Source organism: Ostrea edulis, chromosome 8, assembly GCF_947568905.1.
Source record: "Ostrea edulis chromosome 8, xbOstEdul1.1, whole genome shotgun sequence".
Taxonomy (NCBI): domain Eukaryota; kingdom Metazoa; phylum Mollusca; class Bivalvia; order Ostreida; family Ostreidae; genus Ostrea; species Ostrea edulis.
The window spans coordinates 29,623,234-29,695,322 of NC_079171.1; the positions used below are offsets into that span (position 1 = coordinate 29,623,234).

The following is a 72,089-nucleotide window of genomic DNA, read 5'->3' on the forward strand; positions in this document are numbered from 1 at the left end:
TCGGACCTTCTTATAAAGGGAGGTAAGATGGGCATGATAGGATTCTGAGTCGTAGTCATGTATGATGATTTCCGGTTAATGGGTCTTGAGCGAGATGGCCTTGTTCCGTTACCGGAAGGAGGTAGGATTGCGATGTCCGCGCAGTTGTAATATTCTTCCTGTTTCCCACACCCGATTCCTCCGTATCCGTCTGGACATGTTCCCCAATTATTTCCTAGGAAAGGAAGAAAGAGTTCACCTTGGAATTGTAATTGCTAATCAATATTGGAGTTATTTGCAAATCGTGTTCAAGTATATGATGAATCCCGCCAAACCTAGCGCTCATGATTTGATTACTTTCATCTAGGAAATTCCTGGTAGTAATTTGATTTTTAAGAATTTGAAACAAAGGCTCTCGCAAATATCGACCTTATGCGTGGACAGTATCCATAATTCAAAGAGACAAAGTGTTAATGATAAGATTGATCGAAATTTTAAAAAGGAAAAGAAATATAAAATGTATTTTACCCCCAACCCATTTCCATTGAAGTACACATTGTGAACACGTGACACCATCCGGGATCTTGAGGAACAAGTCGTGCTTCACGGCGGATTCTGGCTCTGGGAAATATCTCCTTCCATACCCTTCAATCGTTAGTGGGTATTTGTCCAAGCACGCCTGCGATATTGGTCTGGAAATATTGTCGTTGGGACACAGGAAAAATTCGAAATATCCTCTAATGTTTGACAAAATAGCTACTGACACATTCATGAATTCGTCGTCTTGGTAATATTTCCGTACAATGTATCCGTTGGCGTATTTCCCTCCTGCCTCGTTATGGCGTGTCTCGTCATAGGGATCTCCGCACAATCCACATTTTCCGTTGTTAATTTCATGAAGACGCTGTCAAGGCACAAAAAGAAATATGATTGTCATATGATCTCAATGCATATATTTCACCAAGGAAATTAAAACCAATATTTCTTTTCCCGCTGTTTAACAAAGAAACAAGTGACGATAACGAATAGCGATCAATCTCATAAATTCTAATTAAAAATACAAAATGAAAGGAAGGGCAAACATGGACCCCTGGATATACTAGAGGTGAGATCAGGTGCCTAGGAATAGTAGGCATCCCTTGTTGTTGGGTCACTCTCGACGTTAACCCCATCATTTGGGGCATTTCGCGAAATTCTGAAATGCTACAAAAGCACAATGATATAATACAGAGTATAGATAATAGATCTTAGATAATAAAATCAGTAAAGGTTTGAAATCCGAAAACAAGAGACCTTAGACACGTTTACTTTTCAAATGCAATAGAAAACGAATAGACAATGTCCAAAAATATTAAGTCACATGATGTTTTGCAATGCATAATGAGAATTTATTTGCATATATTTATTTATATATTCTCGTATTCCAACCGCTATTTTTAGAACAGCTCCAAAAAGGCTTTTCATTCGGTCAATAGTATACATGTATACTGTACAGCAAGGTCTCGTGATAGATGAATATTCATGTAACTAATTACCTCAATTTGCCTTCGGGATTTAAGGGTTTTATTATGTCTTATCCCCCCAAAAAACCCCAATCAAAATCAACCAAAAAAAAAAAAAAAAAAAAAAAAAACAACAACAAAAAAACCTTTGTAGAAAAGGATAACTACATGTATCATTCATGTGTCGTAAAGATTGTCGTAAAAATTTGTAGATTAATTCGGTGTTGTACATGACAAAAACTGCAAGTCTGTGTGAGAGTCGTGTCATTTCCGCGTGTAGTAAATCCTAAACACATGTCGATATAGTACAGAGGACGAGAAATAAATATCAACAAGGCCCACAGGCGAACATGACGAACAGCAAACACAGCGAAAACACCGACCATTAGGAAGAAAACAACGAGAAAGATGTCTAATTTATCACTTAAAAAATAAAGAGGATGACATCGCACACGGAAACTAAGAAATAAAACCAGAAAAAAGTTTCTTTTAATGTCGGAATTTTTGTGATTTAAAAGGAATTGCATTCTGAATAATATATATACTAGTTGATATACTAATATACTAGTGTAGCGGACAGTATAAGAGGGAACTTATACTGCCTCGCTAGAGAGCTAGCTTTTCTAGTGATGTGGTAGAGTCTCTCTCTTTATCATACAAGTTGAGCAAGGGCGAGCGTGTTCAGCAATTGGCTGGGTGACCGCTACACGTTATACTACTTTGTAAATCACAGTGTGACTTTTAGACAGAATCAGCGTTTAGTTTGGTAGGTATGCGAGGTGATTTATTACAAATGGGAAACGTGATCAATGTGTATAACGGCGAAGCTGCTATGCATTAATCAACATGTTTTCCACTATAGTTAATCAAATCACATACCCAACAAATTATACAGTGATTCGTTATATCCTACTAATATATAAAATTGACATATCAAAAGTACTGCCAACAGCTGTGACATTTCATGTTTAATCTAATCTAATTAATTCAGTTTGAATGTCATAGGGCTTACCGTTGGTGAGACCGTTCGACATGGGATGCTTACTCCCTCTAGGCACCTGATCCCACCTCTGGTATATCCAGGGGTCTGTGTTTGCCCAACTCTTAATTTGTATTCCTTATAGCAGTTATAAGATTGATCTCTGTTCATTATCTTCACATTTTATAAAGATCCCAATGTTGACGTCATGGCAAATTTCTGACTTTCATGCTAGTGAAAAATTTATATGTTTTTAAGGTTATCATGGAGGAGACAATGGAAGTGTAAATATTTCAGACTAAAAAATCTTATATCAGTCATTAATGGTTTCAGCAAGCTTGTAGCAATTCAAAGTCTATCTAAAAGAAAATACTCAACTTAAACATATAGTACAGGAGAAAAGTTGTAAATAATTCGGATATCATTGTTAGTTTTCATTTCTTTTGATCTAGAAAACAGATAACATTATTGACAATTTCTTTTGATTCGATACCTTGGGAGTCTGATTTCTTTCATTTATCCAAGTCAAATTTTATAAATGAAAGATTATAGTTTGATTCAAAAAATGTACTTTTGACAGTAGAATATTTCATTGGCTATATAATTAGCTTACCCAGAATCCCCCGCAGTTAAGTCCGGTATCATCCACATTTTTAGGAATGGCTAACTGACTCCAGGGATAATATCTCCACAAGCTTGACCTCATAGGAGGGTCGATCAGATGACCTCGACCTTTCACAAGGTCAAAAAACCCGAGAACAAAAAGAAGAGAGAAGAAAGTTAAAAGACCCATGTTAACGATATGAAATAACCGCACATTTACACAAAACTTTCGTTTCCACAAAAAAGCGATTCCATTTTCTGACGAAATGCGATTAATAAGAAAATGGTCACTATTCAATATGTCCAATGAATGTACATGCAAGTATCATATTCGTGCCTTTCAATTACATTAATACGGACGTCTCTAAGACGGCACCGTGATTTACGCACGCGGCACTATAATTAGAGCCCCGCGACTCCTTCCATTCACGGTACGAATTAATTAATTTGTTATGTTTAGCCTCAGTGACTCCTAATTGACATGATGATTCCATCCATCCGAACTAATTAATGATTATAGAAGTGTGTTCTTTCAGATAGTCTCTTTATTTATTACGGCCAGTCACACCTGTCGTATTAGCTTTGGAGAACGCGGAGGACGACGGAATGTTAAAAAAATAATTTATATCAGAAGGCTTCACCACCTCCAACACAAAAAAACGGCGGACCCCCCCCCCTACCCACCCCCAGGTTATTAGATTTGATTACATAAATGTTAATCAATGAATCAAGTCATTTAATTGCTTATCTATACAGGAAAAAGGCGGCTAGGAGGAAAATACCTACTCTCATTTAAGGTAGCTCACTCCACTAAAGCTTATACTCTTTGTGACACAACGTCACAAAATGGCGATTTAAATGTTTTGTGGAAATTGTTTTTATCGATCGATTTGATTGTCTATCATCGTAGGTCATTGGTTAAAGCATTGGGCTGGTGAACTGCAGATCTCGAATTAAAATCCGCCAGAGTCATTTGTTCATGTGTTTTGAAATAATGTTTTTGAAAATCGTGTTTTTATCCAAATTTACATATGTTGTGCCTTTTTGGCATATAAACTTATTATATATCATCGTATCTTTTATGATTTGAGAAACTATTTCAGGCCACCTTAAGTTCATACGTGATGTTTCTGACATTTTGTCCTAAACTCCCCTGTTTTCTTTTCCTCGATATTAAACGGTCTTCTCTGGTTTCCGGTTAAATGGTGGACATCATATAATATATACTTACCAGACAGGGTCATAACCAGGGGCGGATCCAGGAAATGTGGTTACGGGGGCGCCCCCTTTATGAGGCAGTGGGTCCAGGGGGCGAAGCTCCCGGAAGCTCTGGATTTTACAGATTTTATGGGGCTTGAAATATTTCTCCTATTATTTGTATTTGTACTATTTTCTATCATTTTAATAAGGTGAAATTAATAAAATGACCCAAATTTTAAGGGTTTTTTGGAAAAAATTAGGTTCTCCCAATTAAGTAATCCAAGAAATTAAAGGATTTTGTCATTTATTTCTCCGGGAGTGGAAGAAATCATTGCTTCTTTTATCGCTTAGTACATTTCCCGAAACAAGATACCGCGATTTACCTTAAATTTGAAAATTTTAGGGGGGGGGGGGGGCACCGACTGCACCCCCTCTAAATCTAAATCCGCCACTGATAACTGTTATACATGTGCATATAGAATATCTTAAAAACGAAAGAAATGAACGAGGTTTGTTCCTGTAGTAATTCAGATTCAGCGCATGAGCAAAATCGATGTAGAATATTTTATGTGATTGCTGATGACAGATCGTATTTGTGTATCAATGCCAAAGAGTACACTGTTCTACCTTTGAGAGTGCTCGATCAATATCCTCGACAAGTGCTGGTAATCATCTCCTAGTGGGATCAAACATTAATTGACGATATTTCTAGACATCGATCCGGGTTTCCGAGATAGCAAAGTACCTTATTTGAAGAAATACGGATCAAATGTGATCATAATTTGAAAAGTAGATAACTTGTGTAATCTCCGTCAGATATGGAAGGTACAGGAGACTGGAGATGCATTGGGAAAGTAAATGAGTTATCAAAGAAGAAATGTCAGAGACTCTACTCAGCTGGCGGGAAAATGTCTGATTTGGCTCTTTTCTTCCACGAGGGCAAGTTCTACGCCATGGAAGCTTGGTGTTCACATTTAGGTAAGATTTGGTTTTTATAAAACGAAAATTTAGAATATAAATATTCATTGGGGAAAAAAAGTTGTGATGGAAGGGCGGTGGGGGAATAAGATACAGAGGGACATAGAGGAAACAATATCAAGGGGGCACGATACATGGGGGTGCGATTTTTATTTATCACTCGATATTTTCCAATACCATATAATTGGCATATAGTTGGTTGGTAACATATTGTTTAACGTCCAGCTCGAGATTATTTCACTCATATGGAGACGTCACCATTGTGTTGAAGAGCTGTAATATGGGGGTCTATGCTCGGCGCTTACGGCCTTTGAACAGGGAGGGATCTTTATCGTGCCACACCTGCTGTGACACGGGGCCTCGGTTTTTACGGTCTCGTCCGAAGGACCGTCCCATTTAGTCGGCATCTTACGACAAGCAAGGATTAAGGAGGACCCATTCAAACTCGGATCCTCACGGGATTGGCATATAGTCATATATACAGCAAAAACAGTATACGCACACTGTATATACATAGATGAATGGGATTTTCACACATTATTCATGTCCATTTATTGAACCACGAAACACAATTGTAAGTGTAAATGATCAATATTATCACCAGTAAGTATACAGTAATATTTGATCGGAAGGACATTTCACTCTTTACAAACAATTACATTATCATTAACACGCATACACCACACACTAGTTTTCTTCTCTTATGTGTAATGTCTTAATGTTTCTATGAGTAAAGCCAGTTGAACCCAGGCATATATCTGGTAATTGTGCAGGTTATGTTTCTTATATGCCTCCAGTGCTGCAATGTTGCTATATTTTTTAATAAGTCCGTTATATTTATGTAATTTCAAACATAATTAATTTGCTGTTCTACGTAGTATTCTTTATAGGGGTTATGAAATTTATCCCTGTTTGCTATCTTCACCTTTTCATGAATATGTGTATTGTGTTGTTATACAAGAGTACTATCTGTTTAGCTTTAACAATTTTGAATTGTTTGTGTTATGTTACAAAATTTAGAAATCATCTGTAGTAAGCATGTTTTATCATTATTAGTCATTTTATTAAAATCAACATATTTTCTTCTATTTCATTTGTATGTTGTTTGTCATAAGTATACGTTTTACATTATGACCCCTGGATCGAGGCCTCTGCTGGTGGACTGTTAGTCTCCGAGTGTGTCTACAGCCCAAAAGCTAGGTACTTCGTTACTAGCTTGAAAATACGGATGTATATTTAATTGCTGTGATAAAATTTAGAAATTCATTTCCAAAGTAAGGATCATCTCCCTCATGCATAGCTCTTATTCTTAGACGAATTTGACTCCACTTTTTAGTAAGTTTATTGTTATTTCGGATTTCAAACATTTCGGTTGAGCATCACTGAAGAGACATTATTTGTCGAAATGCGCATCTGGTGCATCAAAATTGGTACCGTATAAGTTTTACATTCATTAGTACTAACTGATTAAACACTCGAAGACATTTCGATGAAGAGACGACTATAATGATCAGTGAACACGCTCACTATTCCCATGAAGTGGTACTTGTATGAATACGGAGGTGGGCTCAGGTAGCGTCCTCTGTTGACCAATCACACCTGCCGTGAGTCTTATAACTTGATCAGGTAAACGGAGTAATCCGTCGTCAAAATCAGAGTGTAAATAACGACCTATTTATTGGTATTCCATTAATTCGTTTTACAGGTGGGCCACTGTTCAGTGGAGAAATTGAAGATTACAAAGGACGGTGTCACGTGATGTGTCCATGGCATGGATACATGTTTGATTTGCAGGATGGAAAGAATGAAATTGGATTACAGGTAATTTATACCGGCTTAAGATTCTCCATCTTTTAGTCTGGTGTGGAAAAAATTAACGGGATGCATCGTTGTATTCAATAAAAAGTTATGGCGATATATCGCGATTAATTGTGGTATAAAAGTCGTTCATATTGCAATTCAATTTAGGGCCTCCGTGGTCGAGTGGTTAGAGCATCGCGCTCAAAATCACACGGCCTCTCACCTCTGTCGGCGCGGGTTCGAATCCCGCTCGCGCCGGTAAGTGAGAAAGTTTCCCAGTTTACTTTCGGAAGGTCGGTGGTCTCTTCCCAGGTACCTTGTATCTGGGTTCTCTCTTCCACCAATAAAAACTGGGCGCCACCAGATAACTGAAAAAATGTTGGGTGTGGTGGAAAACATCGGTCAATCAATCAATCAATCAATTCAGTAATCATTCACAAGAAACCTACAATTTTTCCTTACATTGAGTCTCGTTATAGTCTCGTAGGGATCCGGGTTAGAATAGGTCATCAGCACCTGTTGTAAGATGCGACTAAATAGCGGATGAAACCGTAAAAACCAAAAACCGAGGTCCCGTGTCACAGCAGGTGTGACATGGTAAAGACCCCTCTCTGATCAAAGGCTGTAAGCGCCTAACATAGGCCTAAATTTTGCAGCCCTTCACGGGCAATGGTGACGTCTTCCTATGAGTGAAAGATTCTCGAGCGGGACGTTAAACAATATGTAACTAGGCAGCAAACCTTACATCGAATGAAATTTACTACTGGTGTACAGGAATAGCAGACACATGAAGATCGTTCTCAATTGCAGCTTTAACCCGTTGTACTTCTATGAGAAAATGTAGATAAGGAATAGTTATCCATCTCCTAACTTATGTAAAGAATACAATATTAGGAGTAGGACAAACATGGGGCCCTGGACATCCCAGAGATAGGATCAGGTGCCTAATAGAAGTAAGCGTCCCCTGTTGACCGGTCACACCCGCCGTGAGCTCTGCATCCTGATTAAATTAGTAACCGGAGTAATCTGCAGCAGAAATTAGTATGTAAAGAACGGCCTAACAATACGTATGAAACACGCCCGACAGTATTCAGCCTAATGACAAGTTGTAGTTGCAAATTAGACCATCATGACAACCTTAGAATTTGCGTAGTGTTGACTTAAAAACGAGGCTGCCGAAACATCAACTTGTTTGTCAGTCGCCTGTCTCGATTAAAAAAAAATGATCAAACGCAAATCATGCTCTCGTTTATCGAATCCATTGAGAGACATAAACACCATATAGAAGCGATAATGAAATATTGCTATATAAATACGGAAAAGTGGTATATGGTATATATGGAGAAGCTGACGTCATCCCGTTTGTCATAAAGGTGCAACCTACTAAGCTCATAGACATACACTTACGTCGTCATCATAGATTGTGACTGACGAACATACATCATCAAAAGTGAAAGTTGCAGTCTTTTCTGATACGATGTCCCGTGTCCAGGTAGGAGATACATATACCTCAGTGGTACAGCCATGAGCCCATGCATAGGGCACATTCTCCTACTGATGGCGACGTCTGTATGTGAGTGAAAAATTATCAAATAAGACGTAAAACACAACATTCGAAAACCAAGCAAAACATCACGTAAGCGTGATATTTATACAAACAATTCCATGTTCAATAACCCACTATTACGGGCTGCGAGTATTTTAGAAAAAAACACCAAAACAACACTTTGTAAATCAACATTTCTGGATATATGTTAAAAGAAATTTTCATATCTAGTCTGGCTTAGGTTGAAACAACTCCAAGCAGGTAAATAATACATGTACGTATACCGTAACACAGTCATCGAGGTAAGAAAGAAAATCAATTCATTGCATGTTTTACATTTGAGTCTTAAACAGGGAAACTTTTATTCCCCTAACCTTGAGATCATGACCTTACACTATTTTTGCATTCTTAACTACAGCAAGAAGTACACGAAGTAAAGATAGAAGGGGAGGACGTCTTCATCTTCTACAAAACTGCCTTAAGTACATCTCCATCATCGGAATGATGATTAGCCATCTGTCATGTGACGTATGTGATCATGTGTCGTACATGGTCATGTGACTGACCTGGTAATACGACATACGTGGGTTTAAGTGATATGATATGGAATTGCAAGGGTTGTCGGAAGAAAGTTCATGTATTAACATTTTTGAAATGCATACTTGTCAACTGTATTTTTTTTTATTCATTTCAATAAAGAATCGCTGTCATAAATATCTGGTGACCTATTGCAATTGACCAACGTCCATCGTCGTCCCTCCTTTAATAATTGAACATCTTCAACTTCTTGATAATCACCGTTCCAATTCTTTTAAAATTTGGTATGAAGCATCTTTGGGACAAGGGGGACCTAAAATGTAAATTTCAGGACTCCTGTATCCTTCTCTACAACTACACAGTTGTAAGAAATATCAAATGGTGTATCCTCCACCACAATTGGAAATTTCATGATCTCCAGAGAAGAGGTTCTGACTCCATGTCGGAAACAAACATGGTATATATGTGTAAATATGTAGATATCTTCTTTAATGATATTGGCACCAAATTGAAACTAAACAAGAAATGTTTGTAAAAAATACGAGCCTCGTATATGCCGTGGTGCAAAATTGAAAAGGGTTAAACACTTGAATCATTTAATTGATAGTATTGAGCGGACAGTACCTTCTTTTGTCCAGAATGGATTGACCCTTGGCTTTTGACCATGCATGCAACCTAAAACTCAATAGGGGTCAACTACCAGTATACCAATTTTGGTGTCAATTAGGCAAATCATTCTTAGAATAAAGGAGACAATACCAGTATATTCATATGTCCAGTTTAACCCTTGACCTTTGACAATATAGACTCAAAATTAATAGGGGTCATCTATTTATGCTGAACCAATATATCAAGTGCTATGTCTTTTAAGCAAAGTGTTCTCAAAATATTGAGCAGACAATATCTTCTTATGTTCAGTTTGACCCTTGGCCTTTGACCACATGACCTCAAAATTAATAGAGACCATTTACGTCTTATGATGTATCAGTGTACCAAGTTTGATGTTTTCAAGCAAGGGGTTCTGAAGATATGGAGCAAACAGTATCCAGTTCATATGTCCAATTTGACCTTTGAACATATGACCTCAAAATCAATAGAGTTCATGCTCTCCTTCGGATGTGTCAGTGTACCAAGTTTGATGCATGTCAGGGAACGGGTTCTGAAGATAATGGGCGAACAATATCTTCTTATGGTTTGAGTGGATTGATCCTTGACCTTTGGACCTCAAATCAATAGTATCCCCTTCTACACATAACCAACCCACATATGAAATTTCATTATGATCAAATGAATGGTTCTCAAGATATTGATCGTACAACATGTGGTCTACCGACAGACCGGCATAACGACCGACTGACAGTTGCAAAGCAATATACTTCTCTTTGAAATTTTGAGAAATCGATTTCTCTTCCTGTCGATATTGAATCACGATCGTTTTCCTTCATGTAGTGTTAGAACTAAAACAGAAAGGGTTTCTCTTCCTATCGGTATTGTCTATATCGAATCATTATCGCCTTTGTAATAGTTATATGAAGAGTAACCCAGGAACACGATCGTTTTAAATGTAGTGTTACAACAGAAATAGAAATGATTTCTCTTTCTCTCGATATCGTGTCGATATTGAATCATGATCATTTTGTAATAGTTGTGCAAGACTAAAATAGGTTTGATTTCTCTTCCTGTCGATATCGAAATACGATCGTTTTAAATGTAGTGTTACAACGGAAATAGAAATGATTTCTCTTTCTCTCGATATCGTGTCGATATTGAATCATGATCATTTTGTAATAGTTGTGCAAGACTAAAATAGGTTTGATTTCTCTTCCTGTCGATATCGAATATCACGATCGTTTTAAACGTAGTGTTACAACAGAAATAGAAATGATTTCTCTTTCTCTCGATATCGTGTCGATATTGAATCATGATCATTTTGTAATAGTTGTGCAAGACTAAAATAGGTTTGATTTCTCTTCCTGTCGATATCGAATATCACGATCGTTTTAAACGTAGTGTTAGAACTGAAATTGAAATGATTTATCTTTTTGTCGATATCGAATCACATGATAGTTTTTGTAATGGTTGAGTAAGGAATAAAATAGGTTAACTTTTTATTCCTCTCGGACAGCCGCGGTGGCCGAGAGGTTAGAGCGTGCGTCCCGTATGCGGAAGGCCGGGGTTCGAATCCCGGGCGCGACAGAACTAAGTCGTTAAAACAGGTAATGACAGTTCCATCTCCAAACGCTCGGCATCAGGTGCGAATGTCACGGGTCCTAGGAGATGACCTTAAAAACGGATGACCAGTGTCACAGTAGGTGTGGCATGATAACGAACCCTCACTGTTCAATGGCCGTAAGCGCCGAGCATATGTCTAAATTTGAAGCCCTTCACCGGTCGTGGTGACGTCTCCATATGAGTGAAAAATTCTCGAGTGAGACGTTAAGCAAGATACAATCAATCAATCAATCAATCTTCCTCTCGATATCGACGGTTTCGTGTCGCGATCGTTTTGGTTAAAGTAGTGTTTTTTTATGCTTTGTAGACTAAGACTATTAATTCAAACACATTTAAACTTGAAATTGTTGATATCGATACGATATTGTTGTGAGAATATCGATATCGACATCGTAGCAGATATTATGCTGTGTATACTAAGACTATTAATTCAAATACATTAAGAATACAAATTGGCAATCTCAATACGATATCGTTGTGAGAATGTAGATATCGACATCGTAATCAGGCACGACGATATCGACTCGATATAAATTTGACATTGTCGATATCGACGATATCGAAATCGGATAAGACCTTGGACATGTAAACGTTGAGAAGAGTGTGAAGTCTTTCAGGCACCATAGTTTTGCGAATGTCTCAAATTGTCAGTTTTATATATTTATTGAACATGAACTTTGTAGGCAATCCAACTTACCGACATTTTAAAACACCATTTCTGAACCAAATTCTGGCCCCAACAAAATTTACTAATTCATACATGACTCTGATAATTCTTAGCACTCTATTTGAATTCAGAAAAAAATATTCAATATGAATCTATTCAATCGAAGTTTGAAACTAGGTTGAAAGAAAACTTCAAATGTATGTCAGTAGATTATGCATTGTAAACGAATAAGAAGCCCACACTTATCATTCATATGTATACTATCTTAAACATAAATATCTCAAACATTGTCAATCACGTGATCAACCAATTTGAATAATTCCTCCCATTCCATTGGATGGATGGTCTTCACCATTGTATAGAAGATTGTCTGGAATTCTCATCAACTTATTGCAGCCCGCCCCCTTACAACAAAAGTTGCATTCGATTGGATTATCCAGTTTGCCAGTGGGCGTGTTTGTTTTTGATAGACAGGAGGGATTATCAGCGGACACAATCCACCATTTGTTGTAACACTCATTTTCCGAAACACATCTGTGGTAAGAAAGCTTACAATTAGTGCATGTAAAAGGGAATCTAACAAACAGGAACCAATTTCATAAATCGATACAAATTTAAAAGTAGAGCAAACGCCTGATGACGTCACAATGCACGTTCTTGCGGACTGCTTCACAGACAAAACTGCACACACAAAAATAGTTTTACTGTATGATTGTCTTTTTGATAATGAGAAATGCATTAATCATCTTATAAATGTGCATGTAAATTTAAAAATGCATAAACAGGATATATATTGAATTTATCATTACTATAGTGAGAAGGTAAAGATAACGAACAGTGATTAATCTCACAACTCCTATAAGCAATACAAAATAAAAGAGTTGGGTAAGCACCGACCCCTGCATACACCAGAGGTGGAATCAGGTGCCTAGTATGTGTAAGCACCCCTTGTCGACCGGTCACACCCGCCATGAGCCCTACAATAAATTGATCCGAAAAGTTGGCTCACGTCACGATTACGGGGTTCATCAGCTTAAGTTAAGAGGCATTTATTGTACTGCTAGTAAAGATCTCTCTCTCTCTCTCTCTCTCTCTCTCTCTATATATATATATATATATATATATGTTTACCTGCGAGATATAGTCCTGCTACCATCTCTTGTCTGTGTCATTGTGTTCATGCAATACTCTGAGCCAGTATTACACTCCTGTAAATCCGCCCCAGTGCACGTGACGTTACTACACGTGTGACACATAGGCGGAGGTGCTGTTGTACTCTCTATCGTTGTGGCAGTTGTGGGTTTTGCGGTTGATGTGGTGGTCGTTGATGTCGTTGGTTTCTGAGTGGTTGTAGTGATGGTTGATGTGGTAGTCGTTGATGTCGTTGGTTTCTGAGTGGTTGTAGTGAGGGTTGACTGAGGTATGAATAACTTTGTTGTTGTTTCAAGGGTTGTTTTCTGTTTTGGTTTCGACGTTACTACAGGGGGCGCCACTGTTGTAGTCCAGTGTGTGGGAGGGGGTGTGCCTTGTGTAGACACGTGTTGAATCGATATGCTGTTTTGCTGTAGTATTTGTGGTAGTTTGAACTTTGGTAACAAGACTCCTACATTTTCAAAGGAAGAAATTATTGTCATTTTTATGCATACCTATTATTTGTATATTACTATCAAATATATCTAAGATCCAGCATCACAATAATCTTTAAACAACGGCATTGTATCTAACTTAGAAGTCTACTTAATAAATAGCAACTCTGACCGTGGCTAAACCAACTTCTGATAAATTGGCCTCTGACCTTGACATTATGCTTTTGAACTTGATAGGACATAGAGTTTTAACTTCCTCCAGTCAGTTATTCTATTCATTGATCAAGGTCTGATAAATGTTTAAATGGACGTATCTCCAGTAATATACCACAGGTCACTGAAATCTTTAAAACAGGAAAATGCCGGATACATAAACTGGAAAATGACGGATTCAAATCTCTTAAGCATAAACTGGAAAATGGCGGATTCAAATCTCTAAAAAACATAAACTGGAAAATGGCGAATTCAAATATCTAGAATATAAATTGGAAAATGACGATTTCAAGTCTCTAAAACATTAACTGGAAATGGCAGATTTAAAGATCTAGAATATAAACTGGATAAATGGCAGATTCGGGCGCTCAAATTGGAAGACATTCGAGTATTATTTTAGACAATGGACTAATAGTAAGCAAATTGAGTCTTTATTATCATGTACGGATAATGTAAAGAAAACAATTGTGGAAATACATCACACCAGAATTAGATTACTTACTTCCGGTTGCAGTTTGGTAGTGACACAGTAGACACACACCACTAGGACTATGCACCTCGGAAACATGTGCACAGACGTGTCTCAGAACGTCCCGGTATTCCTCAGGGAAACACTTGTCGTCTGTTAGGAAAATTAACAACAAAATCATTCAAATGATCAATTCTGGATAACAAAAGAAATAAAAAAAAAAAAAAAACTAGAGATGAGAACAAATTTCCGGAAAAAGTCACACTGTTGTATGCAAGGTGTCAATTTTCATCGATTGGTTTTCATTCGTCTGTTTATTGTTGTTGTTGTTTTTTGTTGTTGTTGCCATATGTTTGTCTGTTGGTTTACTGGTAACAAATTCTCCCAATAGGATCAATTCAGGATAACACAAGAAAAAAATATATAAAAGAGAACAATTGTCAGGAAAAAAGGTCCAATTATTATATCAACTATTGTTGCTTGGTTTTCATTGGCCTGTTTCCTGGGAATACTGACAAAGAAATCTTTCACATTATAAGTAATTCTAAAAAAAATATGGACCCGTTCTGAAGCCCCCCCCCCCCCCGTGGTCCCTCTCTCGTAACTTGTCTAATCAGCGGTATATTTGATATACCGTATATTCATTGTCTCAACCAGCAAGAAGTGATAATTTCTGTAACATATAGTTACGACCCAAACAAAGATTACATTTACTAGGGCCTTGACTTCCATGATCAAAGAGATTCAAGACACGTAACAAATAACATAGAGAATTGGACATAATAATGATCTGGTTTGTAAATACCTGTCATTAGGTCGAATTTGTCAAGAAACCTGATGTGCCTTGTGTAACTTAATTCTTTATCAATGAATATAAAATGGCTATTTCTTCGCCATATTTCTTCAGGAAACATCGAAAAGAATTTGGACAGATTTTAAATGTATCCATCTTAATTTTATCTTTTGGTACAGAAAATTTTGTTTAAGTTTGAATTCTGCCAAGGAAACAATTATCATATAAATGTATAGGCATAAGAACTTGAAAAGGTTTAGTTTACTTGCCGTGGTGCTCCAGATACGCTGAAATATAAAAGATGTATTGATGTAAGCGAACTGTTTCAAATATACATGTAACCATCTGAATTTCCCATGCTTCTACATATCTTTACTCATTGTAATTATCTCCATCTCCTCATGAATGCGTTGCAGTTGCGAACGATGCGCGTATGAATTTTGATAAATTTTAGGACGTCTATTTTAACGACTGGGAATCCCAAACAAAATGAAAAAAGAATTACATTTCATGACAAATACATAAGGTTATCAACCACAACGCTTCCCGTACTTTTCAGGAAGCGTTGGTCAATTAGTTCATTTCTTAACTAAACATCAAGTACAAAAATGTACAGAGTCCTTGATATTCGCGAGTTAGTATACTATAACAGATACTGCACACAGGGAAATATTCGCCCCGTTTTATTTTCACACTTTCGCCCTTGTTATCAGTGAGCGAATTTAAGGTTGGGCAATTTTCCCCCTCATATCTTCCTTTAACACAATGTTGTGTGGGTGAATTTAAAACGGAGCGAAACCGTCAATAAGCGTAGAAAGACGAAACTAACACAAGGCGAAAATAACTCTGTATACAGTACTTCAATTTCCTAACAATCTCTTAACAGGATCTCGTGACACAAGGCCGTTTTACAAACACTTGGAGGTTTGTATTTACCACCAAACTGATGCATAAGAAATACATTGACAAAATCCATAACAAAGTCTCTTATTTTCAAATCTGTTAAAACTTCTACAGTATATAGAGCAGAAAATCTTAGCGGGAACTTCACACACACACACACACACACACACAGAGAGAGAAAGAGAGAGAGAGAGAGAGAGAGAGAGCCAGTAAAACGTGTAAAGTGAGGACAAATTTCAACCAATGGGCAGATGTTGTGAGGACATGAATTGCACTATGAGGACAAATAAATATCCTCACAATTACATCCTCATAAATGTGACCTACAGCATGTGAAAGATGTAGATACAAAATATTAGCTTAGTGAGGACAAGTGGTGTAGGGACATGTCCTTACTAATATTCTCTCTCACAAACCTTTTTTCATAATTCAAAAGAGAGTATTAGATACACTTTTATAGATATCCCTATAGCTATACCTAACATAGTATTTTTTTGCCTCTTAGAATAATATATGTGTGTATTCTCATTTAGTAGGTTTGGTCGGCTAGAGAGAGAGAGAGAGAGAGAGAGAGAGAGAGAGAGAGAGAGAAGAGAGAGGTGGAGAGAGAGAGAGACACAGACAGACAGAGACAAAGAGAGACAGATAGAGAGGCAGACAGAGAGAGAGGAGGTTGTTTTAAAATTTCAAAAACAACTTATGCTGTACAAGAAGAATAAAACAATGCTAATAAAACTGTAGATTAAATCCATATCAGTGTAATATTTATTCTGATGCAAGCTTACCCAGTTGTCCACCAATTCTGTACAAGCATACATGACAAGTTTCATCTGATATCACCATTTTAAATATCTTCAAGCAATTTTTATCCACGAATAAGGATTGGTCAACGAAACAGTTTCTTTGATGAAGTGGCGGTAAATCTAAATGAAATATACAAGACAATAACATATATTTAAAAATGTGGTTTGCCTTTTAGAGAGACCGATATTTAATATTGATATTGTATGTATTGAAATAAACACGTGATAATCTTATAGCAGAACACGATACTCACCCACACTTGTTGGAGTAACCTTAGCTGTGGTGTGTATACTTTCAGTTGGCGGAGGAATATCTATAGAAAAAATAATTTTCAACGTTAATTCCATCGTACCAACCAAAGCCATTCTATATCTGTTGATTATAGGTTAGAAACTTGTAAATCATTTATGGGCATTTAAAACCAAGTATTTAGCAATACCCTATAGCCGGCATATCCAGGGTTTCGTGCTTGCCCTACTCTTCACTTGTTTTAACTTATTGATTTGGGAATTTACGAGATTGATCAACATTCGTTATCTTTGTTTTTTCCCATCTACTTAATAACTTAAAACAAGAAAGGCCACTCAAATATGAAAGTTTAAATCATTACGATATGATTCGAGGGTTGTTTAAAAATGTGATTGAAAAAAGAAAAGAAAAAAAAAGAACAAGCATGTATTTGGAGTGATTGAGGTCAACTCGTTGCCATTTCTTTTTTCCTTTTTTTTTTCGGGGTTAACAAAAATATTCCCTCATCAAAATGTGTTGTTTTACCATCCATGACGATACAGGAATGATATATTGTATTACTATATGCTGCTGTGACAGATTGAGGGGTGCCGTCTTGAAATCTTCATATTAAAGATAACTCATGTTCCCTACTTTTGAATAAAAATTTTTTAAAAATCTATTTCCAAAAACAAAAGAGAGTTTGTCTTTTATTTATGGCAATACCTAATGTCTGTGGAAACGAGGGGGTTATTTATATTCGGTCTTTCCTATCCCCCTCGTGTCTGTCCAAGCCTTCACAAAGTATGTGGGAAATCAGTCGCGCTTCGGTTTGAATTTATTTCAGCTTACATTTGATGTGAATCATTCGAAAACTTACATAAATCAACTCATGAAGGATTTTTCCGCAAGGGAATGCAATTGAAATCATTCAATTCCACAATAAAGCAACGATAATCGTCGTCATTTCAAACACTACATCCATTCGCTGTCAAAATTCCCCTCCATGATAAACAATGACTTCAGCGCATGCGTCACCTCATTTTGTAAAATAGCTATATTCCCATCAGGACTGTGGCCTGGACCCACTGTGGGCTCAAGGTAGCCTTCATACCCCCCTCCTTGCCTAATCAGTTTGCGCCCCTTAATTCGGAACTTGAAAACCCGCTCCTGGTCGTAAAATACAACAGTTTTTGTAGGTAGCTACTTACGACACATGATAATGAAAGCTTGCTAGGTGTTGGCGCGATATATAAACCTCACTGCTACAATATTATACGACCGTGAGTGTTATTTGTGGGTATAAAATCGCTGCACTTCAATACAAATCGATATAAATGAAAATATTTTAAAGGGATAGCAAACTACTATCATATTGACCATTGTCCCGGCAGCATTCTCTTGGACAGCCCATAGCTTGTCGTCTTCTTCTTCCAAAGAGCGTCGATGGGGAACTGCAGACTCCTCGACAATGTGGTGGACAAAATGCATTTCTTTTAAACTTTCGTAGTTCGTTGGCATCGCTAGCTGAGGATTATATAAATAAATATAATGGAAAAACAAAACCTACAGAAATCTAATTTTGTTGTAAATGTCCATTTGTACATTTATAACAAAAGCCAATTTTGGCTCCGAAATTCAAATATTCTTTTATTTTTCTAATATTCAGTAATTTCACGCTGCAAGACATTCGATCCCCAGATTACACATCCATATGCCTGCTTTGAGGTTAAAAAGTGTTTGAAGTAATTAAATACTTATGTTATTACTGAAATATATAATACACAACAATTTTCATTGAATTAAATTTCTGGTGACAAAATTTCTACAATTACATTGAACAATATGTGCATTGCGTAGTCACTAATACACAGTTACAGGGTTAGCTTTCCATAGATGTCAAAACCGATGTTTAGAAATTTGATTGACTCTTTTAATGGCAGTTTAATTCACTTAATATTGCAAAGTAGTGATAACCATGAACCTTTGATTGGCTACAAGGACAACAGAGACTTTAATTGTAAATGTTTGGTACGTCTACCATCTAGTGATTTCTACCGTGTTTGATTTACAACAGTGAGCTATCGAAATGATTTCCTGTTGTTTAAGCACAATGATATTATTATCTGGATTTCCATAATTTCTTATGATTGTATGTTCACTTTGATTTCGTTACAACTATGATTCTACTATGAAAGTGCTGTTAGGAATGTGTTTAAGGTAATTCCACCATTCTAGAATTATAGGTTAAATCTTTTATTTGATTGTTGATTCTTCAAATAATATATCTTAGTAAGAAATAAAACTGATAAAATAAGCATGTTGGGGTATTCATAAATTTTTTATCAATTAGCATAATATACCTGTTATCAACGTCAGAAAATTGCAATTATCAAAATTTCACATAAACTGGTGGTAACGATATAATAGTATTCATAGCAGTTTCATAAAACTGTTTCTTTAAAAAAATATACAAGATGTTGCTGAAAAATAAAGGAAATATATCGCATTATGGACTTGACCAATAATTTAATGAAAACAGAGTCATTGCCCTTGGATTCAATATTTTGAAACACAGACATTTATATATAACTTAGACTTTTAAAATAGTTTATGGTTAACAAGATTTTTTAACTATTGATAAAGACTCCAACAAAATTTATGTTCCTGTCATTGACATTAACTTTATAAAATCTTATGACGTCACAGGAGGGTGGAAATACCTTAAACAGTAGAATGTTTTCTTTGTTGTTTTATCGGGTGATGAAGGTAGCAATCATTGCAAAAATATAACCAATATATCGTTGACGACCCTTCATATTTCGTGATGGCTACACTGACAGGTGGTACTAAAAACCGACTCGAACTAACTTGCAACCAACATGTATTCGTTGTCGAGGAAGAAAGCAATGCCAATTTCAAAAGAAATATTACAAGAGAAAAGATTCAGTGAATATGAGTATTGAACCATGTTACCTTGAAATGTACAATCACAAAACTCGCAAGACAACGTGTGGTTTTTGGAGTCCATGAGATTTCGAATCGTGCAGCTACTTGAACACAAATAGTTCTGTCGGTCACATGGTTTCTGCAATGCCAGGTAGTTATTGTCTACAAAAGTAGGTCACTGGCATGACATAAACATGAATGTTTCTAAGAGTAAATAGAAAATTTAAAATAGGTGACCAGTTTAGACAATATAGCCTTGTACAATGTACTGTATAAACCACATAACGGTTTATGAAACAGTGCAAAAGGGGGGAGGGGACATGTAAATCATATCATGACGTCACGTTTTAATGCATGCACTTGGGACATCTCTAAAACCGCATGTATTAATTATGGACATCGTTTTGATCAATTGGAAACGTAGATTTAGTTCTATTCAACAAGTATGTAGCGTGTTTGGTACATGAGAAAGGTGCGTTTGAACACGTTGCTTATTCCTATGTATCAGAATTCGTCGCACATGAGAGAAATCTCATAGCCTATATGCTGCAGTGGATATTCCCACAGTGTAGACCCGTATAAAAAGATCATTTATGTAAAATCAGGAGGGGGTGGGGGGATATGTCTTCCACTAAATATTTTGACAATGATCATTATCTCTTATTTTCAGGTCGCATCAAAGAATAGGCAAATCACAGTGAAGGCAACAGAAATAAAATGTATATATATATAGTATAAAAATATTGCAATCACATTCATCATGTTTTAATGATTTATAAACCCTGAGAGACAACTAAAATGGACTGTTTCTGCTGCTTAATTTCATTCATGTACTGAGTATTTGGCAAATAGATATATCCTGATCAAAGCATGAACATTACAAAATATGTGTACATATAGCTGCGCTCGCTCAAACGGTAGCACCGTCAACATATTAGCTAACTGTCAAGTTTTGAAACAAGAGGGTTGTCCCACCGAAGGGCATTATTGTAGTTGACTGCAATTGATGGGGAAAAGGCTACAGATCTGAAAATTACAAAGGCCAACGTAGTGAAATTTTATTTCTCATCCACAAGATGGCAGACAAGGGACATAACTTGCGCGAAGTGTTGGTGTGTGGCTAATGATTATTAAAAAAACTTCTTTGATAACCTTGACACCTTTATGTAACGTCATAATGAAATATGACGTCATTATATTTGCTGCGTACCTGGACAATGACAGTGGTAACAGTGCCAATCACTGACTCTGAAATCGACTACAGCGCAACCTGGTGGGCAGTCTGAGGGTTCCTTCCGGCAGTACATCTGGATGAAATGGGAGTTTATGCTGGCTGAAAGTAAAAGTGAAAGAAATAATTCTACAGATATTATCCCCATACATCCATTGTTTATGTGTCTACCAGAATACAAACTAAGCATCTTTTCTCTATCATTAGCAAAATGAGCATGGATATAATTATGTATGCTCCAAATAACTATCCATACAAAGCAAGCCTCTTTCTGATGATAGTTGGTTTAGCAAAGAATCATCAATGACCACCTAATTACTTAAAATGTGACTTGTATATTCCGTTCCTCTTCGATATAATTCATTTGAAGTGTGTCCATAGAGGAAAGGGTTATAAAAGTCTAATCTTAATGAAATTAACAATTGAGAAAATATTTAAAGAATGTAAATTCATTAAAGTGTTCATATGATTGATGTAAACATTGGAATTTTTCTCTAGTTTACTTTATATACTAGTAAATATTAAACCTGTGTGCGTTCGGGTTTTTATCGCATGAAAATTCACTTTACATCAATCTAGTTTATCAAATACGAAGCAATGTTTCTCTCATTTATGTGAAATTGATGTTCCTTAGACTGGTAAGGGATATGTCCAGATCAGGGGAGACTATGAAGATCGAGTTGTGTTTTTTTTTAAAAAACCTATCGGAGTAAATCTTGTATCAGTATACTCTGAATTTATACTAAAAATCACACATCCTTCCCCTTTTTTTATGTCAACACATACCCAAAGTTACATTATTCGCGCCTTTTGGCGATACGTTTTATCAAATATTACTGTCAAAGTATAAAATAATCCGCACTGTTGCAAGTCATGTACCTATCTATCTTAATAGATATTACATATACAACATCTTAGTTGCCATTTGCAACCAAAATTAAGGTAGCAAACATTTTATAAAACGAAAAACCCGAATTTCTTAACATGTCCGTGCAATAAGGTACGTGTAACCAATATTCGTTTTAAAAAAGGTATTTCGAGAATTTTGGCTTTTATGTTGCTAATTCCAATTCTACCTGCAGGTGCGAAAAGGGCCAATTAAATGCCATTCGGCTTAATAGCAAGAGATCGACACCTGTAATTATCTGTGTTTACATCTGTCAGTATCTAACCTCCTCTTAGCAAATTAATTTTGATTTTGATTATTGTAATCTTTTGGTTACTGAAAAAACAAAGATTACCATTATGTGGTGATGTAAAACTTATACGGTACCAATTTTGATGCACCAGATGCGCATTTCGACAAATAATGTCTCTTCAGTGATGCTCAACCGAAATGTTTGAAATCCGAAATAACAATAAACTTGCTAGAGAAAAACAGAGGGCTAAAAACGTGGAGTCAAATTCGTCTAAGGATATGAGCTATGCATGAGGGAGATAATCCTTAATTTTGAAATGAATTTCTAAATTTTATCACAGCAATTAATAAAAGGAATTCCGTTTCGAGGAAAAGATTGTCAGTTTTGGAGCAATCAACCTATGTAATTGTGGGTCAAATGACATAAAACATCCGGAGAATCAGGAGCGATTATCAGGTAACGATTTTATATTCCTAGTAACTTTGCACTTTGATATTTTAGTGTGAATATCGCTATTAAGGTCATAGGACAACCAATATTTTGAACCGGTCAAATGAAGTGGGTGTGTGCTGTTTGTAAGTGGAATATTCAATTTATGAGTAATGTTTTTGCATTTAATTTCCAAGTAAAGATTTGTGAATAATGCAAAAAATAAGAGTGGTTTCAAAGGACAATTTTGTGGTAAATATGGGGTTTAGCAATATTAATACATTTGCAAATAGTTTAACAAAATTATATAACAATGTTTTTATGAGAAGTCTATGAAACAAAGTTGAAAAGTGGTTGAAAATTGCTTACCTTGACCTTTGATGTTGTGACCTTTTTCAAAAAAGGTTACTTTTTACCATTTTCAGAATCTTCAACGCCCACCCATATCTTGGGTGGAAAAGGTACAAACACCCTTATGGTGTCCTGATAGGGCCATTTACAAAAGCGTGATAGCGCGTTAGTCTCAACACGCCGTGACCGCCAATAAGCACCTAACCTTAGCATCGACAAGCAGCGCGCCGTCACGCTAACACAACTCACTTTCGCGCTAACAAGCAACGCGCCGTAATGCTAACACAACTTTACACAACTCGCGCTTGTCTGTGCGAAGGCGAAGTGTGTAAAGTTGTGTTAGCGCGACGGCAAGTTGTGTAAAGTTGTGTTAGCGTAACAGCGCTTTGCTCGTTGGCGTGACGACGTGTTGTAACTAACGCGCTGTCACGCTTTAGCAAATGACCCTATCAGAACAGCATACACCCCCCATTGAACTTTTTCTGAATCTGACACTGCATAGGATACAAACAAAAACATTCCAAAATGGAAGTTTTCTTACCTGATGTTGACGCATGCGCCGTCGTGATTGGTGGTGAAGTAGCTGTTGAACAAATATACAGAAAAACAATTTCAATTCAATCCAAGGAAGAGAATAGTTTGAATGATGAATAGGAAGCCATTATTTGTTAATTTGTCAAGAACTACATGTAGATTATTTATAATTTAAAAAAATTCAAGCATATTGTTTCACATCGAGTAGCCATGTCTACATGTACGTTAGAGTACTGCGCGAAATTTACTTGAGAGTACCGTACGATATTTACATGAGAGTACCATACGAGATTTACGTGAGAGTACCGTACGAGATTTACATGAGAGTACCATACGAAATTTACGTGAGAGTACCGTACGAGATTTACGTAAGACTCATAAAGAGTACAGTACATTTACACGAGAGTACAGTACGAAATTTACGTGAGAGTACATTACGAGATTTACGTGAGAGTACATTACGAGATTTACGTGAGAGTACAGTACAAGATTTACGTGAGAGTACATTACGAGATTTACGTGAGAGTACAGTACAAGATTTACGTGAGAGTACAGTACGAGATTTACGTGAGAGTACAGTACGAGATTTACGTGAGAGTACAGTACGTAATTTACGTTAAAGTACGGTACGAAATTTACGGGACAAATATAATACGGAACCACAATAAAAAAATCTACGCGAAAAATATAATGGGGAACTACAATAATAAAAAGAAGGAAATTTGATTTTTCAGACAGGGGTACAAAAGTAGTAGAGATGTACTAGCAAAAACAAAAGACTATGATATATCTGATATTGTAAGTATCTTTGAGATATTTTGGATTTTTTCTAGATCTTTGTCGCATAATAAAGCAGTTATTAGGTTTCTTAGAGGACATATTCGCTCCGTCGTCCATCAATCAGACGGAGTAGACGGTCAGTCACTATCTCGTAATATCACGGTCAGTCACTATCTCGTAATATCAATCCCCGTTACATGTACACATACATGTATGCATATCAATTCTACAATGTTTATCACATATAATTCACATGTACATGTACAGTTCCAGAAGTGAATAATTCACATACATTCTACTTTTATTTCTCTCAGAATTTCCAGCCGTGAAAATAGACGCACTGTATTTATCAATATTCATACGAGCATTGTTTACAACTGCAGTGCATTCAAGAGGAAATGATTGTCATTAAATTTTAAAAAGATATCAAAGGCAAAAACATTGGGAAGATAAATACAGTCATGTGTTCGTTATGTGGAAACTCCAGCCAATAGTGGAAGCCGCTCTTTGTACATGGCAATATTTTATCAGTAGTGAATATGACAAGTTTTTTTACCGATTGGTATGCACCTGCAGTCCGCACACCCCTCGGGGGATAAAGCGAAAGTAGTACCCTCTGGACACCGCAAGATTGGACAGCCAAAGTGAAAGCAGGGTCCCAGCCCGCGACCATTCCCCTGTCGCCGTTTCTGTCTCACTGTAGAAAAAGACGTGAATGAACGCCATCCAGTTGTCTTGAGAGATCAACAGTGACCAATATATCAAATCTCATGAAATGGCATACTACCTAAATAGATGATGTTCCACGATCTATAGTAAAACAGGCTTATAGCAAAGTGCTGGGGGACGAAGAATTTGAATTCCTTATAGAAGGTAATTCGGTATATCCGATGAGTTCACAATATGTTTATAACTACAGGAAATTAAATCACTCCACTGTAAGAGTGAATTCGTTATAATCCTGCTCGCTATAACCGTGTTCTACTGTACTTCAATATAAAGTTATTTTAACCAATGCAAATATATGCATAGAGAATAATGACGTAATATATCCGTTAAACGGTTGATTGATTGATTGATTACTAATTGAATGACGTTTGGTTGTGAGTGTTTGAGTTTCCCTGACGGCCCACAGTGAGCCTACTCTTTTTCGAACATCAGGGAAACGATCTTTTGTGTGCCAACGGGATTGTGACCCTTGGCACGGGACACCCTTTAACATCCCATCCGACGGACATACCGTTAAACGTTTATTGATATCATATATTGATATTATATTTAATGAACAGATAAATGGATAAATAAATATTTAGTACATGATGAAAATACATGACTATGAAATCTAAATATAAAAGGAGAAAATCCCTTACTTGACAAGCTCTTGTCTGAAAAATGACTATCTGCATTTTCCCGTTTTCCGAAAACACCTGTAACTAAAGTTCAGTAAATAGATAAAGACATGCCGGAATGGATATGTTTGTTTCGTAGTTTCTTTTCAAAACTAAAATTAATTTTTATAAGTATTTGAATCAATTTTAATTTAATCCAATAATGATTCGTTTATGGCTGCGATCAGAACAAGGTTCTTCCAAATACTGTCCAGTACCCAAATATGCCCCCCCCCCCCCCCCGGGCATGAATTGCTATTATCTTTATAAAATTATTCATAATTACTTTAAAAATTTAGATAATTCTGCCTATTCTTATTTACTATGTTAACCTCAGTTTGCAATAATTTTATGTCTTTTTTAAATGTATTTATTGTTCTTTGTTTAAGTTTGTTGTTCCTGTTTGACATTTAAAGCGTTTTTAGGGTAATTGTGTTGATTAGATAAAGCGCTATATAAATGCAGAATAATAATACTAATGATATTGATAATCATTATATTAAAGATCTTCGCACCCAGTTTTAAATTTCAAACATTATCTAAGAAATTTTATTGTACACAAACACTGAGTCTCCTCTAATCATTAGAAAATTGTGTTGAATATAATTCACAATTTCACGATTGTTGTTCATTTTCTGACCTAAGTTGTATTGTGTTTCGTTCTTGTACAGTGTATATTAATTGACATTTTGAGAGGAGGACACAAAGAACAATAGTGGTACGCACTAATGAAGCTACCTTTAATTAAATCACGTGTAATATCACTATCACTATCATCGTTATCATAAATTACAATTTATCGAAGATACAAAATTGCAAAGAATTTCAAAGTTATCACACAAAAATGAATCAATCAAAATGTCGTATTTCATAAGCATCTCTTTGTTTCTCTGGGTGCATTAAGGGGTTTTGCAATATATATATATATATATATATATATATATATTCATTCATATCTACATCTATGAATATTTCTAACCCTACACTGAAAACAAATGAATGCATGTGTACAAGAGATCAATAATATTTTAGGTTTTCGTACTCATTTTGCCCCTTGAATTTTATATTGCTACAATCAGCATATTTAAATGAGAATTATTTAATAAATGCATGCTTAATACAAGTATTCCAATATCATTTATAATATTTTGTCCTTACATTACTTGCAAATCTGAAGAGCATGACTTAAAAAATATCATTGTAACAAAAACTTGGGAAAAAATGAATGAAAAAAAAAAACAACCAACAGAAAGAAAAAAAGAAGAAAAGAATAAAGCTCCGGAATTTGATAACAGGTAGGGGTATCTCATAGAAGAAAATTAAGGTACGTATTGTAATGCAAACATAAACTATTCAGCTAAATCTATTTTTACTTCCTATCAGAAAACATATACAGTTGCGGAACAAACGTGAATTCCCAAATCATATAACTTTGTACATTTTCTACAGATCCTTCAATGTTGATGAAACAAACATTGTATAATTATATCCAAATCGTCCCATGTTCCTCCTGAAAATTTTAACTACTACGCGTGCGTGCACAAACTAATAATACCCTAGCCAGACCATTATTGATTAAGGTTGAAAAAATGTTTATATACGCATAATATAGATGTACATAAGTTAGGGATGATATCAACACATACTTGGTAAAAACCCAGCGCAGTTACATTTCTCGCACGTGGTGCCGTTACTGTCCGTTACGTTTTTCCTTTCACACACCAGTGGACAGGCCGCGTAGAATTCCGAACACGGGTGTTTTATCCTGATGTAGGTCAGGTTATTGGCCACCCACTGACCCTCAGGGAGCGTCGGTCGTGGGGTGGAGGTCGTGGTTGGCATGGGGGTGGTGGAGTCTGGCCACGCAACTACAAGTAGCACCACATGCAATACGAAGTATTTACAATCCATTTTTAATGCACGGTTCCGAATCACGGGCATGTAATAGAAATGAAATACGACTTCTTTTCACAATGGTGAGCTAAAAGCACTACGTTCTTGGCAATTCAGAAAAAGCGACACCTAATTTGATTAAATTGTGGTGAGGGTTGTTCATATTTGACGTGGTATTATCCAATCTTGAACAATAAATAGCTCGTTTGATAGAGAGGCGGAATTGTTACGCTGACAGGGAGGAGTGTTTCGGGAATGGAATGGCGGGCTTTATCTTTAGGTTGAACCACCCATTAACAAACAGAAGTGCCTGTTATTGACAAGGTCACGCGTGTGACGGACGTGACCTTCCAAATCTAGCACTATAGTGATTGCAAAACTGAAACTTTATACGATCATGCATATTTCCTTGCAACTCTTACACGTGACAAAATCTTTAACTATTGAAAAAAGAAATTTAAGTTTCCATCATTTATTCATTTCATTTATTTATTTTAGAAAAAGGTGATAACTGTAGCAAAAAAATAAATACATAAATAAACCAAAATAAAAAAAAACAAAAACTAAAAAAAACAAAAAATCAAATTCTTAATTTAGCAATATTGATTTATTCTTTGTAGATGGGACAATGCAAACTACACTGTGAGCCATAACGCCGGGAGTTCCTGAATAGTTATCGATTCAAAGACAATATATCTAATACTCATAAAGAGTTTGTTAATAAAAAAAACCCTCCCCCAATGACGGTGGTAGATGAACAATGCAGTGAAAATTGTATATTGAACATGTATTTCACTCCGGAGTATTTAAAATGTACCACCCCACCCGTCTCTATTAAATTCTATATTGTAGCACGGCGGGTGTGACCGGTCGACAGGGGATGCTTACTCCTCCTAGGCACCTGATCCCACTTCTGGTATATCTAGAGATCTGTGTTTGCCCAACTCTTTAATTTTGCATTATTTATGAGATTCATGAGATTGATCACTGTTCGTTATCTTCTTGATTTCATTGAGCATAGAGCAGTCATCTTTCATTTTTCGTTTGCACTTGGAAAATAGAACTAATACTATATATAGTTTTGTCTTACATGTATGATTGATACTCACTGGAGAATCTCGGATCGTCACAGACACAGAACTGACAGTTTAGACTTCCGGTCATGTAGGAAACCCTGCAGGACGTGGAACAGAGGCGGAATTTCTGCAGACAGGGATTGTCCAGGGCATAGAATTGTTCGGACCGGACGTAAACTGGGGGAAAAAAATCAAAATTTCATATGAACTGTTTAATAAAGTTAACTTTACAAATTCGATTTCAAAAGCACAAAATCTGAGCTGTTACAAACGAAGATGCGTAAAAATGTGAAGAATAATCTTAAGTATATATGTCAAGTGCATAACTGAGTGCTTGATGAAAAAAATAAATATATGCAATAAGTACGTATGTGTCGCTATGACTCCTAGCATAGATATATGCAAATACGAAACTAATACACGTGATCAGTCAATTGCTGAATAAATGCAGATGAAAACCTACATGGTCTAGCAAAGTTCTGTAGTTGAGAGAGGGGGCGGATGGCCCCAGATGAAAGGTGTATTTTCAAAATGGACCCCAGACTATGTTTTGTGCGCCAACACCGGAGTTATGACTAGATGTAATTTAGGGTCATAACTCATTAACTACATCTATAAAAAATACAAGTTTTAAGGTCAAAGGGAAATATGACTTTTCATTAGTATGTCATAACCTGCATTTTATGTATACCCCATACCTGTTTCAGAACCAGAAACATATATATATACTCTGACATACCTTGGTTCTGTATCATTTCATTACAACTACCTGTACACCAAAGAAGCAGTTATTCATATTTACTACAGGTACAGTGCATTCTGAATTAGAAAAATTGTCATTAAATTTAAGTTCACCATGTCCATTCCACGAAGGTCATTTTTTTACTGGATAATTTATTCAGTGTGATCCCGTGGGGATCCGGGTTAGAATAGGTCCTCAATACCCCTTGCTTGTCGTAAAAGACGACTAAATGGGGCGGTCCTTCGGATGAGATCGCAAAAACCGAGGCCCCGTGTGACAGTAGGTGTGGTACAATAAAGACCCCTCCCTACTCAAAGGCTGTATAAGCGCCGAACATAGACCTAAATTTTGCAGCCTTTCGCCGGTAGACCTAATGGTGACGTCTCCATATGAATGAAAGATTCGTGAGCGAGACATTAAAGAACATACAATCAATCAATCATTCATTGTGAAAATCACACCGGGAACAATTGCAGAATGATGTGAAATGTATGACGTATGTGAAGCGAACTCGCTTTCTTTCACCAGAGGGCGCGTTACGCAAGCTTGACCTCTGGGCCCGTGTCGCGGCAGGCGTTGGCACGTTAAAGAACCTTCACTGCTACAGCTCTAAGCATGGTGCTTTATCTACAGCTGATAATGAGTGAAAAATTCCCCAAGGGACGTAAAACGAAGAAATGGATAAACAAAATAACATGCTGGGCAGCATGTACATGTACTTTTAGTCATAATTAAATCTCATCTCGGCTGGGTACCGCTGCACTGATTCAAATTCTCCGTCAGGCGTTCTAATACCGAGTAAGGACTTATTTTTATAAAACCCCCGTTAATTCCCCTCAGCAAACAGACAGAACGCATGGGGATCACTGACAAGTTTCGCTATCTATAGAAATACAAATTACTCGCTGGACAACCATTGACTCTTTGCTTAAGGAACAGTCACAGCAAGGTTTATTTGTATAACCTCACATTCTCGTAGAGCGTGGTTAGGCCTAGGCGAGGTTTCGACTTTTTTCTTCATTTTTCGTATTTTTTCCCCTCTAAATCTTTCCCAATTTTATTTTGGAATAAATAGTATGTCTGTTTGAGGGATATAATCATGTTTATTTTTAGATGAAGGTGAGACTGGGTCATGGATAATAAATTGAATTCCAAATGGGGATTTATTTGTTTTACACCTAGATATCAACAGTTGTCAGTGAAATCCCGCAGATTTATAAATGGCGCTTGTACAAGCAAATGTTTTATTTCTGTCAGGACCCAGAACCTCCATTAATAAGGCCAAACTGGATTGCAAATGTTAAGAATTAATGAGAAACACATTTTTTGACAGAATTAAACTCTAGGTTCAGAAATATTTCTACCGGAATTTTTTTTTTTTTTTACAAGAAATAAAGTGAATCCGTTAAATGTTATAATACATGTATCAATTTCTGACTAACAAGTTTACACTTCGGTTTTATTTAACAAAGGAAATTTCTATTGAACAAAGAAAAAAAAAAAAGGATAATTAGTGAACTATGGATATTTGAAAATAGAAAAATAGGTAGACATTTACATTGTAAATATATCAAAAACTGAACGTGTATGTACATTAAACTGTAATGAATTAGAAGACGAATATCATTTTGTTTTGAAGTGCTCTCAATTTATGAAAGAAAATATATTATTGGTTCAGACCCATAACTTTCAATGTGATAGAATTACTAATTACCAATAATGAGAAAGAATTACGAGATAGTAAATAAATTTTTAAAAATCAGATTTGCCCATGTATTTGTTAAAGTTCTTTTGATTTAAGATTGTATATATATTGATTTTTTTTTTCAAAATAAAAATAACTGATTAAATCTACATCATAAATACCGAAATACTGTACAAATCAAATACAAGTTCAAAAAGATGTATTTAATTTTTTTTTAATTTTAGAAAAACAGCACCAATGAATCTTTGTAACGAACAAGCTAGAAAACTAAATTCATATTCCTATATGTGAAATGAATTTTATTTTTCGTATGGGATGCAATTCATTCCCATGTATTTTTAAAGTAATATTAATTCTAAATCTGAACATTTTATTTTATTGTAAACATGTGCTATTATTTCAGTTTTGTATGTAACTTTAACCATAGCAGGGCCGTAAATTACATGGAGGCGGAGGAGGCAGCTGCCTCCTCCAACTTTTGAGCCAAAAAAAAAAATTAAAATTTAAAGTTCATTAGAATTTATGTTGTTTCCAATAACTAAGAACATGATACCTCCCTTAAAAAGCATTCCAAATCTTTCTTTTAGAATGAGTTAGTCAAGTAACATATTAGAAGGCCCTAGAATCAAGGATTTTGCACGAAACGTGTTCAGTGTGCACAAAATGTGGGCGGCCCCCAGACCCCCGCCTAATTTCCTGCCTCCTCCAAATTGAAGGTTAATTTACGGCCCTGCATAGCCATTGGCAAAATTAAAACTAAGTTTAAAATTCTATCAAAATAAATTTCATTCTATTGAATATTTAGCATTATATAGAATTGCATTAATTTTGTATGGGGAGACAATAATGTAATTTTGCTTCATTCAAAGCATCTGGATAGGTTTTCGAACACAAATATTAATAACAAAAGTTTATAAACCTTTTTTTTCTTCTGTTATTGAAATAGTAAATCACAATTCTGCAATAAAATTTTTCGACAGCAAAATGACAACTGGTATTGCTTTAATTAAATCCAAAACAGTGGGGAACACTGGGGTAGATTTGTATGTATATTGGTCAGGACAATATATTTCAACATTTGAACATCGTAGAAAATTTACAAGTCACTTGAATTTTAAGAAATTTTATTTTTGTACTTTCAAAATTAATACAACCAAACCAAACCTACATATTAACCCATTCATCCTATTTTTATTTTGTATCATGTGTCCCCAATATAACTGGGTTTTTTTCCCTGAATAAACAGCATTCAACTTTCACTTTTAAATACCAAGCGCTTGACAAAGAAACATTTTCTACCTCATGTTATGTCTTCAGTAAGGCATAGTTGGCCTACAAAATGTTAATAATTCAATACTGAAGAGGAACTTATAAGTTGTATTTGAAACTTTTAATTCTGCTATATGTAGATGTCGATGCAGTTATAATGGCTGAATCTGCTGATGATTTGCAATGTGCGTTGAATGAATTTTTAATATACTGTATACAGTGGAAATTGAATGTTGATATCGACAAAACAAAAGTTTTGATCTTCTCAAAGGATCCATTAATGAAAAGGCAATTCTATTACAACGGGTGTGTTATAGAAAATGAAAAAGAATTCAAATATCTTGGTATCGTATACTGTAAATGGGGAAAAATTGCGGTGGTTCTAATTTTGCTATGTTCGCGGTCGGGGATTTCCCCCCGAAATTAAAACAACCGCAATCTTTTTGCAAGTGTGACAAAATACGTTTTGTCTTTGTCATAAACTTTGAATTCCGCGAAAATAAAACCACCGCAATACGCCAGTTTCGAGATACGAACTCTTCTGTATAGGAGATGCATTTAGTGGAACTTTGAATGACTAAGTGGGACAGAGTGGATATGCAGCCAACGAGGAAGACGATGAAATGTATTAAAAGCGGCTTCTCTTTAAATATGTAAATGTGGTAAATACTAAATACTATCGAAAGAAATGTTTTACCGAAGAGGAAACATACAAACAATGTCATATTTGCAAGAAATATCTTGGATATGGTACTTATGACCAGCGAAATAACGTGATAGGATAAGAATTCTATGTATTTAATTACTCCCTAAATACTTATCACTTACTGAGTTTGTGTATCAGTCGAATTCGGGTTATCAAACAGCGTATGAGAAACTTACTGAGTACATTCACTTACACTGTGATGAATATCTGTCCCACTCCCGCGAGTAAACAAATTCTTTCGCGCCTTACTATGTACGAGAGTTCTCCAAAGGGAAATAACTCGGACGTATCTCGAAACTGGCGTATTACACCAGTATGAAAAACCGCGAACTTTTAGCACCGCGAAATTAAAACCACTTACAGTATTCTAGGGCAGCGCCAGAAACATTTATGTGAACAAGCCCAGAAAGATATGTATGGAGTCATAGGAAATGTTAGGCTGTTTAATATACTGACTAGTTGACCTGTTTGACAAAGTCGTTCAAACAATTTTAATTTATGACTGTGAAATATGGGGGTATGAAAATTTACAAGTTGTAGAGCGATTTCATTTAAAATTTCTAAAACATATTTTTCAGCTGAAAAGTTCCAAACCCTCATGCATGGTACATGGTGAAACAGATCGTTTCCCAATTTATATCAATGAACACATTACAATGATTTCATATTGGGCTAAATTATTGCCACATTATGACTTTAAATTTGTAAATGTACTTTAAAAAGTTTTGCATACACAACATCTTAACGGTAATGTTGAAAACCCCCGGTTTGAATGTATTCATCGAATTTTAAACATTTGTGGACTTTCAAATATACATGTATGGTATCAACAAGAGATCGTAAATGAAAAACGGATAACAAATACTGTCAAACAAAGACTTGAAGATCAATTCATTCAAACATGGTCGAGCAATATGTTCAATTCATCTAAAGATAAAATATACAGAACTTTTAAAATAGACTTTGGACTTGAAAAATATTTAGAAAAATTGCTTACAGAATTTAGAACTATTCTACATCAATTTCGCACCACGGATTACCGTCTTCTAACAAAGATTAGCAGATGGATTAGAACTCCATATAACGAAAGATTTTGTGTTTTGTGTAACTAATAAAAAATTACAGACGAATTCCATTATGATTAGATTAAAATGCATTGCTTTGTAAAATATTAGAAAAGAGTACCTACACAGTTCGTACTACCAGAGACCTAATGTTGTTAAATTTCATGAAATTTAATACGTAACATTAAAACTCTGTATGTTCATCTCAAAACTCTCTGGGTTGTATGTAGTCTGTTTTCTTGAACTTATTTTGTAAATGGTTTTTCACTACATGGGTATTGTGTATTTGTATGTAATCTCACCTTATCTCATACATGTGGTGTATATTGCAAGTCAGATAAAACATTAGCTTTATCACACGGTCCGAACTACACTATCCCCGCTTGGATGACATATTTTCTGTGTTGGTGCATATCGATGCATGAAATAAAGCGTATAACTTGTTATTCTGTATTCATTTACAATAAATAGAAATATCAAAGTTTTCATCTCAATAAATCATATTATTAAAGTTTCTATTTCAATAAATCGAATTATCAAAAGTTTTTATATCAATAAATCGAATTATCAAAGTTTTTATTCCACTAAATCAAATCATTAAAGTTCCGTTTCAATAAATCAATTTTTCAAATTTCTATTTCATTAAATAAAATCATCAACGTTTTTATTTTGATAAACCAAATGATAAAAAAAAAATGTATTTCAATAAATCAAATTATCAAAGTTTTTATTTCAATAAATCAAATCATCAAAATTTTTACTTCAATAAATTAAATTATCAAATATTTCAATAGAACAAATCACAATTTTTATATCATTTTTAACGTTTATTTTATTGAAATCTTTACTTTATTAAGACAAATCATTCACAAGATCACCAAGCCCATTTAAGATATGAACCTTTTAAAGGGTAAAACGTTTAACTACATGTATATGTTATATTTTGTTCAAAAATTCACTTTTTTGGTATATGTTACAAAATTCGATGACTATTTAGGCGTATCGTTCAATCCAGATATTGAGGTCTTATCAAAAAAACGTTCGAATCTGAAGTTTTCAATGCGCACTTGCTAGACAATGATGAGTAATGAGAAATAAACTGACTTATATGATTATGAATGTTCATAGTGTCTTGGTTGATTAATGTTTTTCCGCCACACTCAACATTTTTTCAGTTATCTGGTGGCGCCCAGTTTTTATTGGTGGAAGAGATACAATGTACCTGGGAAGAGACCACCGAACTTTAGTAAACTGGGAAACTTTCTCACATACCGGCGCGAGCGGAATTTGAACCCGCGCCAACAGAGGTGAGAGGCCGTTTGATTTTGAGCGCGATGCTCTAACCACCCGGGCACGGAGGCCATTGAAATACTAGGCTTTACTTTACTAATCGTAAAGAGCTGAGAGAGAGAGAGAGAGAGAGAGAGAGAGAGAGAGAGAGAGAGATGGATGCACTGTTCTAATCGTTGATGTTATTTAAACCAAGAAGGTCTGTGAAGAAAATAATTCTTACACTTGAATCTGATAGCAAACACAATTATATATATATATATATATATATATATATATATATAATCCAAATAGAAAGAGTTGATATCACACAGTCAAAATAATTCAATAAAAAAGCAGGAAAATATACAGTTCCAAAATATATTTAAATCACTAGCGCTTTCTGGATTTTAACATCCATCCTCAGGTGAATACAAATTAATAAATTATTATTATATATATATATATATATATATATGATAATGAATAGCGCATACCAAAGACATTTACAATGTACACCCCCCCCTTTTATGACAGAGGTATTTTGAGGAGCTCTATCATAACCGGGTGACGAATGTAAGAATGATAGGTCAGTATACGGCACGGCACTAACTAATGTTGATTCTATTCTGTTTAATAATAAATACGATAAGGACAACTTTTCACCACATTTAATGTGCTCTTTCTTACGGATTTGGTCATTTATCAAAAAATAATTATAGATTAAATTTAAAAAAAAAGAATTATGTAAAGTTCTTTAAAAAAAAGGATTGGGTGTAATTCAATAGGACTACGGTAGAACGATTTCTCATAATTTGCTATTACTCTATAAAAGCCGACTGAATCTAATTTTTAAATCTTTCAGACAATAGCACTACTTATGATCTCATCATGTTCAATATTTCATGATAACACGAGATACACTAAGTGTCGTATCTGGCAATGAATTGGCGTTTTCGTGGGGGAGGTAACATCATAGGTCACCCCCCCCCCCTCCATCCCCGACCGCAGAAAGTTTTCTGGATCCGTCACTGCATGCCATTGCACGTGTTAACATGTACTTCAGTGAACAGTGAGAGTATCTAACCTGTCGGGAACTCCAAGAGATAAACAGAGTGAAAGTGTGTGTGCGAGTTCATTTGTTATCGTACTTTCTTTCCACAGTCCATATAAGGCGGTGGAGTCATTTAGTTCACTGTATGTATGCACGTTCATTTTAATAATCATAATTATCTAACGTATCCTGTGTATCAATGTTAATATTATATAAGTATGCAGATAAATTTCAATAGGTTCCTGTAGAGGCAGATATATATATTTTTTAATCGGAGGATCCACTTGCCTACTTGAACAAACATGGGAATGCATTTTACGATGAACTGACGCACAGGGGGTAGATTACCCGGGATTTGTACGAACTGTCAATTTACTTCGACATTTGAATAAAAAGGGATATTTTTATCTCAGTTGACGTAAAACAGTGTTGGAGGAAAAAAAATATCTGAAAACCCATAAAACCAATAAGCTACTGGAATAGCTTTCATAACTGAAAGAAGAATACTTGATTAACTCACCTGTCAGTGTTACATAGAGAAGAAGACACAATATTGCCCTCCAGTTAAATCCCATGGCTTTGGATATATTTCAAAATTGGCTGACACACGTCAGAGAGCCAGCTGCACGGATCAAGTGATAACACGAGTAAAGACTTCGATAAAGATGAAAAAATTCAGAGAGTTCGATATGGTGCCTTCTTTATCATAGAATAGGATGAAAATATTTTCTTTCGTACCCCCCCTCCCCGCCACAACCCCCCGATATATCCAGACACCCCTCCTAATTCAGTCTCCGATTGTATTGAAAGACAGCTATATACATATTGGTGTTGTATAGTACAGGGGCTACTTTTTCGTGAATCACGTGACTTTTCGGATGAGAACAGAAACTGGCACGGTCACACCGTCAAGTGAGGGTCAAAATTTGTGACACTTCACCTAGAGCTAGGGTCGTTTTTAAATTGAGTGTGAAGGGATGGACAATCAAGCAGTCTTATTCAATATTGTGTCGTTTGTACACTATTGTACTGTGTTTTACAAATGGAACGGTCGGAATAGTGCCACAGTTCTTTTCATATATTCGTGGGGATCCGGGTTAGAATAAGTCTCTAGTACACCTTACTTGTCGCAAGAAGCGACTAAATGGGGCGATTCTTCGAATGAGACCGTAAAAACCGAGGTCTCGTGTAACAGCAGGTGTGGCACGATAAAGATCCCTTCCTACTAAATGGCCATAACAACAAGCATAGGCCTGCATTTTACAGCACTTCACCGGCAATGGTGACGTCATCCATGTGAGTGAGATTCTTGAGAATGACGTTAAACAATATACACTCAATCAATCTTAAACACCAAAATGGAGGGAGAAAGTAAATTTATTTAAAAGCGGCATACCTTACTTTTTTGTTTAAGTGTGTAATATGTACCCACTCCACGTAAAAATTACATTCGTACTAATTTTCGTTGTTAGGAAAGAAAATAATCGGGGTTTTTTTTCTCTCCATTTAATGCCCATGACCAAATGATATCAAAGGTTAGGAAGTAAAGACAAACGGACGGGGGTCGAACAAAGTGACCAATAAGTCGCCATGATTCAAACGCGATTAAAAAATTCGCGTATTTGCATATATTAGTTCTGTCAACACGAGATTTTTCCTATATCTCTCATTAAAATTATTAATATTTGTTTAAATATCTTTAATAAATAAGCATTCATCCCTTCAACGTTTTAAGAGTTTATGTCCTTGAATGTTTATTATTAGAGTGAAGGTGATATCGGGTGTGTTACACGGGGGGCGACTTCGGTTCGTACCTGAGTACGAACTCGTGCTACTCGAATTGCAACCGAACGGAGAGAGTTTCAACTTTTATGATGTTTGTGACATTTGAACTCTACTCAAGTAACCCTGCCTTCTATGAGGGTTAGTGTGGTAGCAATATGTCGGTCTTAGAATAACACTGCGCTTGTGTCAGTTTTCAAACGATGGATGTGATTGGCTGGAGTATTATACATGGGAGTAAGAACGAACATCGGAGTATTTACCTTACTAAGGTATGAACCGAATTCTAGATTTATTAGTGAATGCGCATGTCTGGCGCCAACTTGTGGCGACTTCGGTATGAATCCGAGTATGAACTTGGGGTTTAATAGAACGGAGAAATTTTCAACTCATATATGATTTGAACTCTACCTGACCCAACTAATCCGGTCCTGTCTTCTACAAGGGATACAGTCTTTCGGATGAGACCGCAAAAACCGAGGTCCCGTGTCACAGCAGGTGTGACATGATAAAGATCCCTCCCTGCTCAAAGGCCGTAAGCGCCGATCATAGGCCCAAATTTTGCAGCCCTTCACCGGCAATGGTGACGTCTCCATATGAGTGAAAGATGTGGGTTAGTGTGGTAGCAATATGTCGGTCTTGTAATGACACTGCGCATGTGTCATCTTTCAAACGTTGGATGTGATTGGTTGGTGTATTATACATGGGAGTATTGATTGCATCTTGTTTAATGTCCCTCTCGTCTGGATACGCTATATAGGAGCAAGAAAGAACATTCGAATACTTATCCTACTAACTTGGGTACGAACCTGTTTTTACCACAATCGTTACTTCTCACAAGCTCGTTTTTCCGCTTGTCGGAAAAGCCCGATCATGTGGGACCGGTTTTTACCACTGAAAAGTATTCAAGAAATGAAACTTATAATTCTTTATTTGATGCATGTATCAAACCAAAAATTGGATGGAAAACTCCGTTCAATTTTTCGTTTGATACATGCAACAAATAAAGAATGATAAGTTTTATTTCTTATCATTTAATTATGTTTTTAAAATAGAAAAACAAATAGTTTCTCTCATCAAAAACTTTGAATTAACGTTTTTGAAATGGCGCGTAAGAATACCTACATGTATACGTAACAAAGAAAAAAAAAAAAAACCCAACAAAACTGGCTGTGCTTGCAGGTCAGGTAGGGTTACTGTGTAGAATTCAATGGATTATACACCAAATTAAAGGTGCAATGGTTAAAAGCGGAATTAGATATAAAGGAAGAGAACAAGTGGTGACTGATGTGTGCTGCATTGCGTTCGAGGAGACGTTGAACACTGGTTGTGGATACATGAACACTACACTACACCAAATGACACTTGATTATAAGGTGTAAACTGACCACCTCGGGTGTACAGTCATCATGTCCTAATTTCAAATCATCATGATTGAAAGATGACCAAATAATTTAATTGGGTCATTTAAAAGAGTGTAAAATGATTGACAACTGCTGAAACATACCATGTTCAACTGAGAAATTTTATTACTGTCAAAGTGGCACTGGTATAAGATGTGAAGAACACTACACCTACATTAAAGTGGGGAGGGAGGGGTGTTACGAGAAATAAGAACAATGATCATGTTATGAAAGCACCTTGTTAGACTTTGATGTAAATGTACAGCAATGAGAAGAGGCCTATATATTCACAAGGTTTAAGTGATTATTCTGACTTTCAACAAATAGTATCAAATACATATCATAACTTCCTAGTTTTTATCAATATAATCAGGCAAACACTAAATTTTTGACAGCATTACAACACATGATAAAATTACAATACATGGTGTAATAACAATTAAAATGTTTCTCATAAAAATAGACACGAGAGAAGCCCTGCATTTTACATCAGTTTTATGATTTCTTGAATTGAATATTGCACTAATCACATCAAAGGACACCCACTGTATTACTCCGCGACAGAAATGCCTGCTCTGTATCTAAAAGTGCTGGAGATTCAGACCCTGATCTTAACAAATCAAATAATATGTCAATATGAAGAGTCAATGTACCACACCTCATTAACAGTCGGACACAACACAAATTTTATGTGACGGTGAAAATGAGTTCCAGTGATTTAATAAAATTTATACAGAGTAACACTTGACACATTTACACAGACTACTTTAAAACACAATCTACCGAAATTTACAACTCTTCCATTCACATTCATCCAAAGTCAGTCCCATAATTTTTCTTACAACCATTCAAAATCCACAAAACTAGGTATAAATACATTGATACCGTAATGTTCACATTATTTACATACACAAAACACATTCCCTGTCACCAATGGTAAATAGTTACAAGCACTGACAGACTCCCACACATTCTGACTAAATTCTTTACATCCTCCTGCTAAATTCAATACTTCTAATTTCTATTTCCCCCCCATTTTTAATTTTTTTTTGTTGGTCTTTGTTATTCTCGATGAATTAGCACAAATAAACCCAGGCAAGCAAGTATGGCATACTGAAACAGAAAAGAAAAAGAAAACTGTAAACGGAAAGCACACATAAACAAGATATAACTCAGTGATAATCAGTATAATAAATAAATCGTAATATATAACTGGTCATTATAGACCGACAGATGATGGGCAAATTGTATAAAACATACATAGGCAGTGATTTTTCTATATTTTTTAAAAAGGGTCCTGTGGCTTTCGAATTTGGAAAAATTGTCGACATTTCAGTCAAATTGGGAAAAATCAATTTCATCGTAAAGAAATTTTAAAGGCATATCAAACATTATATTAATATCTTTATTAATTTTTACACATCTAATTTTCTTTAACCTTCTAAAATGTTCAACTATTCTATCCAAATCATCATTCCCATAACTCTATGTTAAGTCTTATGTATATAATTCACACTGAATGTTTATTTTTTTCAAATACGTTTTCCTTTCATAATTTTATTATTGGGGAAAATGCAAGCTAAATTGGAAAAAAATTGGCAATTTTTAGGAGGGGAAAGGGCCGAAATTCGGACCCAAAATGGGCCTAAAAAATCACTGCTAGGTGCTCTAAACCTAAAGGTGATGGGCAAATTGTATAAAACATACCTAGTAGGTGCTCTAAACCTAAAGGTGATGGGCAAACATCTCTCTATGTCACCCACCCAGCCACACCTAGAGGGACACTTCTTATACAAGGTCAAGAAAGGTGAAGATAACAAACAGTGATCAATCTTATAACTCCTATAAGGAATACAAAGATATAGGGCTCATGGCGGGTGTGATCAGTCAACAGGGGATGCTTACTCCTCCTAGGCACTTAATCCCAATGCTGGTATATCCAGGGACCCGTGTTTGCCTAACTCTATTTTGTATTCTTTATAGGAGTTGTGAGATTGAAAATTATCTTCACTTTTTCATCTTACAATTAAGGTACTTCCACCCCTCTAGAATTATAGTTTCAATCTTATATTTGATTGTTGATTCTTCAAATAATATCTTAGTAACAAATAAAAATGATAAAATAAGTATGTTACGGAATTAGTAATTTTTTTTTCAGTAAGTATACATATATACCTGTATCAACGCCAAACAATTGCAATTTTCCTTATATAGCATTATCAAAATTTCACAAAAACTGGTTGAAACGATATAATAGTATTCATAACCATTTCATGAAACTTTTTCTTTAAAACATATACGAAATGTTTGTGAAAATTAAAGGAAATCTATCGCATAATGGAATTGATAAACAATTTAATGAAAACAGAGTTATTGCCCTTGAATTCAATATTCTAAAATATATAATTGATAATTCATATATAACTTCAACTTTTAAAATATATTATGGTTAACAATTGTTTTTACAATAACTATTGAAAAACACTCCAACAAAATTGATGTTCCTGTCATGCATAAATCTTGTTAAAACATTGACTTTGCGAAATCTTATGAAGTCTCAGGAGGGTGGAACTATGTTAAGATAACCTTTTTGGTCTGAGTTTAATGTTTTAAGTAAGTATTCAAGTTTTAGAAACCAAAGATACACTTTCAATGCTCATTCAGAAAATCCACCAGTGATGAATCATAAGGAAATTACAGCATTCTTAAATTTTGATCTTCCATGTCAAAATTTTTTTTAGGGAAAAGGGCAACAGGCTTATTTACTCCCTATCATTATGCTTTCTGCTAATTTCCTTCTATCTATTTCATATTCTACTATTTTCGCAGACAAATACTCATTATCACTATTCTTTTGTGCATCTTTACAGTTTTGCCTTGTTTAAATTGTTCAAATAAAGTGCACAGAAACAGCTCCAGCAATTCAGAAATATAGTTGTCGATCCGCAGGCTCGAACTCGGGACCACAATCTTGCCATTTTGTAATTTCTCAAGACTAGACATTCATGAAACTTCAGTTTTTGCTAATAAATTATTACAAAATGATTATATCGAAGACTTAAGCGATAAATAATTAATCTTATTAGGCAATAAATAATCTTATTATATACCTATCAGTAATCTATGTTTTAGTATTGTAAAATACACAGTGTGATCATGTCTCTCTGACGTCAAAATGCATCAATGCAAAATTCTTTTGTGGAAAATATTGACCACGTCACAAACAAAACTGGGTACAAAAACAACAATTTTACTGTTATCTTTGTGCTTTTGATAATTTGGATTACATTTATCATCTTATAAACATGGATTGTTGAGTTTCTATATGTCCGCCTGCACAATATGTCTGCCCAAATACATGAGTGGGTACAAAATAAATTTATCATTACTACAGTAACTTGATTCGAAGAGTTGGATCACGTCTCGTTGACAGGCACGTATCATCAGATCAAACTCGATGCATCACATCTCGTGTGATCTGATAATCCGCACCTGTCAACTCGACGTGATCCGACTCTTCAGATCAAGTAACTGTAGTAATCATAATATATAAGCAAAAGTCATGTCTTGTGAAAATCAATGCATCATTGCATCAGCGTGAAGGCCTCGCAAAATAAAAGTGATGTACAGTAATTATTATGTTGTGAGATCTGGAAAGGAAATAAACTTCTGATTTGAATTGAATATCAAAAATATTTTCTGAAATGCCTATTAGGGGGTTCTAATACACGTTCATAGGGAGTTTGGTTCCAGATAAATTGTTCCTGACAGAAAACATAGTCTCTTACTTTAAACTTTGGATAATCATTCATCAGAATGGTGACTATTCCTACATACGGCACAAATCTGAAATGTAAACAAAATGCATATCAAATAATTAAATATCAAAGAATGTGCATACAAAGACACTGCTAGACAACTCTTCTACAAGATGATGAATTAGACTGCCACACAAATGTTTCATATTTTGCAGTTAAAGCTTTCTTTTTTCAAAGTATTCTTGAGTTTTAGATATTCATACATTGAACAATAAAATAAACAACTGTCATAGATATACTGTAATTATTTGATTAGGCCAACAAAAAAAAATTAATCAATAGTTTCTGAGGCCCCTCCGCAGCCGTTGAAAAGGTACCGCATTGATTTTTTCCCCAAATTTATATTTGTTTATTTATGTAAATGAGGCAGCTTCTGTGTTATAGATATTTATCATTTATGTAAAACTTTCAGAATGTTTTATTAAAATTTTTGAAGCATTTTTTTCTTCTTAATCAAATAATTTTTGAATGCATACTCATTTATGTGCAAGCGCTTGCGAATAATAGTTTACATTTCAAAGTAAGTAATGTGAAGCTATTTTTTATAAAAATAAAAATTCCATTGCTTAATTTTCTTTTATTTAATTTTTTTTTCACATGAAGAGGAATACAATGGTATCTTATTTCAAAAGTACAAATATACATGTAATAAATACATATCTAAGTATATTCACAGGGCTCAACATTAACTTTTTTCCCTACTTGTCCATTCGGACAAGGGACAAAGATATTTACTCGCCCGAACTTCAACTTAACTTGTCCGAAAAATTTTCAAAAAAGGATCTAATATTGTCAACTTGAAAACTGTATTTAATTTACTTAATATATAGTCTATTTTTATACCTGCTTGATTGATTTTTATTTATCTTATTCTCTTGATAAAAACAACAAACGCATAAAACAAAATTTTATCTAGACTTCCTGTCTTGAATCAATGACTTCATAATATCCATGGATGATTGAAAGTAGTACGCAATAAGTGAGCACCAATCCCGATTGAGTTTGACTCAGCTAGTTTACATAGCGATTGATATCGGGATCGAAGTTCATTTTCCATGCATTACACATGTACTTCCGACTCTGAACTACCGATAAACTTTTCACAAAATTGTTTGGAGACTTCTTTACATAAAAAAGCACTTGTCCAATCGGACAAGTGCCCATCAATATTCACTTGTCTGAAATGTTTTTCCACTGGTGCTGGACAAGCGGACAACCGTTATTATTATATGATTGAATAATTCCTAGCTCTCTCATTGGCTGAGATCCAACAATGTAGAAATTATACTACGTTATGTTTACCTGCACGTGACCTTCCAGGTGAACATAAGAAATTATTTTTTCCACATAGGACCAAAAATAGGTCGTTGAAACTTACAAAGCAAAGAACAATCTTGAAGTTTTTTTTTAATCATATAATAAAACAATCATTGCTGTTTTTGAGGTCAACACGATGATTTAGCCACCTTTGAAGTACAATATTCACCGAGCCCGAAGGGCTCGGTGAATATTGTACTCCTCAGGTGTCTAAATCATCGTATTGACCTCAAAAACAGCAATAATTGTATAATGTTGACCCCTGATTCACAGTCAGTACAGATTGATTATTTGCTCAATATTTCATATTTCATTGTAGCTCTATTTTTTAAGAGAGAAAGAAAAAGAAAGAGCAGATATAAAGAAATAAAGATAAATCTATAGGATGTAAGATTGGAAAGAAAAAAAGAAAGAGATTGCAGTGTACCTTCAAAGAATCAATATTAAGACATTAGTGAAATTAAAAACTTATAGAATAAAAGACCATATTTGCCAGAAAGTATTAAAATCATTACATTTGTGATCATTAGCATTGTACACGTGTTTCAAAGAAATCTTGAGTAGATGGACAGGTATTCTGACAACAAACTTTATACATGTATTGATCCATTACCGTATTATAAGTCATTCTACAGTCAACATAAAAAGAAAGATAACTCATGCTACAGCCAGGTATATAAAAAATAAATAAAAAAGAAGCCTATGGGCCACATTGCTCACTTGAGTCACCTTGGCCCATATCTAAAGATTTTCCATACATATTTGCATGTAAAACTTTGATCCCCTATTGTGGCCCAATCCTATCCCCAGGGGTCATGATTTGAACAAACTTGAATCTGCACTATGTCAGGAAGTTTTCATGTAAATTTCAGCTCCTCTGTCCCAGTGGTTCTTGAGAAGATTTCTAAATGATCCCACCCTATTTTTGTGATTATCTCTCCTTTGAAGGGTACATGGCCCTTCATTAGGACAAACTTGAAAGTCCTTCACCCAAGGATGCTTTGTGCCAAGTTTGGTTGAAATTAGCTCAATGGTTCTGGAGAAGAGGAAAATGTGAAAAGTTTACACCAACAACAGATTAAGGACAAATTTTGATCAGAAAAGCTCACTTGAGCTAAAGGCTCATATGAGCTAAAAAAAATACCTGCCTGTCTCATTGAAATTTGAAATGTTTGGCCTCAGAAACTATTTATATTAATTTTTTTGGCCTTATAAATTTCTAATCCGCCTACCCTCTCGCTCGTCCGACTACGTCTTTTTTCTCCAGCCACAGCTGTCCAGGGGCATACAACCCACGGTCATCAACTGAGTTATTATCTCCCTTGGTCAGGAATCGTACTTTTCCGTCTTCTCTGTAAACGGAATTCAAAATGAGAGACTATTATTTCAAAGTTCACGTAAATACACACAGATTTTTTTCATGCTTATATGGATCTGCACCAATGCATGATTTATAGTCATTCGCTTCCTTTGGAGTTCAGTTTTGGTCAACATTTCTTTGTCAATTTTATAAATACATCCCACTGCCAAGCAAATTTTTCTCAACATCTTTAAAGAAATCACATTTAACTTAAAATCAATGATCCCAAAATATATGTCAGACAAAGAAATTTAACTGTAAGTCAATGCATGAATTATTAATACAGAGAAATAATGATTTTACACGGCGAATGCCTTTAGAGAAATAAACACATGAGGCTCAAAGATCACATCACTTGCCTGAAAAGTGGCATTTTACTAAATATAAATTTGAATTACTGTCACAACCCTGCTGTGAGGAATATCGTGTGAACTAAAAAATATATATTACATGTGAATATTTGTATATATATAACTTTGTACCATTCTGACTCGTCAAAAGAAATTTAATGGTTGGTTGGTTGTACATGTAAATTGTTTAAGGAGAATGTTTCGACCATTGCTTCAGTTTAAAATAAAAGAAATATCAAACTTACAGTAAAACACTGGAAGATGTAAGGACTTCAAGCTACTGTTGTTGTTATCATAATAATTCTTGTAAAAATCTGGAAACATGACGTTTAAAGCTAAGCCCCCCCCCCCCCCCTTCCCCCCCCTCTGATTTTCAGTGCATCTTGGGTCCTCCGTTCCACTGCTAGTATTGAATTTTGGTGAATCTTGCATGCTCACACTTTTGCAGTGAATCTAACACAAGTTATACACCTTAGTAGTAAATGATACATCTTACATACTTTTCATGGACTTTCAGCACTCTGTGGACAATGGGAATATCTCGTCCCTCGATTTTAAATACAACAATTTCTCCAACTCTGATTGGTTCCTCTCTGTAGTTGGTCAGGAAAAGTAGGTCACCTCGGAAAAAGGCTGGTTCCATACTCCCACTGTTTAACACAAAATCCATTGTTCATTCATGAAATAAATTTAATTTTTTGAAATATACATGAAAGGATGAGCTGTGACGCTTTATGTTTGTGTGTACATCATGAAGCACTAATGCACCCTTCATAACAAGTATACCGGGGTGAAGCATTACTGAAAAATAAATTTTGTTTCTTATATTTACATTTTACTTTAATTTCTGTTGCAGAATTCTTTACAATATATTCATATTATATGTGTCAAGATTCATTTGCCCACCACAGTTTATACTCATCATGAGATAATGGTTATCATTTCAGTTGCAAAGGCAAAAGCATTGGAAATGTAAACACAAATCACTTATACATCTTTCATCTTGATTAGCAGCTCTTACAAACCCTTGACCTATTGTGTTAAGCTGAAAAATCAGAATTCTTTTTTGATCTCAGGTGGTTTAAAATTAAATTAATTTATTTGGGTTGTCAAAAAAAAAAACAACAACAAAAAAACCTAAACAAAACCATAATTTGAAATGGATATATCATTTTGGTTTGAAATTCCTGGTACCCACAAAATCTACGAAAATACTGGTCAAAATGTCACTGACATGGAGGTGGTCAGTCATTAACACATCACATCAGAGTAAGGTGGTCAGTCATTAAGACATCAGAGTAAGGTGGTCAGTCATTAAGACATCAGAGTGTAAGGTGGTCAGTCATTAACACAACACATCAGAGTGTAAGGTGGTCAGTCATTAAGACATCAGAGTGTAAGGTGGTCAGTCATTAAGACATCAGAGTGTAAGGTGGTCAGTCATTAAGACATCAGAGTGTAAGGTGGTCAGTCATTAAGACATCAGAGTGTAAGGTGGTCAGTCATTAAGACATCAGAGTGTAAGGTGGTCAGTCATTAACACAACACATCAGAGTGTAAGGTGGTCAGTCATTAACACATCACATCAGAGTGTAAGGTGGTCATTAACACATCACATCAGAGTGTAAGGTGGTCAGTCATTAACACATCACATCAGAGTGTAAGGTGGTCAGTCATTAACACATCAGAGTGTAAGGTGGTCAGTCATTAACACATCAGAGTGTAAGGTGGTCAGTCATTAACACATCAGAGTGTAAGGTGGTCATTAACACAACACATCAGAGTGTAAGGTGGTCAGTCATTAACACAACACATCAGAGTGTAAGGTGGTCAGTCATTAACACATCACATCAGAGTGTAAGATGGTCAGTCATTAACACATCAGAGTGTAAGGTGGTCAGTCATTAACACAACACATCAGTGTAAGGTGCTCAGTCATTAAGACAACACTGGACAACAAGTGAGAGAGGGAGGTGGTCAGGCGATAAGAAAGTTTTTGATAAGTACCTGAGAACGACCACTATGGGACTTTCACTGCCGGTGACGACCATCAATCCTTTCCAGATCATCAATGCTGAGGACACAATCATTCCGAAATTCAACACCTGATAGTACAGCTGTAATAGAAAATAATCCCAAAATTCAACACCTTGTAGTGCAACTGTGATAGAAAATAATCCCAAAATTCAACATCTGGTAGTACAGCTGTAATAGAAAATGATCAGTCCAGTGCTCAAAAAAGTTAATGTCAAATCTTGATACAGGAACAGGAACTTTTTTGCCGGAGATACTTCGGCCCATATTTTTTTTTTTATATTTTGCCTACCGTTACCCATATTATTGCGTTCTAACAAAATTATGGTATATTGACACTTCGACCCAATGCCATTTTGGCCAAAATGTTAAAGATATGCATCAGTGAATTCCTTTGGTTTTAGGTATTTTGTTTTCATTTCCTCATTATACCAGAGTATGCAAAAAACGTCGGACCGGTAAAAGTTAAAATTTGTATAGTTCCTGACCAAATGTCCGGTGTTGTATTTTTGTTTGGTATATAGTATTTCCGGTATTAAACATGTTAAACTATTTCAGTTTTTCCAAATAAACGTATTCTACGCAAGGTAAGGCCAGTTCAACTTAATTAGTAGATTATCATCCAGGGACAACAAAACGTATGGGGCGGGTGGGAGGATTTTATTTTTAAATTTTTATTTTCTGAGAAAAATATTAAAGACATGATTTTTTTTTCAACAGATGCGCATCATTTAATGCCAGGTGGATATCAATCTATGCTATTTTCACAGACATATCATTTCCGGTTAAGCTTTAATTTCAAACAGAAATATACCTAACTTCAAGATTTACGCCTGTATCAACGCGAGAAATTAACAAAACCATATAGATCTATTTTCTTCACGTGGCTTTTCACGTATATTTTGCTATACTGGAAATGTAAACAAGTGTAAATACCGCAGTGCTTCCCAAGGTCTTCTGGTATTTACTGGACATTTGGTCCAGTAATGGTCGAGATATTACTGGACCAAATCACATTTTACCAGACCAAAATTTGATAGACAAATTAATCCCCTATTGGCCCCACCCTACCCTTGGGGACCATGATTTTGACAAACTTGAATTTACCCTATATCAGGAAGCTTAAAATTTCATGTAAATTTGAACTTTCAGGCCCTGTGGTACTTGAGAAGAAAGATTTTTAAAGATGTTCCCAATATATTCCCATGTAAAACTTTGATCCCCGATTGTCATCTTACCCTACCCCGGGGGCCATGATTTTAGGAAACTTGAATCTGCACTATATCAGGAAGCTTTCATGTGAATTTGAACTTTCTGGCCCAGAATGGCATCGGTGACGTACTTTATTAGCCCAAGCACTTCACCTCAGATTTGTTAGCGGAGTAAACTTTTCCAACCCGTGTTCAACACCAGTGTTATGAAATATACAGTTGTTTAAAACTCAAGCAATTCGCGTAACTCAAATTCTTCAATCAAACGTGCCCTTGTTGTTCAAGTACTTCTTGATCAGAGTATAGTTTAAACGCTTTATTTACCTGTTATTTACTCTTCAAAGACGTCTGTAGTTTCACGGGATATTGCATGCTCAATTATATTATCACCCTCTCGGGGGGAATTGAAGAGGATTGCAAGTTTGATAGATATTTGAGTTAAATGTAAATACGTTTTCTGTTTGCAATGACTAAAGAACAGAATAAATTTTGGGACATGCTGCTAAAAATTGAAAATTTATCTAATCATGTATTTTATTGAAAAAAAAATTATTGGACACTTGGTCCGGCCAACAATTGATACTGATCGGACCAAAACAAAAATTACTGGACATCTGCCAATGTCCGACGGACCTTTGGAATCACTGAATACCGGAGTCGGACATGAAAATATTTCGGAAATCGAAATTTTCACAAAGTAAAAAAATTCGTGGCGGGCCAATTTTTGAGGGGCGGGTGGGGATGATAATTTATCAATTAAGTTGAATTGACCTAAATCAGGGTAGATATATAAATTTCAGTCGATAAAAAATTTTCAGTCTTAAAAAAAAACCCAGTAGGCCCACCGATAACCGTGTTTAGTAAAATCGGGATCAGACTACCAAATATTATTGACACACATGCCCTGTAAGTCTGTTATGTATATCTGGCGGAGATTATGATCCCCTGGCCCTACTAAAATATAAAGAATGTGCAATTCCTGGTAGGAAATCAGTGAAACAACCCGTTCTTACAGAGAAAGTTGCCGCTAAGGAAACAAAGTGACAAAGAAAATGTTAGCGTGCTTGGCAGGAGAATCGGCCCTCATTTGAATACAACGATGCAGTGATTGGGAAGTTGGCCTATATGGGACTATGGCCCCACGGTTTAAGTTTTCAATGGGCCATTTTCAGATTTAATGGGCCATCAACATATTTTGAAAGGCCATTTTCAATAAATAGCAAATGAGCAGTGGAACATTATTGTTTTAATTGAAACTGAACCATGACCACAATATTTTTCACTGCTCTTGAAAATGTTTCTTCTTTGTTTCAATGTCCCCTTCTCAACGGTATAATTGCCTTTATCGGTATTGGTATTTGAAGACGGTCTCTCGTTGTTTTTTTCTCATTATTTTTTTTTTCACTTTCTGTTGTTTCTATATATGTCCTTGGACTTCTGAAGCTTAAACGCTAAAGAATAAGCATGAGAAGACGTGATGAGATGTGATGTAAGAGGAAATAGCTTGTTGGTCATCTATTTTGATTTGTATTGCTTCAACCAATGAGATTCGGTGTATCAGAATACATAGGAATTAAAAATGAAAGTACAAAAAATAAGTAAGTCGTACCCAATTCACTTCTAGAGAAAAAACATAAGCTATAATCGATAATGAATGCGCACTTTGGCGCATGGATTATATAATTTAATGCGCCAATTTTCACCTGAATGGGACTATGGCGCAGGGCGCATAGCCTTCCCAATCACTGATGATGATCTCATATATTGCATCTGGTACAGAAAGGAAAACACTGCAAATTGTAAGTTCGTGTCTGGATCTGATAATTATAAAATTGATTCTGTAAAAGGACACGAAAATAATAAATGGTGTAAACACTATGCGCCAAATTAACAACTACAAGTGACCGCCTCAGACTTTCAGAATATGAGACTAGTGATTAACCCTTGTTTTTACCTTTATTAGGATATTATCTAATCAAAGAGTGATTATGAAGAACTAGAAGAATAAGGATGCGAGGATTCTGAAGATACTGACTGTGAAATGACAGAATTATAAGATGAAAGAGAGCTGAATTTATTTTGTTATACTCATTAAAAATGTTTAAACTTGAAATTTTGAATCATGTTGAATCATTCCTACACAACATTTGGGCTAGTAAAATCTTATTTGGGCTACCAAATTTTGTACTCTCATTTGCCCTATAGGCATGTAGTCAGAAGCATTAAGCGTAAAGACTGAATTTTGCACATAAGAAAATTTGGTCTGGTAAAATTATTTTTGGTCCAGTAAAGCTAGATTGTTTACCGACCGAATGTCTGGTAAAATTAGAAATCATTTGCGTACACTGATATTAGACTGAACCCTTCTGTGTTGTAACCGTGTAGAATCGGTATAGTTGTGATTTAATGTATCCCGTTCCAAATTAATTGACCCTAGGCCTACTATGGACAGTATACACAAGATATATACGCGACCATATGGTGTGGTTCCAGATACGGATTGAAAAAAAAAACAAAACAACCAAGAAAAACAGCCCAAGCTCCTTGTATATTCAGTCAAATGTTCTGATCTTGTAAATCACAGAGAAATAACATCATATTCATAGTAACTTTTTCAGTGATAACCCGCAAAAATATTATTTCCTCGTATAGTTTACTTTGTGTACGACAGAGGAAACGCGAACTGCCGCGTATTGGTGTTGACTTGATCAACACACGTGAGGATGCATGCATTTTGTTCTACCAGAAATGAAGACTAGAATAAAATGAAAGTTTGAATTACCTGTCGCGGGTTCATGCGCCGCACATCGTCCAAGAAATCCATGTCAAACAATCCCATTTTGAAACCTGGGATCGTGGAGCCGCAAAACAGGAAGCTGACAGTAATTCTCGCGATATTTCAACGCTAAATCTCGCACAGGCATAATCAAAGTACTGTCAATACCTACAATCTTTTAAAGAGTTGAAATACTGAGATAAATGTTTGCACGGGTACTGCTGGAAGTTAATACAAATATAGTGTTGATGGACCAAAGTCAAAGGATTTTTGGTCCACCATTAAGCCTTTTAATACAAACAAAAGTAACCCACTCAAATAAGATATTTTCTCTGATGGTGATGCTCTGGTGTGTTGCCAAAGCAGAGTAAGTGAAATAACAAGATTAAGCGGCATAAAAGTAGCCCAGACTATCCAACATCACACATAATCTTCAGTATAGAGATATTTCATATCGATAAACGAATCTTTTCAATCATTGATATTACCTGTAGCAACCACCAACCATTTTTTTTTTAATTACCCAAAACAATAAAAATCAGGTGTAATTACCAATTTTGAGTATGCTGATTTCAAATCTGGATTCCTTTTACTCCACTTTCTTATAGAAAATGAGGTATAGTGTCTTAAACACCCCTACCGTCAGGTTGCCAAAAACGGAAAAATCACATCAAAAAGTGACCCAACTTTATTTCTTGAAACATCATTACCCAAAACAATAAATATCAGGTGTAATTACCAATTTTGAGTATGTTGAATCCAAATCTGAATTCGTTTTACTCCACTTTCTTACAGAAAATGAGGTATAATGTCTTAAACACACCTACCGTCAGGTTGTCAAAAACGGAAAATGTTCCATTTCACATTAAAAAGTGACCCTAAAATGCATACATGCCAACTTTTAAAAATCCCCATGGGGGATTTTGCGCGCGACGACCTTTTTTCAAAGCTCAAAATTCACGACATTTTAGCATGAAAATAAATATTTGTCCTTTCAAATAAAATATCAATCAAATCATTGTTAATGTATCATATATTAACACAACATCAAATGTGTTTGACCATTAACTATATTAAAGAGACACTACAGCTCATTTTGCGCTAAAATCATGAAATGACAATTTTCTCAGGGCTTTCTCAATTTTTGTTGCATTGTTGAATGTATGAACTTTGCGAAAATAACACTTATCTAAAGTTACAAACTCTCGTTTTAACGTAAAAATTAATACTTTTTGATGGCCTATACAAAAAATATCGAGTCTCCTCCTTCGGTCTTCAGACGCATGCGCATAGACAGTAAACAGTGCAGCATGTCGTCAAGTGAGAGAAAGTGTAGTGCTGTGGATATCGATAGATCCAGAATTTTGAAAGATTCTATGAGAAAAGAGGTAAAAATAAAATGAGACAAAACTCATACGTGAAATAAAATTTACCTTGGGATCAGTATGACCGTTGGAAAACAAAGAGCTAGGAGAAACGATTGTAACTCAGTGGCGGATCTAGGATTTCCGAAGGGGTGTGTGAAAGTCAAATATTAGCCAAAGTAATCGTCCATTCTGGGTGCAAAATTTGGAGTTTCACTCACAATTTGTGGTTAAAAAGGGGAGGGGGATCCTGCCCCCCCCCCCCCCCGCCCTAAATCTGCTATTGGGACTAGCCGCGAAGAACTGCTTTAAAAGTGTTATTTTTATCTGAACACGACAAGTGTTAACCAGTTGTAAAAACATCGGTCAATAAGAACATAGGTGGGTTTCTGTTGAATTATGATTTATATAAATACTTATTATAATGAGCAGGAAATAATCTAGCTTATACTTGAAGGTGAGTGTGGTCCCCTTGAAGGGGATTCCTACACAACACCTTTGCTGTCATTCAAAACCACGTGATGTAAATAAGCATTCAAAAGTCCGAGTCAGCATGAAGAAACTTTTGAATTCCGGACGATCTTCAAAGCGCAGTTGAGAGTAAATTAATGCATCCAATAGTTCAAAATTGTCAGTATCGATATGATTTTTATCATTTTATCAATACGTGTTTTTAAAAACACTTTATTAAAATGTGGAAAATGAGCTGTAGTGTCTCTTTAAATGTCATCAGCAGAAAGTGAATTTAATGTGGGATGTCAGTTTGAACCTGATGTAACAGAGGAAGAAATTGTTTATCAGAATAAGGCTTCTTCACCAGCAGTTGATTTTAATGAGAGAGGAATTCTCCTTGATTGACGTGGTTGTGGAAATTGTAGCTATTTACATTTGAGGGATCATTGCCTTTGTTGTCATGAGTTTGAACATTTTGTGTCAGATTATTTAGATACATGTATACACATAATGGCAGTTCTGTACACCCATATTTTGACACGGTGTCTCTAAGTCCTGTTATAAATGATACAGCGTGCATTTATCCATGGGTTTAAGTATCGAGAGAGGAAGAACCCTAAAGAACTTAAATAACAACTTGTTAAACAATTAAGAAAAACCACAAAAATGAAAAGTAACATATGTATTCACATGTATTAAAATTTAAGTATTAAACATAACATGCAATTTGGGTATATTCAGTACTCCAGTTTCGAGATACGAACTCTTCTGTGTAGGAGGTGCATTTAGTGGAAATTTGAATGCCTAAGTGGGACAGAGTGGACCTACAGTCAACGAAGAAAACGGTGAAATGTGTTAAAAGCGGTTTCTCTTTAAATATGTAAGGCTGTCTAAAGTTAATTCTACGTTTAACGTCACCCGCGCGCGTAGGTTTCGGCGAAATTGCCGTTTTGAAAAAAACAAACAAATCCGGATTTGAAGTAGTCGTTCAGGTTTGGTTTTTCATTTAGCGACTTAATTCTACATCCCGTGTAAGAGAAAAAAGCACTGAAAAATTTAATCAGAGGCCCTTAAATGAAGAAAATGGAAGTATATGCCACTATTAAAGTAAAGAAAACGTACAAAGATGGTTTGAACCGAACTAATCTCAGCGAGATTCGTCGAGGCTGGATATTTGGACTGACGCCTCTTCCGAATGTCAAACCAGTGTCACACAAAGTAATTCGGGAAATCTTGCCTGAAATTCAGCCGCTTTTTGCGATTAAAATGGGTTAAGCAATTCCGTGATCGCTTCAACTTTTCGTCTTAGACATCCTATTAACTCCCTATCACATTTCATATTTACCTTTTCAACAGTGAAGAGTTCCGATGTACTATTTCATGACAGTTTGTACTACGATTGGAAATAACAGAACTTGCTGATTGATAATTACTTTGTACAAAGCATTTAATCATAAAAATTAAAAGCACTAAAAAGGAAACTGTAATTATTTAATCAATTTATTTGAGGGCGTCCTAAACTATCGGAATCCTGCCTTGTATTTGTAGATGTGAAGGTACAATCCTGATCTTTTAGTTGTGGTACACCAGATTAGCATCTTCCTTTCAAAATTGTATTTTAAAAAATCAACACGAAACAAAGTAAAGCATATTTTAAACTTTAAGATGTGTCATTATAAAAATGTATGAAATATTGTCATCATAATTTTAATTGTAACTGAGTCACATGTGTCTAGCAACTATTTCCACAAAAGGAAGTTTTCCTTTAGTTTGCTATGTTTGTGGTGATGAAAATCCATTGGATGTACCACCTGATATTATCGCAAGCCACTACTCTGCTCACCCAATCTGCATGGTGTGTTCGCAGAAGGGATACAAACCCAGATTAAGGAAAAAGTCTTTGCTGGGAAAACGCAGAAATTGACTTGGACTTGAAAATCAAATCCCACATTGTGTTTAATTTGACATATTACGTTTTTGGTCACTATTGGGTGATGTCTATTTGAAATTGTTGATTTTTGGGTCACTGAATAGGTGATTTTCAATAAATACACATTTGTTTAAAAATTTTGTTTATTTTTTTTCCTCCCTCCCTCGTAGGTTTTGAAGTTTTGAGGTGACGTTAAACGTAGAATTAATTTTGAACAGCCTTAAACGTGGGAAATACTATGACGTGACGCATTTTTTTCATTACGACGTCATAAAGCACAAAGTGCACTGAGGTTAGGGCTGGGTATCGTTTGGAAAATTTCGATAAGATACATCTACGTATTGCAATACAGCCATGCGATACGTATTGACGATACGATATATATACATTTACTCTTAATTTTGAGGATTTAAATGATTAAATACTGACCAAAAAAAAAAAAAAAAAAAAAAAAAACCAAAAAAAAAAAAAAAAAAAAAAACCAAAAAAACTTCACCTATTCTTTTTGTTTCATTTGCATACAATGTTCGCTTGAATTAATCTATCACAAAAGACAATTGTGCATGAAGCTATTATCTATTTGCTTTTATCAATATTGTTAACGTATTTTTCTCTTCACGAAAACAAAGGCATTCACTTGCTCTGGCTTTAAATAAGCCCGAGATGCTGTTACAATATATCCCGCTCTGAGTCTAAGGCAGCAGAGGAAAGTATTTTCAGGATGAATATTTACAAATGAATTATAACTTCATTTATTTCTTCATACAAAAATTGCGACTGCAGATTACGTTCGACTTTGGTCACTACATCATTCATCGAGAGATTTCTCGCCATTTTTCTGGCAGTTTTATGATGTCATCACAAATGTGTTGTTAAATTAGTTGCACCACCAGAGCTTGCGACCTCTGTTCCACAAACATTACATTTTGGTTTATTCAAACTACAAATATATAATATTTGAAAAATTCTATAAGGAATACAAATTATGAATTGGTCAAACACTGACCCCTGGATATACCAATGGGGGATCAGGTGGCTAGGAGTAAACATCCCCGTTCAACCGGTCACACCCACCGTGAACCCTATATCACGATTAGGTAAATGGAATAATCGGTATTAAAAATCAGTATTGCATTGTAGTTGTAATCATTGGGGGAGACGACGTTGATTAAGACAGGTTGTCACATTTTTTTTTGATTCGTGAAACAGTTCGATTTTCTGTTTGTTTGAGTTTCTATTAAAAGTTACTGAAAAGTATTTCAAAGGACACATGGTTAGTTTTTCCCCTTTATAATTTATAAAAGGATCAATAAATATTTTAGATGAAGGAGAAATGACATTTGTTGCTTTCAATTGTTTGGCAATTGTCACGTAACGTGACCGGATGAGTTTGTCATTGTGCCAAAGACGGCCAATTGTTTTACGCATAATTCACTCTTTAGAACGGAGTTAATAAGAAAACAAAATACTGAATTGGAAGATGACAAGATTTATTTTTTTGAGAACTACAAGGTGGATGTGCCACAAATAATTAATTACAACTAAAATAAGTTCATACACTGCTGTTTATTAATACGAAACACCAATTATTATTTTTTCTTCAAATTATGAATATTACAATTTTTCATGCATAAAATATTTCAAATTATAGAGAGAATGGACTACAGAATATTTCAGCTCTCTTGAATGCTTTGCAGAAATATATAGGTATATACATATATGTACATTCATTTTGCTTTAGGACATAAGCATGAAAGTTATTTTTAACAGACAGACAAACAAACAAATGTATTGATTACAATATCGATTTACTAAATACAATGTTCTTTTTAAAACAGAAATTCAATAACCAGTCTCACAAATGATTGACACATGAAACACATTTGATGTATCGTACAGCAAAATGAAAAATGTGTGACGTCATTTGACGCCTTAGAAACAACAGTCAGAAGATAACAACACGTGTACTAATACCAAGGACACAAAGGTCAGATGAGTTTTGAATGACAACACGTTTACTAATCACTAACGAGAAAACACGTACCATAAAAGACTGGAAAATTTAGGCCTTCAACCCACACACACAGAACGGTGACGGTCCCTTCCAACTTCACACACACAGAACGAAGGCGGTCCGTTCTGTCTTCACACACACACACAGAACGAAGGCGGTCCGTTCTGTCTTCACAAACACACACAGAACGAAGGCGGTCCGTTCTGTCTTCACAAACACACAGAACGAAGGCGGTCCGTTCTGTCTTCACAAACACACAGAACGAAGGCGGTCCGTTCTGTCTTCACAAGCACACAGAACGAAGGCGGTCCGTTCTGTCTTCACAAACACACAGAACGAAGGCGGTCCGTTCTGTCTTCACACACACACACACACACAGAACGAAGGCGGTCCGTTCTGTCTTCACAAACACACAGAACGAAGGCGGTCCGTTCTGTCTTCACAAACACACAGAACGAAGGCGGTCCGTTCTGTCTTCACAAACACACAGAACGAAGGCGGTCCGTTCTGTCTTCACAAACACACAGAACGAAGGCGGTCCGTTCTGTCTTCACACACACACAGAACGAAGGCGGTCCGTTCTGTCTTCATAAACACACTGCGAGAGACCGACGACGGCCCATTCCGACTCCATCATCACACTGACTAGTCCCACGCGTTATGACGGAATCATCACATTGACTAGTCCCACACGTTATGACGGAATCATCACATTGACTAGTCCCACGCGTTATGACGGAATCATCACATTGACTAGTCCCACACGTTATGACGGAATCATCACAGTAAAGGACAGAAACTGCATCTCTACTTTCCAAATCACCGAATCTACATGCATTTTGATGATACAGTAATTTTATCATAGCATATACAAATATTTGGAGAAACGAAGAATCAAACAAAATATATGCATCCAACTTTTGAGGAGAAAATTTTCATTGTAATTCTAATTAGCAAATGAAAAGTGAAAATTAATCTCATAACTTCTATAAGTAATAAAAATTAAAGAGTTGGATACACACGGACCCCTGGACATACCAGAGATGGGATCAGGTGCCTAAGGGGAGTACCTGTACCATCATCTTGTTTGCGAGTAGATTGCCTCGATTTCAAAACTGACCTAACCCAGAACAAGCTGTTGTGTATCGAATCAGTTGAGAGAATTAAACTCCATCTGTAGGTGCTAATGGGATATTGCTGCATAAATATGGAAACTTTACCAAATACGAATTGGTAAATCCACGAAGTTATGATGATATCATAAGCGCAAATCTAAATTGATAATTCTGCTACAAATTTTAGTCCGTCTTGAATACACTGTATAACATTAACAGGTCTTATCACGTACTGTTGGCGGCGCCCCTGTTTCAAATATGGTTTGTATATTCCTATGATGTTAAAGACATGCTGATAAAATCAATGTGTTTTACATACCGTGAATATAGGTTGGAAATATGATAAAGCAGTAGCCCTGACCTCAATCTCTTAATTGTACATTAGATATGTTTTGTGATTTAACACAAGTCAGAGAAAGAAAAAACTTGATAAAAACTATCGATTAAATTCAGGATATATAAGCCAACAAGTTGCACAAGTCTAAGCATATATTTCTTGTCGATTTCAAAAAATTGAAATAATGTAAAACTTATACGGTACCAATTTTGATGCACCAGATGCGCATTTTGACAAATAATGTCACTCCATTGATGCTCAACCGAGATGTTTGAATTCCGCAATAACGATAAACCTGCTAGAGCTATTTCAGGGAAAAACAGTGTGCCAAAAAGTGGAGTCAAATTCGTCTAAGGATAAGAGCTATGCATGAGGGAGATAATCCTTAATTTTGATATGAATTTCTAAATTTTATCACAGCAATTAAATATACATCCGTATTTTCAAGCTAGTAACGACGTACTTAGCTATTATCAATTCCATTCTGCGCGGTTTGTTTTAATGATAATAAAAAAGCGAATATGGTCAATTTCTGATTTAGTATTGGTAATACAATAAGATATATCAGAATTATTTTTTTCAATAATATATAATATTTAAAATAGCCGAGTACAGTTTTCGTCGTACATCGACCCTGTACCCACAAGATTTAACTGTTCTTTCGCCAAACACTCAGCGTAAAAATGAGAGAGTCGCAGATGTTTCTGGTATGATCTTATAAACAGGCGGCCGTTTCACTAACCGATCGTAGATCGTAAACGTACGATTACGTTTAAGATCATTTGACTCGCACGTATACGAGCGTTTCACGAAATCTATCGTAGTCGTAACACTTACGATTGCGATTTCCGTCTGACTTTTTAGAACTCTTTTCTCCATAGAGGTATATTTAAAATTAATCCTACCATGGAAAGAAATATCCATTCATTATTTCCTCATGGTTTTAAACATATCCTTATCGTCTGCAGTAACCCATGCAAGTTGTCAACAAAAATAATGGAAATTTTGAGCCCGATCTCTAGTGTAACGTAAAGAAAATTCTTAGAATGTTTAAACAATTGATAGAATAATTTTTATTAACTTTCATGAAACTAAAATTGGGGGGAAAATGATACAAGAAATAACATAAAAGATTTTCATTTTAGAATTTTAATTGTCATGTATCGATCTGCTCATGTGAGCCAAGTTTCCATCAATAAGTAAACTATGTTCAAGATTAAAAAAAAAAAATAAGATAATGAAATGATATTGATAAAAAGAAATAATAAAATGAAAATAAAATTGCACACAAGTATAGGAAATTTTATCCTACATCAAACCATGGATATGTACTCCGTCGTTTAATCATTGTTGTAAAATACGCTGTAACACTAATGACATATCTATTCACTTATTTGTATAAATTTCAAACAAATCATGGGCTCAATTTGTTCCTTAAATGACTTGGAATTTATTTTTCCCATACGTTTGTATTCTATATAATTTTTTTATGTAAGCATACGCTAACTTCCGTCTTTACGTGACGATGTATAATCCAGATCTTTTATTAAACATTATTATCGATATTGCACTTTATGATGATTGATTTTTATATTGTTTAACGTCCCTCACGTGAATTTTCGCTAATATGGAGACGTCACCATTGCCGGTGAAGGGCTACAAGTTTTACGGCCATTGATCAGGGAGGAATCTTTATCGTGCCACACCTGCTGTGACACGGGACCTCAGTGTTTGCAGTCTCATCCGAAGGACCGCCCCATTTAGTCGCCTCCTACGACAAGCAAGAAGTACTGAGGACCTAGCTATTCTAACCCGGATCCCCACGGGAGTGCACTTATAACAAGGGGTCGGAACCCCAAGGGTCCTATAATGACCCTTCCCTTGTCTGTGTATACATATAGGTCTAGTTTGTATGTTTAATTTCTAACGACCTTCATAAAACTACAGAAACGATCCACTTGCAAAATTGGGATTTTAACCCCTCCCCCATTACCAAATCATTTTATTATCATATTTTCCCTTAAAATGTGCATGTATTATGCAGTTAGTCAGTTGCATCAAAGGTATTGATCCGACGGGGAAAAAAAATAGCTGAGTACGTCGAATCGCAAAGTCTCGGGTTTAAATCAACTGTTACTAAAGAAACTTAATTTCTGAACATGTCTATGAGAATATTAATGTCTTGAATTCTGCCTAATGTTAAATATACATGTAATCTAACGGTGATGCAGGCACATGTAGCAATACCCCCCCCCCCCCCATTACATTTCTATTACATGCAAAGTTTGAAATATTGACTAATCCAACCCCAACCCCCCTCCTCATTTTTAAAAATATGAATTGATGCATTGCCTATACATTTATTTCAGCAGACTGGTCACAGAGGCTAGGCCCGTTTTGGACTCGAACTCTGTGATACAATGAATTTACTATATTTGTGGTATCACAGAGCCCGGGCCCAAAACGGACTTGACCCCTGTGAGACTGTCACGTAATAAAGAAGGACAACTCTAATTGATTTAAAATTCGGGCTCGGACTGTACAATATTTTTGTGCAAAAGCAGACTGCAAGTCATTGTGATTGTTTTCTTCCTACAAAGTATATACAAACTCAGTCAGGTAAATACTACCACAAAATGATCTCAGGCGGGCCAGCATGGCGGCCATATTGCTCATTTACGTGCATGTAGGAGCACTTACGATAGCCCTAGACCACTCGTAGGGTTACGATCAATACTGATCGTAAATCGCAAATCGTAACTTTTAGTGAAACGGTCGTACGTGCTACGTTCACATTTAAGTCTACGTTTACGATCTACGATCGTTTAGTGAAACGGCCGCCTGGTCCCTTGCCGCGACAGGCGTTGATACGACGAAGAACCGTGGCTGCTGCGGCCCTGAGCGCCACGGGAGTATGAAAATTATGAGGCTTCGCTTAAAGCTGCTTAAAGCTAGTGATGTCTCAATATTAGTGAAAATATTTGAATGAAAAGAAATAAACAGAAACTTCCACATTCTGGTGTGACTTGAAGGCCCTTTTTGTCTGAGCCGCTTTTGTAGCAAAACCACAAGATTGTAAAACGTTCCTAGGTCTCATGAAATTTTGCAAAGCTGCAAAGAACGCTGGATGGTTGAATGGTACGCTACAAACATGTTTAGTCGGTGTATTAGGTATCTTTTATTTTTATTAAGCAATACCTACACAATGAACTAATGGCAGCAAACATGACGACTAGTTGGACATCCTACCTCTCCCCATACCTATGCTGTTTTGAAACAATCATTGCATATCAGTGTGTCGAGATTCATGAGTAAATTTTATTCAAGAGGTATACAGTATGCCCAAATATACACCCACACCTTTCTGGAATTGAACATTCAATTCAACTGAACAGGATATAGGGCTCACGGCGGATGTGACCGGTCGACAGGGGATGCTTTCTCCTCCTAGGCACCCGCTCCCACATCTGGTGTGTCCAGGGGTCCGTGTTTGCCCAACTATCTATTTTGTATTGTTTATAGGAGTTATGAGATTGATCACTGTTCGTTATGACGAGAACACATAATTCAAGTTACACAGATAGAACATTAATAAAAGAAAAAACAGAGGACGTCATCATTGTCACTGAATTATATTACAATTCAAATTACTTTTTCAAATTTCATTTGTTCAGGAGTGAAGCAACTCCTTTGATCACTATCGGGGAAGCGAAGAAAAACAGAAAAGGATTAATAAAATGAGCCAGTTTACTGAAAATCTCTCCTAAATTTAAAAGATCGATCTTCCTTTTCATATTTGATGAAAACGAATCTGTTGAAATATCAAAACTCCACAAATTGTCCAAGATTGTGTAGATAGATTTAATGATGTGTATTATCAGTATTGTGATAACAACTAGTGTCATCCGCAATTTGAGATTATGTGCCGCTTGTGATCGTTTTGCAACACGGAGACGATGAAAGAGGAAAATGAAATTCAAAACTACAATTGCCAGTAGTAAAATGCCATCATCTACTACGTATAAAAAACGTGTTTTGCTAAATTGAAACGACCAACTTAGATATCTCATCATAGTTCCGTATGCTATGCTGAATATCATACCTGAAAACGACAACGCCACGATTAGTTTATTTGTAAGGTGCACGCGACTTTTAAGGGGGTAAACGAACATTACATAACGGACAGAAGCCATTAACACGACATTCAGTTTAGAAAACATTTTCACTGAGTACAAACTAGCATCTAAAAGCATTCGATTTTGCAGCATTTCACACATATCAATCGCAGGCAGATACAAAATGACCAATTGGTTTACAAAGTAGAAAAAATCTGATATACATAACGATAAAATACTCATATAAAAGGGTTTGTGGAGACGATGGTTAAACAGAATGACCACAGCGACTACTAGGTCACTGCCACTTCCAATTACGTTAATCATAATACCGACTAATAGGAAATCATTTTCGTAAAATGTTTCATTTATAACCCCTTCATTTAGCAAAGGAATGTCTTCCCCAGAAACCAAAGATATACCCTTCGAGGAGTTGATCGTCTTTTCGTCTGAAGATATTTTACATATTTTGTCATAGATAGACTTCAATGAGGGATCCCTGAAAACATCGTCACCAGAGAAGGAAATATTCTCGATTATGTGCATACACTCAGATATTTCTCTAGCTTTTATACACTCAAGAAATTTCATTGGGGACAATGTACGACCTCTTTTGTTCCAAGAGTCAGTGACCTCTGCTGGTATGCTGTCATTGGAGGTTAGGGTTTCCTCAGTCCATCCTGTAATGGGAAAATAAATATCGAACAACTACTTCATATGAAAGGTTCATTTATTTTTCTAAAAGACAAAGCAACCCACAGACCAGATCGATCACCTGAGTATTACTTTAAAATTTATCACTAGCCCCAAGATCTATAGAAACTATAAAAAATCCCGTTCTGCATATCTAAGGTAAATCTGATTTTCAGTATTGTATTCAAGCACATTTGAAATTCAGGTATACACTCTTTATTTCTTAGAAATATTTGTTTTTACTATTGTAACCAAACATGTTTATAACAAACAAACTTTGCAGTGCCTAGATATAGACTATGCAAGGTGAAGATAACGAACAGTGATCAATCTCATAGCTCCTACAAGCAATACAAAATAGATAGTTGGGCAAACACGGACCCCTGGACACACCAGAGGTGGGATCAGGTGCCTAGGAGGAGTAAGCATCCCCTGTTGACTATCTTACACTTAATCCACCTATGTGGTCTTGTTGTTCGTCTTTTTAAACTATATTCCAGCTAGACATGCCATTACTAGTGGTCTTGATAAAATTGAAAATGAAGACCTGAAATCATTTACTAGTATTTTGAAAGGTCCTAAATTCAGAGAACATCAATCTTTTATTTGGTAACAGATCTTCATCTCTGTTATGAATTCTGTCGAAGGTTATGCCTGACGATGGGCTAGATGCAAGGTGAAGATAACGAACAGTGATCAATCTTATAACTCCTACAAGCAATACAAAATAGATAGTTGGGCAAACACGGACCCCTGGACACACCAGAGGTGGGGTCAGGTGCCTAGGAGGGGTAAGCATCCCCAGTTGACCCGTCACACCCGCCGTGAGCCCCATATCCTGATCAGGTAAACGGAGTTATCCGCAGTCAAAATCAGTGTGCCAAGAACGGCTTAACAATCGGTATGAAACACGTCAGACAGCATTTGACCCAAATGCGAGGTTGTATTGACGAACTACATCGTTATAAAGATATAGATATGAAAACAGGAGCACTTGATACTTTGGATTAGAAGTTTAAGAATAATAATAAAATTCCGTATTAGACCTTCCAAAACAAAACCAAGTACTATCTATTCTTCTGTGTTTAGTAAACCAGAAGTGATCAAAGAACTAAATTGATTATATGAGAAATATGTTTTGGTTCCAGATGACAAAGCTTGCAACAATGTTGTTTTTGTAAGGCTCATTATAACAACTGCATTTGAAACGAACTCTCTGTATTGATGATTAACCCGTAGTCAAAACCATTATGTAAAGAACAATTCGTAGGAAATACGTCAGATCGAATTTGAAAAAGTGATAGCTTGTGTTTGCAAATGGTGAGAATATGAAGACATCGAACAGTGATCAATCAATCTAACAACTCCTATAAGGCATACACAATACAGAGTTGGGTAAACATGGAACCCTTATCATAATAACAATAATATCATTATAACAGGTTGATAAAGATATTGTTATAATGACAATATCATGTGCGAGATGCTGACTTTAAATGGTTAAACCTCCTTTAACATCAACTTTTCTCTTCGTAGCTCACCCCGTTTTAAAAGTTGATCATAGATATATACGTTTTTTGCGTATGGAATTAGTTGTGTAGTTAAACATAAGCTGAAGGGAAATGACTCTTGTTTATATACCACACTGCTACAGTTGATAGATAAATTTAGATATATTCTTATGAACGATATTCACTGATTGTGTTCAAAATTTAAAGTGCTGAAAATATCAGTAATTCTATGTTAAAGATTTTGTTATCTTACCTCGAAACTGTTGACCAATCGGGTTATCTGTCATGTTAATATGGTTTTCAATCGGTTGATCTGGTATGATTCTATCTCCATGAATACCTTCATGAGCATCGTTTGGTGTTGTTATATTATCTGGTAGTCTCTGGTTTGATATCCATGTTGGAAAAAAAATCCAACACCACCAAAGATCTGTCGTAAAATGTAAAGTGTGAAAAGAAATTATTACAAGAGTGACTATTTTGTATCCCTGTTACAAATGCAGTCAAAGCACCTTTTATGACAATTAAAATTACGTATATAATGACAAATATCAAGTAGTAAACCCTAGTATTGGCGGAGTATTGAATAATCTGATATTGCATACTTTACATACGCTTATGCATGTGCTGCACCTTCCCCCTGCGACAAGAAACGTCACCGATGAGATCAAAAGATTGCAATGACAAACACAAAATCGATGTTGAAGTAGAAAAAAATCCCGTGGAATCTTAAGAAACTCTTAAAAAGTTAATTTCGACATGATGAACGATATGATACGATGCATGGATAGTACAATGGGATACACGTACTATATGAAGTGGGAATGATCACAAAAGTAGTTCCGACCGGAAGTGTTATGTAATGGAGAAGCTTCGCCATAAAAATTGTTTTGAAAGAACTTTAAAAATGCTTCGATTTATAATAAACTGACCACTAACGAGGATCGCAAATCAGTACTCAATATAGGGGGGGGGGGATGACTGGAAAACAATCTGATAAGTTTACAAAAAAAGAAAGGTATAACTTAACATAATTTAAAATTATATATACGAATTACCACAAATTCAGAAATCTAAGGAAATTCAAGACGCTGTGAAAACATGTGAAATCAAATATCATAAGTTAGAAAGCTCAAACGATTTGAAACAATTGGCCAATCATCGGTGGACCAGCATTAAGTACACAACGACCAAATATTATCATTAGATACCATGCTTAAACCTCTATGTTACGGAGTTCCTATGTAAGCTTAAAATTGTCTGGACATTTCCTAAGCTATATTCCTGAAAATATGAATTCCGAAGCAATCCTCGTCGCGCGGGTACGTTAAGAAAGGTTATGAAAATCTTCACTGGAATAAAATCCGCGAAAGAATCATAATTGAAATAAGTATATGACTAAGTATATATCTAATTCCAATTTCATTTTTATGTAAGTTTTATTTATGCATAAAATAAACAATGCAGGTACTAAGATCTAGATAATGTTATACTGCTGTCGTGTAATTTCTGTCTGGTCAATATGAAAGTAAACTGATGACGTCATGACTATACACCGAGTGACGTTGAAACATGTAAAGAATTTGTTAAAGGGTGCCGTGTAAATATCGACAAAATATATGACAGAAGATATATGGGATATATATGTGAAACACTGAAAATTTATTGATACAAATGTATTATAAAGGTATGTTGATTTCATTCATTGACAATTTTGTTTAACGGGGAAACATTCCATTTAGCATGTCGATCCGATTTTCCTCTGTCACACACTGAAATAAAACTGCAAAAGTAGCACACTACGCTTCATACTTTTAGAGACTTTTTATACACCGTGTGAAAGGTCATAAACACGAAAATTTCTGATAGAATCGACTGTTAAGAAAACTTATAAAGAAAACTGCATACCATCAGTGCAAAATTTAAAACATGGGCTAGATGGTTTTGTGTCTAAATGTTTTATAATTATTTCTTACTGAACGTGGTATGATTCTTTCAGTAATTCTGAAATACTACGAATGTGTTACCGTCATTATCGCCAGTAAGACCAAAATTTAAATCCCGGAGTAGTGTGCTACTTGTCCATATTCTATTAAGGTACATCCGTGATTTATATGGGGTTCACGGCGGGTGTGCCCGGTCAACAGGGGATGCTTACTCCTCCTAGGCACCTGATCCCACATCTGGTGTGTCCAGGGGTCCGTGTTTGCCCAACTATCTATTTTGTATTGCTTGTAGGAGTTATGAGATTGATCACTGTTCGTTATCTTCACCTTGCATTTATAACAGTCATGCAATGACGCTATACGGAAGCGCGTGTTTGTCATGTTGTTACGATACAAAATGATCTCACGTAAACAACCAAAAGAGTTTTTAAAGGTTAGTAGCTCCTCTCTCTGTGTAGGGCAGCTTTTAAAAATTACGCATTTACGTACATAAATGGAACATGACCTGCCTTAACATACCCGCGCGTGTAACCAGTTAAGAGAAGCTGTCAGTAATCGTGGATACTTTTTTGGAAAGTGCAAAAAAAAGTAGTGTCTGAAAAGAAGTAATAAATGCTCTGTTTTACCTTAATGTATGAGTTATTTTTAAGAATGAGCAAGAAAATACACATTTTTTTAATCACAAGTACAATAATATAAGTGCTTTCTTGAATTTCCATTCACTGTACATTGTTTGGAAATTGTTTTATTAGAAATATTTGTGAAAAGATTAAAAACTCAACAACTAATGATTTAAATGTGGATACGGTCCGTTGCCATGGAAACACGATGCATGGTTCCAGTCATATTCACCTTTTTAACGTTTACTATTACCATACACAAAAGTGTGAGAGTTTCGTTCAGATTTGTGATATTTGCACTTTCCACTTTTTAAAAGACAATTCTCAATAGTTGCTGACAGCTTCTCTTCAACACCAACATCGTGCATGCGTTAGGACTAGCAAACCTCAATATGATGAATATCTGTAAATATTGAATGCACAAATTTTTAAAGGATTAAAATTGGAAGGGTTTGCATTAGTTCTTGAAAACAACCATTTCCGATTTGACAATGAATTGCATCTACAGATGTAAGGTGAAGATAACGAACAGTGATCAATATCAAGGAGGTGTTAAGGAAATCAAAGTTGCACTTCCATATGCATATTTAGAATTGGGATATTTCGTGTATCAATGTATAACAAAACACCGGATATTTTCGATAATTACGTGTAGGTTTGATGATTAGATTCGAGTTAATTGGAAACGTTATATTGACGACTGTTTTATATTCTACACCAAGAGTGAAGAAGTTTTAGATGAATTTCGTTCTTTCCTAAATACTTTAGATGATTTAATACAATTCATAATGGAGAAAAGTAATGAGAAACTCCTATTTTTAGATTTACTTAGTATAGAAGAAGGACCGTCCTATTAAAATCACATATTTATATTGTAAACGCACGGACAGCTTTTAGTATCTGGATTTCAGATCGTACCAACCCTCATATACTAAACACAATATTCTTTTCATTTAGCCCGTAAAATTTATACTATTATCATCAACAAGATTCTACGTCCTAGATGCTTAGATGAATTAATACGACACGACAAAATTACCCGTGGAACCTCATCAACGCTGTAATAGAAAACGTAATTAAAATTGTAATAGAGAATCTATCGTAACCCACGCCGAACCACTGATTCCAAAGACGAAGGGAAATGTCTTTTTAGCTACATGTAAAAAAATTTTTTTGATGCCAAACGTTGCTTTTCAACTTCTGAACTGTCTGAGAGTATGAAGAGAATTATACAACTAAAAAGATGCCAACCACAGCTCGTTTTACAATCCGGCAAGATATTCCATCGATAAAAAACCGACGACCCTCGATGCAGTAATGTAAAACTTATACGGTACCAATTTTGATGCACCAGATGCGCATTTCGACAAATAATGTCTCTTCAGTGATGCTCAACCGAAATGTTTGAAATCCAAAATAACTATGAAGTTTTAGATCTAAATATAGCCAAAAACAGCGTGCCAAACAAGTGGAGCCAAATTCGTCCAAGGATAAGAGCTATGCATGAGGGAGATACTCCTTAATTTTGAAATGAATTTCTAAATTTTATAACAGCAATTAAATATACATCCGTATTTTCAAGCTAGTAACGAAGTACTTAGCTACTGGGCTGTAGAGACCCTCGGGGACTAACAGTCCACTAGCAGAGGCCTCGACCCAGGGGTCATAATGTAAAACTTATACGGTACCAACTGTAACTGTATCTATATTTATGAATGAAACACAACCCGGATTAAATCGGGAATGGGAATCCACACAAACGTCCCAATGAACTCTAAAACGGAAAAATTAATTTACTTAGTAATTTGTCCGCATGTAAATAATTCTACATTGGACAGACCAGTATACTAAATGATCGGGTTCGTGTTTAGTATACTAAATGATCGGGTTCGTGTTCAGTATACTAAATGATCGGGTTCGTATTAACAAATCAAAGTGTCCGTGGTACGTACGCCATCCTCTTAACAGTTTGCTAAATGTGGAAATGTGAAATTTATTTCATATTTTATTCCGCTTTTATAAGCTTCCAAATAAACTTGAGAATCTTTACTCAAGGAAGACTATTTCATCAGACTTCCAAACTAGAAAATAGCAAATAGCATTATCTGTATATAAAGGAGAGGTAAAGATGACGAATTTTGATCAATCTCATAACTCTTTTAAGGAATCAAGAAGTAATGGTCGCGTTTTCGTGTATATTGTAGGATAACATCCGAGATCGATAAATGCTGTTTTTGAATATAAAGACGAGGCTTTAACCAAGGCTCTGATATCTCAAACTATATTTCAAGACCAAGGAGGTTATCCTACAACATACACAAAAACAAGAACTTTTTTCTATTTCTATTCTACAACGACTCAGAAATATATATCCGATCGTTTCCCTATATAGCTACGAATTAGGTCACTGTGACGTCATGGCGTTTTGTGAAGCGGCCTACATTGTTTTGCTGACGAAAAAGGTGGGATATTATGGGTATTCTAAATCTACTTTGAAAATCAGATAGTACTTAGTTTGACGTCAACGGATTATAGCAATTGATTTGAATACAGTTCAAGAAAAAAAAAATGTCCGTGCATCGCCATGTTTACATGTATATTGTTCTCGGAATGCAGACGATTGGTTTATACTGAAGGACAAATATTCTTCAGTCATTTAGAAATTTATTTTATAAGATATATTGATTGATTTTTTGTTTATAAAACTGAATCATCAGTCATCAACTTTATTGTTGCATTGGCAAAACTCGAAGTGCAAGCGAGATATGTGTAAATGTTCTCATAGTCAGTTAATACGCATGAGGATATATCGTAACGACTGCGACATTCCCTTGATGTTTGCAATGACCGTGTATGAATGCAAACTGAGTAATACGTAGCCAAATATGTGCCACGGACGGCCTAACTGTCGGTATGAAACATGTCAGACAACACTTGACCCTATGATAGTCTTGGCAAACTAAATTGTTATAGCGACCATAGAATATTCGAAATGCTGACTTTAAACGAGATTGTTGAAACTTGTAACATCAACCCGTTTGTCGTGCCTGCATCCATTAAAAAAGACCATTCATAGAACAAGCTCTCCCGCATCGAATCAGTTGAGAGATATAAACACCATATGCAGGTGATTATGGAATTTTGCTACATAAATATGAGAAGTTGATGATGGAGAAGCTGAAATCATCCCGTTTGTCATGAAGTTGATTAAAAATATCTTAGTACAGTGCATATGTGGAGGTCTTTGTGGTGCCTTTTATTTCGAGTTGACAGGAATATATCGTATCGACTTATGACTGAAAATGTTATTGTTACGAGATTAAAACGTCGACATATCTAAAT

General features: G+C 35.5%; 3 protein-coding genes across 4 annotated transcripts; 1 reads left to right on the top strand and 2 right to left on the bottom strand.

Moving 5' to 3' along the window:
- Positions 1-4,852: 4,852 nt before the first annotated feature.
- Positions 4,853-9,301, top strand: LOC125662485 (Rieske domain-containing protein-like). Its single transcript, XM_048894722.2, has 3 exons — positions 4,853-5,241; positions 6,947-7,062; positions 9,006-9,301. Exons 1-3 carry the CDS (start codon positions 5,082-5,084, stop codon positions 9,090-9,092), a joined length of 363 nt encoding a protein of 120 aa, XP_048750679.2. The 5' UTR covers positions 4,853-5,081; the 3' UTR covers positions 9,093-9,301.
- A 2,699-nt stretch (positions 9,302-12,000) lies between these two features.
- On the bottom strand, positions 12,001-37,298 carry LOC125662472 (uncharacterized). Its single transcript, XM_048894699.2, has 15 exons — positions 37,119-37,298; positions 28,823-28,966; positions 27,467-27,688; positions 25,803-25,865; positions 24,989-25,129; positions 23,660-23,701; positions 21,179-21,301; positions 19,996-20,130; positions 18,400-18,546; positions 17,045-17,104; positions 16,773-16,910; positions 15,354-15,371; positions 14,325-14,444; positions 13,155-13,626; positions 12,001-12,557 (listed from the first exon to the last, which is right to left on the bottom strand). Exons 1-15 carry the CDS (start codon positions 37,171-37,173, stop codon positions 12,326-12,328), a joined length of 2,112 nt encoding a protein of 703 aa, XP_048750656.2. The 5' UTR covers positions 37,174-37,298; the 3' UTR covers positions 12,001-12,325.
- Positions 37,299-39,891: 2,593 nt separating this feature from the next.
- LOC125662483 (signal peptidase complex catalytic subunit SEC11A) lies at positions 39,892-52,795 on the bottom strand. Of its 2 annotated transcripts, none has more exons than XM_048894720.2 (6): positions 52,656-52,795; positions 48,636-48,745; positions 47,129-47,278; positions 46,151-46,270; positions 43,572-43,629; positions 39,892-40,896 (listed from the first exon to the last, which is right to left on the bottom strand). In XM_048894720.2, the coding sequence occupies exons 1-6, from the start codon at positions 52,710-52,712 to the stop codon at positions 40,846-40,848; spliced, it is 546 nt and encodes a 181-aa protein (XP_048750677.1). In that variant the 5' UTR covers positions 52,713-52,795; the 3' UTR covers positions 39,892-40,845. The 2 variants fall into 2 exon arrangements, with proteins under 2 accessions (XP_048750677.1, XP_056003310.1); XM_056147335.1 differs by lacking the exon at positions 52,656-52,795 and adding an exon at positions 51,577-51,597.
- Between the last annotated feature and the right edge of the window lie 19,294 nt (positions 52,796-72,089).

What these genes read in the sequence shown, in the direction of transcription:
- LOC125662485 (XM_048894722.2), top strand. Translation starts at nt 5,082, where the DNA reads ATGGAAGGTACAGGAGACTGGAGATGCATTGGGAAAGTAAATGAGTTA. An exon ending in AGCTTGGTGTTCACATTTAG is followed by an intron (nt 5,242 to 6,946) that starts GTAAGATTTGGT and finishes TTCGTTTTACAG; the next exon opens with GTGGGCCACTGTTCAGTGGA. An exon ending in AGAATGAAATTGGATTACAG is followed by an intron (nt 7,063 to 9,005) that starts GTAATTTATACC and finishes TCTTAACTACAG; the next exon opens with CAAGAAGTACACGAAGTAAA.
- LOC125662472 (XM_048894699.2), bottom strand. Translation starts at nt 37,173, where the DNA reads ATGGGATTTAACTGGAGGGCAATATTGTGTCTTCTTCTCTATGTAACA. An exon ending in TTCAGACAAGAGCTTGTCAA is followed by an intron (nt 25,130 to 25,802) that starts GTAAGGGATTTT and finishes CTTTTTCTACAG; the next exon opens with TGAGACAGAAACGGCGACAG. An exon ending in GGCGCATGCGTCAACATCAG is followed by an intron (nt 21,302 to 23,659) that starts GTAAGAAAACTT and finishes TTTTACTTTCAG; the next exon opens with CCAGCATAAACTCCCATTTC.
- LOC125662483 (XM_048894720.2), bottom strand. Translation starts at nt 52,712, where the DNA reads ATGGGATTGTTTGACATGGATTTCTTGGACGATGTGCGGCGCATGAAC. An exon ending in CCCATAGTGGTCGTTCTCAG is followed by an intron (nt 47,279 to 48,635) that starts GTACTTATCAAA and finishes TGTGTTAAACAG; the next exon opens with TGGGAGTATGGAACCAGCCT. An exon ending in GTAGTCGGACGAGCGAGAGG is followed by an intron (nt 43,630 to 46,150) that starts GTAGGCGGATTA and finishes TTTACATTTCAG; the next exon opens with ATTTGTGCCGTATGTAGGAA.